Genomic DNA, 72,089 nt, shown 5'->3' with positions numbered 1-72,089 from the left:
ATAACTTTTTATCCACATAAGCTACCCACGCAAATTTGCATCCTAGGGATTCTAGAGATATCTCTGGAGGAGACTAAGAAATTAACAAAATACAGCTCGAATTTGTTTAAAAATAAAAAAATGGGAAAAAAGGGCTGGAGAAGAAAGCTTGCGTTTTTTTCCCCTGAAAATGGCACCAGCAAAGGGTTTGCAGTGCTAAAATCACCATCTTCCCAGCTTTTAGGAACAGGCAGACTTAAATCAGAAAATTAAATTTTCAACACGATTTAGGCATTTTACTGGGACATACCCCATTTTTACTATGTTTTTTGCTTTCAGCCTCGTTACAGTTAGTAACAGAAATGGGTGTGAAACTAATGCTGGATCAGGGACAGCTAAACATTTCTGAAAAGTAGTAAAAATTCTGAATTTAGCAAGGGATCTTTGTGTAGATCCTTCAAGGTTTTCCTACAGAAAATATGTAACAGCTAAAATAAAAAAAATATAGAAAATGAGGTGAAAAAAGAGCCATTTCTGTCCACGTTTTCTTCTAGAACTTTTTCCAGCTTTGGCAGATTTTTTAAAGCAACATACCATTACATCTGCTGGGCTCTTCTGATTGCAGGGATCTATAGGGCTTGTAGGTTCATCAGGAACCCTAGGTACCCAGAGGCAATAAAGGAGTTGCACTTTGTAATGGGTTTTCATTGTATACCCGGTATAGAGCAATTCATTTGGTGAAATATAAAGAGCAAAAAATAGCTATCAAGGAAACCCTTGTATTTCCAAAATGGGCACAAAATAAGGTGTTGAGAAGCAGTGGTTATTTGCACATCTCTGAATTCCGGGATCCCGATACTAGCATGTGAATTACAGGGCATTTCTCAAATAATTGTCTTTTTTACTCACTGTCTTACGTTTGGAAGGAAAAAATGTGGAGAAAGACAAGGGGCAATAAAATTGTTTTTTTATTCTGTGTTCCCCCAAGTCTTCCGATAAAAATTGTATCTCACTTGCGTGGGTAGGCCTAATGCCCGTGACAGGAAACGCAACATGAACACATCACATTTTTACATTGAAATCTGATGTGTTTTTTGGGAAAGTGTCTAGCTGTAGATTTTTGGCCTCTAGCTCAGGTGGCACATAGGGAAACCTGTGCATTTTCCAAAACTAGACATGTAGGGAAATCCAGGAGAGGGTGACTTGTGGGGCTCTCATCAAGATCTGTTACCCAGAATGCCACAAAACACTACGTGGACACATCAAAATTATCAAATACAAAACTACCTGTTTTTGTTGGGAGGGACTTGCATTTTTGGTGCTGGGCTCAGCAGCCATCTAGGAAAACCTACCAAACCCAGACATTTCTGAAAACTAGACACCCGAGGGAGTCCAGGGAGGTGTGACTTGTGTGAATCCCCCAGTGCTTTCTTACCCAGAATCCTCAGCAAACCTCAAATTTAGCTAGAGAAGTCACATTTTCCCACTTTTCTGTGTGGGATCACTGCACCAGCACAAATGTCCTACCACTCAATGTTTTCCTCAGTCTCCCGATAAAAATGGTACCTCACTTGTGTTGGTAGGCCTTGTGCCCGCAACAGGAAATGCCCCACAATACGACATGGACACATCACATTTTCCCAAAGAAAAGTCACTTGTTTCTTGTAAAGTGTCTAGCTGTGGATTCTGGTCTCTAGTTCAGCCGGCATCTAGGGAAACCTACCAAACCTGTGCATTTCTGAAAACTAGACACCTAGGGGAATCCAGGATGTGGTAAATTGTGGGGCTCTCATGAGGTTCTGTTACACAGAATCCTTTGCAAACCTCAAAATTTGGCAAAACACACATTTTTGGTGATAGAAAGTTCTGGAATCTGAGAGCAGCCACATATTTCCTCCCACCCAGCATTCCCCCAAGTCTCCTGATAAAACTGGTGCCTCACTTGTGTTGGTAGACATAGTGCCCACAATAGAAATATCCCAAAATGCAACATGTTCACATCACATTTTTACATTGACAACTGACGTGTTTTTTGGAAAGTGCCTAGCTGTGGATTTTGTTCTCTAGCTCAGCCGGTACCTAGGAAAACCTAACAAACCTGAACATTTATGAGAACTAGACACCTAGGGGAAGCCAGGATGGGGTAACTTGTGGCACTGTCACCATGGTCTGTTACCCTGAATCCTTTGCAAACCTCACAATTTGGCAAAAAAAAAATTCCTCACATTTCGATGATAGAAAGTTCTGGAATCTGACAGGAGCCACAAATTTTCTTCCACCCAGCATTTCCCCAAGTCTCCCAATAAAATCAGTACCTCACTTGTGTGGGGAGGCCAAGTGCCCGCAACAGGAAATTCCTCAAAACACAACATGGACACATAACATTTTCCTAAAGAAAAGTGACCTGTTTTTTGCAAAGTGCCTAGCTGTGGATTTTGGCCTCTAGCACCTAGGAAAACCTAGAAAACCTGGACATTTCTGAAAACTAGACACCTAAGGGAACCCGGGATTCAGTAACTTGTGGCGCTCTCACCAGGTTCTGTTACCCAGAATTTGGCAAACAAAACACTTTTTCCTTACATTTCTGTGATGCAAAGTTTTGGAATCTCAGGGGAGCCACAAACTTCCTTCCACCCAGCATTTGCCCAGGTCTCCTGATAAAAATGGTACCACACTTGTGTGGATAGGCCTAGTGTCCGTGACAGGAAATGGCCCAAAACACTAAGTGGACACATCAAAATGATCAAATACAAAACTACCTGTTTTTGCTGGAAGGCACCTGCGTTTTTGGTCCTGAGCTCAGCAGCCATCTAGGAAAACCTACCAAACCCACACATTTCTGAAAACTAGACACCCAAAGGAGTCCAGGGAGGTGGTACTTGTGTGGATCCCCCAGTGTTTTCTTACCCAGAATCCTCAGCAAGCCTCAAATTTTGCTATAAAAGTCAAATTTTTCCCACATTTCTGTGTGGGATCACCACACCAGCACAAATTTCCTACCACCTAACGTTTTCCTCAGTCTCCCGATAAAAATTATACCTCACTTGTGTAGGTGGGCCAAGTGCCTGTGACAATGAAGAGCTAAAAAATTTCGAAATTGAGGGAGGACCAAAGTGGGTCCTAATGTTTTTAGGCTGATAAGTGGGGCAGAATTATTATCGGTATAGATGCAACAATGCTGGGTGGTAGGAATTTTGTGGATTCCTGCAGATTCCGAAAGGTTCCATCACAAAAATGTGGGGAAAATGTGTGATTTCAAGCAAAGTTGGAGGTTTGCAGGGTATTGTGGGTAGTAAATGATGTGGGATGTTTATGATGCACACCACACTGGACTCCACCCAGATGTTTAGTTTTCAGATGTGTCCAGGACCCTCAATACAACCCTGGCGGTCGGTGTTAAAGCGGCGGTAAAACCGCCAACAGGACGGCGGTAAAAAAAATGGAATTTTGACCGTGGCGGAAACCGCCAACATAGACAGCCACTTTAACACTTCCGCCACAGCGGTACAAACAAACAGCATGGCGTCACCGCCAACAGACAGGCGGAAGACAATGTACCGCCCACACTATTATGAGAGGCCAATCCGCCACCTTTTCCGGGGCGGATTCAACGCAAATAAAAACACGGCGGAAACAGGATTTGGAAGGGAAAACGCTCACCTCTACACACCCCACGAGGAACCAGGACGCCATGGAGCCGGAACTCCAAATTCTACCTGCCATTCTCTTCCTGCTCCTCTACCAGGAGCACGACCGACGGCGGCGACCACCACGGTGAGTACTGCACCTGCGACACAGGGGAGGGGGGAGGGAAAAGAGAGTGACACACACCCAACACGCAACACCCCCACCCTCACCCACAACAACATACACACAAATACATGTTGAAACATTACATTTACACCCCCTAGCCCCCCCTTGAAGAACACAAGGACAAAAGGAAATGAGTTAAACGATTGTAATGAGTAAAAATCCACTAGTCCAAAATATATATATACAATATTAACAAATATGTACACCAATATTTCAAGTCAATGTACTGCACCTACATAGTCCGTGGACCAATGGGCTCAAAATGCATGGGCGAGGCCCGCACAAGAAACCCGATCCAAATGGAGAGAACACTGCTGGGGCATCAGATCGAAATAAAACAGGCACCTCAGGGGGAAGGGGAGGGGGCACCTCAGTCGGATGAGTGCACGACGCCAGCTCCACGAGGGGGCTCCATGCCCATTGAGGTATCCTGGGGAGTGCAAAGCCATAGTTTCTCAAGTCTCTCCAGTGGGTGGTTTGCCCACTGCTTTATCCTGGGGAGTGCAAAGCCACAGTCGCTCAAGTCTCTCCAGTGGGTGGGTTGCCCACTGCTTTATCCTGGGGAGTGCAAAGCCACAGTCTCTCAAGTCTCTCCAGTGGGTGGTTTGCCCACTGCTTTATCCTGGGGAGTGCAAGGCCACAGTTTCTCAAGTCTCTCCAGTGGGTGGGTTGCCCACTGCTGTATCCTGGGGAGTGCAAAGCCACAGTCTCTCAAGTCTGTCCAGTGGGTGGGTTGCCCACTGCTGCATCCTTGGGAGTGCAAAGCCACAGTCTCTCAAGTGGATAACAGTCTCCACTGGTTCTGGAGGGGGCTTTGTGCCCAGAGTGCTTCATTGTGCCAAGGACAGAGGTAGTGGATGCCTTTCTCCACTGGTTCTGAATGGGGCTTTGTGGCCAGAGTTCTTCATACTGCCAAGGACTAAGGTAGTGGATGTGACACTCCACTGGTTCTGGAGGGGGATTTGTGCCCAGAGTGCTTCATCCTGCCAAGGACAGAGGTAGTGGATGCCATTCTCCACTGGTTCTGGAGGGGGCTTTGTGCCCAGAGTGCTTCATCTTGCCAAGGACAGAGGTAGTGGATGTCATTCTCCACTGACGGTGGGCCATCATGGAAGCTGTCCAGGCCCTGGAACTGACCACCAACAACGTACGACTGACCACTGGGGATGGCAGCCATGTCTGCGGTGGTGCCACTGGCACAGGATGTGGCGTGGCCGCTGGTGGTGCTGGCGGTGGTGCTTGCGGCGCTCATTGGGCAGCAGTGCAGGTGGTGGCTCAGTGAGCGTGCTGCTGGCGGCGGTGTACTTGGCTGCGGTGCCCGTGGCGGCGGTGCATGTGGCGGTGCTGGTGGCGGTCTTGTCCGCTGTGCAGGTTGGCGGCGACTTCCCTTTCTTCCTCTGGCCCTTCCCCACCTTGGATGGTGGCGCAGCTGTCTTGCCACTCACAACTGTAGTCCTGGGAGAGCCCTTGGTGGCAGGCGTTTTGGCCTTCTCCCTCTGGGTTGTGGCCAACTTCTTTAGTTTTTGAGGTGGGGGAATGTCCTTGTGCTGGTTCCTTGGCACACTGGCTGCCCTGCTACTTGGCGCACTCCAGAAGCAGGTTACTGCTGGCACCACTGTTCCCGGTGATGAGGTGGCTGACGTGCTAGCTTGGGACCTGGACAGGTGGGCCCTAGGGGACGGAAGGGGTGGGGGAGGTGTAGGGAAGAGGTCACGGTTTGACAGGAAAAGTTTTTTAGACGCACTGGGACGGGTAGATGGAGGGGGTTTGTGAGTGGATGGAGAGGTATTGGTTGTAGGATGCGTACGTTTGCTGACTTTGGGTGAATGTGCATGGGCTGCAGGCTGTCATGAGGTGGACGGCTGTTGGGTGGGTGTGTGACTGCGTTTGTGTACTTTGAGAGGAGGGCTCACAGACACACTGGGAGAGGACACAGGGGATGTGTGAATGGTAGTGGGGGTGGTGAGTGGACGTGAGCAGTGTGTGGTGATGGGCGTGCTGGTGATGGAGGTAGTGGCTGAAGATGTAGTGCATGCAGGTGTGATTGGAGACGTGAAAGGGAGGGAGAAGGGAGACGTGGAGGAGGGGGACACAGTGGAGGCAGTGGATGTTGACATGTGTGCATGGGTATGATGCTTGTGTGAGTGCCTGTGGGATGTGTGGTGCTTATGTTTGCCAGAGCTACCCTTGTGTGTGGAGGTGTGTGCATGCTGGTCTGATGGTGTGCTTGGGATATGCTGAGGTACTGGGAATTGGGTCTGGGTGGAGGAAGTTGGAAGGGGTAGGCTGGACACAGGGACAATGGCTGCCATCAGTGCTGAGGCCAGAGTCTGAAAAACTTGCTGTTGAGCTGCCTGACCAGAATGAATGCCCTCCAGGTAAGGATTTGTCTGTTGCAACTGCCTCTCTACACCCTGGATGGCATTCAGAATGGTAGACTGCCCAACAGTGAGGGATCTGAGGTCAATGGCCTCCTCACTGAGGGCAGCAGGGCTGACAGGGGCAGGGGCTGAGGTGCCTGGGGCAAAGGAGATGCCCATCCTCCTGGGTGAGCGGCCATGGGACACACGCTGAGGGGCTGCTGGGAGGGCGGTGCTGGTAGGGGGAGGTGGCAGCTGTACCTGTAGATGCGGTGGGCACAGAGGGGCCCGCCACCACAAGGGAGCTCCCATCAGAGGTGGAGTCGGTGTCGCTGGTCTCAGCTCCTGTCACCGCCGTGGAGCTCCCCTTGCCCTCCGTCCCACTGGTGAATTCGGAGTCTGTAGTCTCGCCCTCCAGGGCCATGTGGGATGCAGCTCCCTCCTGCTCCGGTGGCACAGCTCCTTCGCCTGATGATGCTAATGCACACAAGAACAGGGAGACCACAAAATGGGGGGGGAGACATGTTCAGTGCATGCAATACCGCTACTGTTGGTGGACACTACAGACACGGCAGCCCTCTGCACTACGCCATGCACTTAGAGTTCCCTAATTAATCACAGGGTCATGGGGTACAAGGCGTATGCCCGACTGCTGCACACATGGAAGTCACAGGAGCCTGACTAGGGGTAGGTGGCTCTTACCACTGGTGGGGATGGTGTGCCACTGAGCCTGCCTCACAAAGGGTCCTTGCCTGCAAAACTCGCCCTGGCCTAGGGTAACCCACTGCCCACCCAGACACCTCCCATACGCGCTGAATCAGCTGAATGAGAGTGTACTCACCCCCTTGTGGCTGCTGTGATGCCCTCAAGCACCCATCCAACTCGGATACGCCACCGCCAGGATACGGAACATCAGGGGGGTCATGGTGCGATGGGCACCCCTCCCAGGTTGGGAGGCCATCCACAGCTGGGCCTCCGCTGTCTTCTTGCTCCTGCGGCGAATGTCCTCTCATCTTTTACGGCAGTGGGTGCTCTGTCTGTGGTGGTCCCCCACGGTCCAGACTTCTTTGGCGATGGCACGCCAAATATCCTTCTTCTGGTGGGCGCTGGCCTTAAGGAATAGTACAGGGGAAAAGGAGAAAATATAACCGTCCAGACCCTCACTGTCATTGGCCCACGTTCCCACCCTTGCCCTGACGCACATACAGTCACCTTCGTTTCATGAACACCTCATTCCCCCCCATCTCCCATCCACACCACTGCAAATAGGCATTGCCCATAGAGCATGCTCACAGTGGACTCACCTGTTTGTCTGGAGGACCATAGAGTAGCGTGTACTGGGGATGGACCCCATCCACTAGTTTGTCCAACTCCTCCGAAGTGAAGGTAGGGGCCCTTTCCCCAGACACTGTAGCCATTGTCGCTTCCAGACTGAGGTCACAGCAGCACTTGCAGTGTAGGTCCTCTCCTGTCGAAGATCAGGTATCAAGTGAGTGAACAGAGAGAAAATAGCTGTCACGTCCGCGGGGGTGCGTACCATCACTGCCGGCATACATCGTCATTGGCTCCTGGGACTCATAGGGTCCAATGTCAACCAATGTAGGATTGCGCTGTGGTCTTCGACCGCCTACCGCGACGGTGTACAACGCCACATATCCCTTTGCCCACCTTACAAGTCAGGCAGCCGCCATTTCAGGGGGCCACATGGTATCTAGGCCTTGCATACACACTAAGACAGGCACATAGTGAATTTACTAATGTGTGCAACAAAGTTGTGTTTTTGTACCTCAGTGTTGGCTGACCCTCTGCCCGCTGTTCTCATCCATAGAGCACGTCCGCTGGGGCAGGTGAGGAGATGGCGGCATCCTCCGGTGTACAGACCGCTGGTGGACCTGTCGACAATGGAAGAGCGACATGTAATTGTTACCTACAGACTTGACCATGCCACAATCCATGAACTGTGCGCCCAATTGGAGCCAGACCTGATGTCAGCTATCCGCCATCCCACAGGTATCCCCCCTCTAGTGCAGGTCCTGTCAGTACTCGATTTCCTGGCAAGTGGGTCTTTTCAAATGACAGTGGCCATGCATCAGGGATGTCCCAGCCAGTGTTCTCCAACGTGTTGTCCAGAGTGTTGTCTGCCCTGCTGAAACACATGCGCAGCTACATAGTTTTCCCTCAGGTGGAGGATTTCCCTACAGTGAAAGGTGACTTCTATGCTTTGGGACATATCCCCAACATCATAGGTGCCATTGATGGGACACATGTGGCCTTGGTCCCCCCGCAGGAGAGAACAGGTGTACAGAAACGAGAAGAGTTACCATTCTATGAATGTGAAGATGGTGTGTTTGGCCGACCAGCACATCTCCCATGTGAATGCCAAGTTTTCTGGCTCAGTGCATGACGCTTACATTCTGAGGAATAGCAGCATCCCTTATGTGATGGGGCAACTCCAGAGTCACTGTGTGTGGCTATTAGGTGAGGACATGGACCCTATACAGTGTGAATATTTGTCTGGGTCTGGGGTTGTCCCTAAGGGTTATTGTGTGTCTAACAGTTGTCCCTTGACATTTGCAGGTGACTCTGGCTAACCCAACCTGTCATGGCTACTGACCCAAGTGAGGAATCCCAGCACAAGGGCAGAGGAACGCTACAATGATGCACATGGGCAAACTAGGAGGGTTATAGAGAGGACCTTCTGCCTCCTGAAAGCCAGGTTCACATGCCTCCATATGACAGGTGGTTCCCTATTCTACTCACCAAAGAAGGTGTGCCAGATCATCGTGGCCTGCTGTGTGCTGCACAACTTGGCTTTGCAACGACAGGTGCCTTTTCTGCAGGAGGATGGTCCTGAAGGAGGTGTTGTGGCAGCTGTGGAGCCTGTGGACAGTGAAGAAGAGGAGGCAGAAGAAGAGGACATAGACAATAGAAACACCGTGATTCATCAATACTTCCAGTGAGACACAGGTAAGAAGACATCACTGCCTCCTACATCTGACACACTTGTTCTACCTCTCATCTGTCTGTCACTTTCAACCAGTGTATGGACCCTGATTTGTCACTTTCCCTTTCCATTTCACAGATGTGGGTCCGACTGTGTGACCTCTGCTATGTTTCTTCATGGACTAGAGTTGTGTGACATAGGTATGTTGACAATACAGTGGGCATTGCTATTTCCCTCAGTTATTGAAAATACACATTTGTGAAAGCACAGACTGACTCTAGATAGTTTTGTGATTTAAGGATGTTTATTTAAGTGCTAAATAGTAAGGGGGTTTTAAAATGGTCAGGGGTGATGGTGGAGGAATGTCCATGGCAGAGTCCAGTCTATTAGTCTAACAGATGCATTGTCCAAAGGGGCATAGGAAGTGGAGCGGGGGCAGTTTAAGGATGGACAGGGTGACAAAGTGGGACAGAAGGATGACAATCAGGGTGGTCTCATTTCTTGGCGTGGGTCTTGGCATTGTTCTCTGTCTTTGTCCTGGATCTCAGGGACCGCTTGTGGGGTGGTTCTCCATCTGCAGGGGGTAGGGTGCTGGTGTGGTGGTCCTGTGGTGGTGCCTCCTGTCCACTAGTGCCGGCGGAGGTGGTGAGCAGTTCATCATCCAGACTAGTGTCAGGGGGCCCTTGTTGTGCCACAGTGTCCCTCCTGGTGTTCACGAGTTCCTTCAGCACCCCTACAATGGTGCCCAGGGTGGGATTGATGGATTTGAGTTCCTCCCTGAACCCCAAATACAGTTCCTCCTGCAGCCGCTGGGTCTCCTGAAACTTGGCCAGTATCGTTGCCATCGTCTTCTGGGAATGATGGTAGGCTCCCATTATGCTTGAGAGGGCCTCGTGGAGAGTGGGTTCCCTGGGCCTGTCCTCCCCTTGTCGCACAGCAGACCTCCCAGTTCCCCTGTATTCCTGGGCCTCTGTCCACTGAACCGTGTGCTCACTACCACTGCCCCCAGTTCCCTGCTGTTCTTGGGGTGGTGGGTTAACCTGGGTTCCCTGCAGTGGTGGACACACTGCTGCTTGACGTGTCCTGGGGACAGAGGTATGGGCCCGCTGGGTGGGTGCTGTGCTGGTGTTTCCTGAGGGGGGAGGCTCTGTGGTGGCTTGTGCCAGTGTGAGGGGAACCGACTGTCCCGAGGTCCCAGATGGGCCGGGCTGGTCATCTAGATCCAGTTGGACAGAGCTGCTGTCATCACTGTGGGCCTCCTCTGTGGGTGGAGTGGACATTTCTGGAACCTCCTGTCTGGTGATGTTGGGTAGGGGACCTGCAGGGGTGTAAAGGCATGATTCTTGCATCTGTGTGTGCCATGGTGTGCAATGGGTGGGTGACCCTGTACCCCAGTGCTTGCATTCCTGTGTAGGACATTTTGTGCTTATTGTTTAGGGGTCTGTTTTGGTAAGTGTAGTGGCCACGCATTGGTGATGGGTGTCCATGCTTTGTTGTTGCATGCAGGGCTTGGTGTTGGGATGTGTGGTTTGTGATAGTGGGACATATGTGAGGAGCTGGAGTGACAGGCGTGAGGGTGAGGGTGTGGGTATGTGATAGCATGCAGGTAGGGTGGGGGATGTAATAGTTAAGATTTGACTTACCAGATTCCATTCCTCCAGCTACTCCTGCGAGGCCCTCAGGATGCAGTATAGCCAAGACCTGCTCCTCCCACGTTGTTAGTTGTGGGGGAAGAGGTGGGGGTCCGCCGCCAGTCCTCTGAACCGCAATGTAGTGTCTTGAGACCACGGAACGCACCTCCCCCTTTAGGTCATTCCACCTCTTCCTGATGTCATCCCATGTTCTTGGGTGCTGTCCCACTGCATTGGCCCTGTCCATGATTCTGCGCCATAGCTCCATCTTCCTAGCTATGGTGGTGTGCTGCACCTGTGATCCGAATAGCTGTGGCTCTACCCGGATGATTTCCTCCACCATGACCCTGAGCTCCTCCTCAGAAAATCTGGGGTGTCTTTGCAGTGCTATGGGGTGGTGTGGGTGATGTGTGAGGTGGTGTGTGTTGTGATGTGTGGGGTGATGTGTAGGGGTGTGTGGTGTTTTGTGCGTGGATGTGTATGTGTGATGGTGTTGTGTGCCTCTGCATGCTGGTAATCTCTTTGCTGTGCTGTCTCTCTGGCATTCATCAAAGTTTTTGGTAGTAGGGGTAGTAGGGGTTTGTGGGTGATGTGGGTGGGTGTTTTATATTGTATTGGGTGTGTGGGAATGGTGTGTGTATGTGTATCAGGTGTGTGTATTTTGGATTGTCCAATGTGGTTATGTTTTGTAAATGTGTGTGTATTTTGAGCGCGGCGGTGTGTACTGCCAATGGTTTACCTCGGTTGAAAGACCGACGCGTGGATTCGTGGGTCGTGATAGTGTGGGCGTATTCCAGTTGGCGTGACGATGGAGGTTTTTTTATCGCCAGTTTATCACTGACCTTTGGTGTGGTGGACTTGTGTGGGTGTATAGATTTTGGCAGATTCCGAGCTGTGGGTCGTAATAGCTGTGGCGGAATTCCACAGACCCGGCGGTGTGTTGGCGGTCTTCTGCATGGCGGTAAGCAGGATTTACTGCTGATGTTGTAATGAGGGCCTAGGTCTCCTAGATATTTCTACATGGCAGCGTCCCAAAGTCCAAAAAGTGCAGCCCTCACCATTCCAAGTGGGACGATTTTGAGAGTTAGACAAGCTCTCATGGCCGAAATGTAAAACCAAAACCCCAAATAATCAAATGTCCGATTGCTTGCCGTTGGGATAAGATCTTTTAGTGCGCAGGGGAGAGCTGAAAGGATGTTACCCCATTTCGTTGGGGTGAAGGCCTATCCATGACCATACTGGTTGATAGCCACCAACCCACTATTTTTATTTTATTTTATTCTTTATCATCTAGTAGGCTTTCTGCCCCCCAGGGGAGTGGATCTGGGGAAATTACTCCATCTGCCCACCGGTGGGTAGAACAACTTTGTCCCCATCTATTTGTTGTGGGGGTATGGCCATACCCCCAAACTCTTTAAAAAAAAAAAAATCTTCCCTGGTCTCAGAGAGGCTCTTTGTCCCCCTTGGGGGCAGATGTGCCATACAAGAACAGGGCGATCTTCCCCCACGGGGGCATAAATGGTTAACAGCAATGTGCTCCCGTGGGGGCAGATCGTCCTAATAGAAATAGGCCGATCTGTCCCCAAGGGGGGCAGAAATGGCCTAAAATAAATTTTCACCCCAGGGAAACAACCCTTGCCACGGGGTAACTCCCCTCGCATGAAATTGTGGCAAAAAAAATCCCTGGTTTCTAAGTGGTTTCTGCCCCCATTGGGAGCAGATTGGCCTGAGAAAAATAAGCTGATCTGCCCCCAAGGTGGGCAGAAATGGCCTGAAATATGATTGCTCCCCGGGTAGCGACCCTTGCCTAAGGGGTCGCTCCCCATTAGTAAAAAAAAAAAAAAAAATCCCTGGTGCCTAGTCATTTCTGCCTAATTAAACTAGGCTGATCTGCCCCCAAGGGGGCAGAAATTAACTAAAATAAATTTGCCCCCCAGGGGAGTGACCCTTGCCTAAGGGGTCACTCTCCTTTAGTGAAATTGTCATAAAAAAGAATCCCTGGTGTCTAGTAGTTTCTGCCTCCCTTGGGGGCAGATTGGCCTAATAAAAATAGGCCAATCTACCCCCAAGGGGGGCAGAAATGACCTAAATACAATTTGCCCCACCAGGGGAGGGACCCTTGCCTAAGGGGTCACTCCCCTCCTGTAATAAAAATGAAAAATAATTATCCCTGGTGCCTATTGACTTCTGCCCCCGGGGTCTGATCGGCCTAATTAACATAGGTTGATCTTCCCCCGGCGGGGCAGAAATGGCCTAATTAAAAATTGCCCCTCAGGGGAGTGACCCTTGCCAAAGGGGTCACTCCTCTTCATTTTTTACACACATCAAAACAAAATCCCTGGTGTCTAGTGGGTATTTCTGCAGCCCGATGGCTTCACGATCAGGCTGCAGAAATGCTCAGACAGACATGAAAGAAATGGAAAGACCTTTCCTTTCCTTTCCTTTCATGTCCTCTGCCTACCCCCACCCCTCAATTGGAAGAGAAATGCTTTGCTCACCTTCCAGCTCGATGGGGCGGCCTCTGATGAGGTCAGCACACGATGATGCGCTGATGTCTGCAGACGTCACTGGGGGGTCACGGATGGAAGGGGAAGTGATTTCCCTTACATCCCTGCCCTGTGGGGGGGGTGGGTGTTAGGCACATGGGGGGAGCGCTAGCGCTTCACCCGTGAGCTGGTCCCAGGATGTAACGGTTAGTTCCTTGGCGCTTGAGCACTGCAGCCAAGGATGTAACCAATATGTCCATGGCAGGAAAGGGGTTAAAAAAAGCCTGTTGCATCATTTTGCAGACACTTGCCCCATGAATGTGCTGCCTACAAAATGAAGTAGATGTTTTTTTTCTTTTTAATTGTTGTTCCAACTCAGATTGGCAGATAAAGAGAAAAAAACAAGAGAAAGTATTTTTGGGGAAAGCGTATGAATGGAGCAACAGGGACAAGGGGAGAAAGCAACACAAGGAGTAAAGCGAGTGGGAGGAACAAACACAGGCCAGGGTAGGGTGGGTTTTGATGCAACACAGAAGGGCCAGTGGGGGCCTAAGGAATAGAGGTGTCTGGAAGCTACCCAAATGGTGTGGGTAGGTTTGAAGCAATACAGATACCTCAGGGAAAGCAAACAGGTAAGAGCAATATGGAGTGTGGACAGCTGGGGAAAAAAGCGAATGGGCAAGAAAGTACATTTAGAGAAGAGGGTGCATGGAAGCACACAAATGAGAAAGCAACATAGGTGAGAAACCAACAGGATGGGGAGCAGACAAGGACAAGCACATCACAGAGTGGAGCAGGGGAGAAGCACTCAGGCCAGAGAATAAAGCGGAGAAAGGAACGATGCTGTAAGGCATCCATGCCCTAAAGGAGAGACAAACACAAGAAGACATAGGAAAGATCACGCATGCTAACAAATACAAAGTAGCCAAATAAGAGCACCAATGAAGCCAACCAATGATAAACAATATATGGGCTCTAAACCCACTGTAAGCTAACAATAAGTCTCTCAAACGGAAAGTACATGAATTATGTAGAAGGTGAGATGTAAAAATTATGTAAAGCTGAAGGTTCATTAGATTGAAGTATTATTCCAAAGAGGAAGGAACAAACTCTGACCTGATTACCTTTAGCAGTGGCCTGTGAACCCCTACCACAAACTTTGTCAAAATGCCAAACAATTTCTGTTTAACGTAAGTAAAACTTTCTCTGATGTTTCCCAGATAAATTCAGTATCCAAAGGATGTTTTAGACTTTTAGCAGTTCTAAAGAGGGTAATGCATATGGGCACATTTGAATACAATCACAGTGGCCACATGAGGGTTTTACATATTAGACCATTACACAAGTGTTATTTTATATGAATTTTATAATGGGCTGCTTGTAACCTTTCTGTTACTTTAGAGTGCATAATGGGATAGAAACACTGTCCAGTATCATAGACGAATGGGGTAGGGAGAAAGTGTCCAATCAGGTTGATGTTCTACAACTGCAGGTCCTGGGAGTCTGGAAGTTCCATGCACAAAGTGAGCTTGATATGTTCAGGTTTCAGGAGTCTCCAGAAGTGAATGCTGAGTTCTGGTCAAAGGAATGAGCCTTCATGCTTTATTCACTTGAATGGCTTTTTCTGGATGATGTTTGCAACTGATCAGCTCAGGTTTCTGGTGCGGACTATTGCATGGCAAGGTTTTGCCAGTAATTTTACCCTTTAGAGCTGACAGGTTTTTTGGCCAGTGCCGACAACTTTGAATTTGACTCTTTGTTTGGGAGTGAGTAGAGCACTTTCAGAATGTGCTTGAAGTGCTCCTGATTTTGTAGTTCAAGGCACATCTAGCTTTCTTTTATCTCAAATAGCATTTCAAGTAGGGTATCTCTTGGGTTTTACAGATTTCTTCCTGATGGGCAGTTGTAAATTGTGGGCATATTTTGCAGAGTAGTGAGAGTTGAACATTGACTCCTTGAAACACAGCTTTGAATTGTGAAATGCATGGCAGCTCAGATTAGTAGCCTATGTCCAGGGGTAGGAAATGACCATGTTTTGTTTAGTATACCCCCATCTGTTTGCCTTATCTGTGTTTGCTGGCTGTAGAGCTCTGTGTACGTTACCCCACTACCAGTAATACACTTTCTGTGCTGTTCCTTTTAACTTGGTTGAATTTGCATGCTCCTAATTGGCATTTTTATGTCTCTTGTATGTGGTAAAAAGTGTACCCAGGGCCCGGAAGTTAAAGGCACTGGCGGACTGCAGTATTTATTGTGCCATCCAATATAGAGACTGTACAAACATGGGTTCAGGCCTACAATAGTAGTCTGACAGGAGCAGTGTAAAATCTGCAATTCTACTGCACAGAATAAACCATTTTGACAGGTCAAAATCTTTGTTTTAATTATTAATGTCACCTCTAAGTAGGTCTTGTTGCCCACCTGGGATAGTACAATGTAAAATAGGACATGTATAAATGTAATGTAAATGTGTCCTTATAGAGACTAGCATCCGAAGGCTGACTGGCAACATAGAGAAACACTGAGAAGCAATATTATACATTGGTTTTGCTATCTGCTATATAGCTAGAAATGTGATTTACCATCTCTTTTTAATATTTATTAAGAACCCAACTGAATGGTTTGTCCAATTGGTATTAAATATCAAGGAAATATAACTTTTAGAAAGTTATCTTTTCCTTGCCTGAATCCTTCAAACAGGCACTCAGCTGGTGAATTGGCCCTGGTGCAGGCCAGGGGTCCAGCAGGGCAGTCCTTCTTCTTCTGTAGTTCATCCTGGTAGGGATGTGGTAGGGAACTGAGGTGTGGGTGCAGGTCTGCCAGTTTTATCCTTGCTCGTGGGAGAAAAAGCAAGGAGGTTCTGGATCTCCAATCGGGAGCAGGGTCCTTCCCCCTGCGATGACTACTTATTGGGAAGTGTGGCACAACTCAATCCCAGGGAGCAACATTCCTCAAAAATCCATCATGGCTAAAAGTGATTTTTGGAGGTTACATCTGGCAGAGTCCACCCACTGGTGTGGCTAAAAATCATGAACACACCCCTCTCCTGCCCTCTCCTAATCTAATCAAGGGGACAACTAGTTGTCTGGGGTTGCAGGATGTGGGGGTGTTGCTGGGTTGCTCCAAATGTCCTTCTCTGCCTTTGAAGACCAGTTTGGCAGCCCTCCCCCTTCCTGCCTCACCATCTGCTGAAGGGAGATCCCCTCCCACAGGCACATCTTTGTGTGTGAAGCCAGGCCACTTCACACCTCATCAAGCAGCCTGGCCAGGCTGCCAGAGACTGGCTAATCAGAGCACAGCAGCAAAAACAATGCAGGGCTGAAGTTGGCAACTTTTCAGGTAAAGTTTAAAACTCTTTACCTGAACAAGTTATATTAAATCCAACAACTGAAATTTGTGGGATTTATAATAACAATTAATTTGATACCAAACTCTTGGTATCTGTCACTTAAGGGGACTTTTAAAATTAAAATAAAGTCTCCCCATTCTAGCCTATGAAGGCCATTCACTACAATGAGGGAAAAACGAATTTGGTTGTTTTTACCCTACCGGGGCTTATAAAACTATTTGTATAAGGTCCCTACTTATAGTTATATGGCATCCAGCCCTAGGGGCACATGGGGCACACCTTAGGGGTGGCTAATATGTAAACATAAGGTAGTTTAAGACTTTGAGACTTTGGAACTACTTTTAATTCCAAAGTCGAATTTGCACATACCTTTAACTTAAAAGCAGCCAGCAAGGCAGGCCTGCCTTTAAAATTGTATTGTATTGTATTGTATTGTAATCGTATTTATATAGCGCTTACTACCCCTGACGAGGCGTCGAAACGCTTTTCGATGAGTAGCACGCTACTCCGGAACCCAACAAGAATTAGTGATGGATTAGTATCGTTAAATAATGAGTACAGTTTTAGTATTATTATGAGTTAATTTGAGCCGCGTATATGAGAGTTTGTTAGTTAGATTGACTGGAGTAATGGAGGGTTGGAGGAGGAAAGAAATCCAGAAGTGTTAATTGGGAGTATATCCTTCATTTACTCAACCCAAAGGCTTGGGATGAGTAAAGGGGGGTGGAGGGGAAAGAGTATGTGGAAGGGTTAGGGAGAGCATAGTAGCAGGGTGAGATGAATGCAGGAGAATTTAGTAGGGTTGTGTGGGAGGTCACAGAGGTAGAGTGAGGTTTGGTGAGTTAGATGTGGAGGGAAGAGCTTAGGCAGAGATATTTAGGAGATGAAAGTGGTAGTAGGGATTTGGGATGAGTCAGAGTGAGAATGGAGGAGAGTTTGATAGAGACATGACATAAGAGTGATGAGTAGATAAGTGTGATAAGATGAGAGCAGGAATTCATAGATATCCAGTATAACAACCCAAAAACCAGGAGCCATGCAATAATCTACGAACATGCCAAGCACAGAAACAACATATACACATACATACATATATATGGAAAATGTCACTTACCCAGTGTACATCTGTTCGTGGCATGAGACGCTGCAGACCCACATGCCCCACACATCCCGCCATCCAGTGACACTGGGCACCTGGACACTGGGCACCTCAGCAGTGCACCTATGGATGCAGTACCTATGCTGGGGTCCCTAAACCTACATGCCCTACCATATACTAGGGACTTATAGGTAGGTTGACTTAGCCAATTATAATTAGCCTAATTTGCATACTGATTTTACACAGAGCACAGGCCCTGGGACTGGTCAGCAGTACCCAGGGCACCATCAGAGTCAGGAAAACAACAGCCAAAATGGGGGCAAAAAGTTAGGGGGCCCCTGCAATCAGCACTGTTTTCTCACACAGGTGCATTGTCCAAGGAGACATAGGAAGTGGAGCAATGTCAGTTCAAGGTGGACAGGGTGACAGAGTGCGACACTAGGGTGACAATCAGGGGAGTCCTATTTCCTGGCGGGGTCTTGGCAATGTTTGCTAGCTTCTGCCTGGATCGCAGAGACCTTTTGCGTGGTGGTTCTCCTTCTGCAGGGGCTGGGGTGCTGGTGGCCTGTTGTTCCAGAGGCGGGGCCTCCTGTCCATTAGCATCGACAGAGATGGAGGGCTGATCTTCGGTGAGGCTAGTGTCAGGGGCCCGTTGGTGAGCCACTGCCTCCCTCATCGTGTTGGCCATGTCTGTCAGCACCCCTGCAATGGTGACCAGGGTGGTGTGGATGTCCCTCTGGTCCTCCCTGATCCCCAGGTACTGTCCCTCCTGCAGCCGCTGGGTCTCCTGCAGCTTGGTCAGTATCTGGCCCATGGTCTCCTGGGAATGGTGGTATGCTCCCAGGATGTTGGTGAGTGCCTCCTTAAGTATCAGTTCCCTGGGCCTATCATCCCCCTGTCGCACAGCAGTCCTCCCAGCTTCCCTGTTGTCCTGTGTCTCTGTCCCATGAACTGTGTGCCCAAGGCCACTGACCCTCGGTCTCTGATCGTCCTATGTTTGTGGGGTTGCATGGGGTCCCTGTAGTGGTGGACACACTGCTGATTGACATGTCTTGGGGACAGAGGGATGGACCCGCTGGATGGGTGCTGTCCTGGTGTTTTCTGAGGGGGGAAAGCTCTGTGGTGGTTTGGGAATGTGGCTGGGTCACCGACTGTCCAGAGGTCCCTGATGGGCCAGGTTGGTCATCCTGATCCAGGCGTGCAGAGCTGCTGTCATCACTGTAGGCCTCTTTCGGGGGGGCTGGGTGTTGCTAGCACCTCCTCTCCGGTGACGTTGTGTGGGGTTCCTTTGGGGATGTAAATACAGTGTTATTGTTTCTGCGTTTGACATCTTGTGCATGGGTATGTTTCCCTCTATGGTTGTTATTACCAAGGCAGCTTTGGCTTGTGTGAGTTGTGATTTGGTTGGCTAAGTGATTGTCACTAGTGTGCATGCTGTGGTGATGGGTGTCCATGCAGGTCTGTGATGGGGGTCCATGCAGTGGTGTTGCATGCATGGCTTGGTATTGGGATGGGTGGGTTGTGATGGTGGGGTATATGTGAGGTGGTGGAGTTATGGGGTTGAGGGTAGGGGTAGGAGTTTGTGATGGCATGCAAGTAGGTGGGGATTAAGTTGTAAAAATTTGACTTACCAGAGTCCAGTCCTCCTGCTACTCCTGCCAGCCTCTTAGGATGCATGATCGCCAAGACTTACTCATCCCATGTTGTAAGTAGTGGCGAAGGAGATGGGGGTCCACCGCCAATTCTCTGTACAGCTATCTGGTGTCTTGCAACCTCAGAATGCATCTTCCCCCGTAAGTCGTTCCACCTCTTCCTGATGTCATCCCTTGTTCTTGGGTGCTGTCCCACGGCGTTCACCCTGTCCACGACTCTCCGCCATAGCTCCATCTTCCTAGCAATGGACGCCTGCTGCACCTGTGATCCGAATAGCTGTGGCTCTACCCGGATGATTTCCTCCTCCTCAGAGAATCTGGGGTGTCGTTGTGGTGCCATGGTGTGTGTGTGTGTGAGGGTGTGTGGGATGATGTGTTGGGGTGTGTGCTGTGAGGTGCGTGGATGGTGTACGGGTGATGGTGTTTTGTGGCTCAGATTCAGTGGGTGCTCCTGGCTTGTCTCTCTCTCACTTGTCAAATTCTTTGGGTCGTAAAGGGTTGTGGGTGGTGTGTGTGTGTATTTTATATTGGTGTGGGTGCATGGGTGTTGTGTGTGTATGGGTGTCAGGTGTGTATAGTTTGAATTGTCCAACGTGGTGTAGTTTTGCATGTGTGTGTGTATTTTGAGCACAGTGGTGTGTACTGCCAATGGTTTACCGTGGTTGAATGACCTCCATGGTGATTCGTGGGTCATGATGCTGTGGGCATATTTCTGTTGGCGTAACGGTGTGGGTTTTGGTACCACCAGTTTATCACTGACCTTTGGGCTGGCTGACTTATGTGTGTGTCTGTGTAGTGGCAGATTTCTATGTGTGGGTCACAATACCCGTGGCAGTCAGCATGGCTGTATGCGGCACTTACCGCCAATGTCATAATGAGGGCCTAAGTCCCAAGGTTAAACCTCAGACTGGGTCGAACCCGTTATCTGTATATGAAAAGTGCACCATTGTGGTCGGTCTTCAAATTTAATCTATGCCTACAGTGACCAGTTGACTGTGTTTGGCACTTACATTTTTTTTATGATACTTTTATTTAAAACTTTAAAAATTCATATCTCTTGTTCCCTTTAAGGGATTTTTCATATCATTTTGTTGTCATATATATATATTTTTTAAATGCACTCTATTTTTCTTATTTGGTTTGGGATTTGCATTGTGTTGTGTTTTTACTTTGTTAAGCTTTTGGGACGGCATAAAACTTTACACATTGACCTGAGTTAAGCCTGTCTGCTCTGGGCCACACCTACCAGGTAGCGAGCTCAGGTTAATTTTGTAACTTAAAGGGTTAGCTCTGACAAGAATTGTGATTATTACTCAAGCTGGGTAGTCACCCTCCTTGACCAATAATCCAAGTTCTTATGCATGGTTTATAGCTTGAGAGGTTGAGGAAAGAGTGTGTCCAAAAAGGGGAGGCGTGTTGAATGAAACTGAGACTGGTTTACATTCTCTTACCATGAGGATCTTAGTTCTGCAAAGATATCCGTCTTTAATCCAATGGATGACCTGCTTAAAAGATGAGATTGAATACGTGTTTTTACGTGCGTTTTTGTCTAGGTGGAAATTTATTTTTTAATTGTCTGAGTATATATTCAAATTTACATGATGGTACTTGAGATGTTGTCTGTTGGACTTGGCCCTGTCTGCAAGCCACCCCCAAACCTTTCACCTTCATCCTTCATGCTTTCTGAAACCTTTTATGTTGGCTTTTAGGACTCTGTGCAATTTACCACTGCTTACCAGTCCAAAAGTGATTGTGCTGTCTCCTATAAACATCGAAAAATTGACACATTTAATGTGCTTATAATTCGATAATAAAGTGGTCCCTCAGGTCCCCAGGGTCTGAAATTTAAATGCTACTAGTGGGCCTGCAGCTTTCATTGTGCCATCCACTTAATCAGCTCTGTAAAATTTGACTCAGGCCTGCCATTCTGCCCTGTGTGCAGCTGTAAACTACAATTTCAAAGTGGAAAAATAACCCCTTTGCCAGGTCTAAACCATCCTGTTCAACATATATGTCACCACTAGGGTAGGCACTAAATAGCCCATAGGGTAGGATTCATTGTATTTATAAAGTTGGAAATGCACTTTTATTTTTTACATGTCCTGTAACAAAAAGCTCTTAAATTTGATTTTCAACACTGTAAGGCAGACCTCTCCCACAGGATAACATTGAGTTACTTTATTTTATTTAATAAGCAATAACTTTGGTTTGGGGCCAGAAAAATGTCACATTTGGTGGCTAAGGTATTGTAATTTAAAATGTTCATTATTGGTAAAATTTGATTTTAAGCCAAAGCTCTGAAAATGCCACATTTTAGAAAGTTCACATTTCCTTTTACTAACCATTTGGTGCCTGCAGCCCGACTCCAGATATTATTGAACCAGGGCTGAGCTACAGGACATTTTGAACACCTCTGTGGGAGGATGCCTCAAGACAATTTTCTCACTTCAAAGCTGGCACAAAGTATAAATACTGGACCATCAGACTCACTCTTCCGATCACTTCTGGTCCTGAAAAAGGACTGCTCTGCTGCCCTACTGCTGGACCGACTGCCCTACTGCAAGAAGGACCACCCTGCTGCTCTGTTGCCAGAAGAAGGAAGACTAGACCTGCTCCTTGAAACCAGAACCACTAGAATGACCCAAGGCTAGCTGACTGACCTCCTGTTCTGAACTATAGGAACATAACAAGTTCCAGAGACATGCCCTTCCTTTTCCCAGTTGCCCAGACTCAACTGGCTGTGCCTTCTCCCTGCTGCGCAGTGGCTCCTGATTCCAAGGAGGGGTTCCCCAGGTCCTAGACCTTTGGCTGAAAACAAAGTGTACTCCTCCTGGCCCGGTGCTGGGTTTCCCCAGAACAGACACAGTGCAACGTAACTCAACAAAACACATTGTAGGACTCTGCATTGCTTTACCTCACAGCTATTGATCCGCGGTCTCATCAGAATAGATGCAGTGCGATACATCCTGATGCAAGACCTAACATTGAAGCACTTTGCAGCTCCTGATTGATGGCCTCATCGGAATGAATGCAGTATGTCTCACCTCGATGCAGCACCAAACAGGTCCTCATTAGCTTCCCCATCAAAACCAACATGACCAAGCACAGCTCAATGCAGGACCTCACATCTCAGTCCAAGTACAACAAGTTACATTGCCCATTGGGCCTAACATATTCCTGTACCTGACCAACACTCCACAAGAGTCGGCTTGAACTTGTGACTTTTTCCTGGTCTGGAGTGAACCCCAGTTGGCGCTTCGCACTTCTTGGTGCTATTTTTACTTAGACCTATAAAAATGCATAACTCCAGTTCTACTGATTGGATTTTTGTTGTTTTGGTCTAAAATTGTTTATTAAATTGTTCTCCATTTTTTTATATATTTTTTCTAAATTGGTGTGAAATGGTTCTTGTGCTGTGTTTTCACTTTTTTACTATCATAAATACTTAACACAGTGGTTCTAAGTTAAGCCTGTTTTTGTGCCAAGCTACCAGAATGTTTATCGCAGATTAATTTAGTGTTTTTTTTTGTATTTACCCTGACAAGGATTGTGGTTGTTGCTTCAGGAAACCTCCCTCCAATCATACAACCAGGCTCTCGCATTTTGCTAATGGGTGTGCCTAGATATTGACCATAATTCAAGACAGGAAGGTGCTTTTAGGAATGCTGCATGTTACCAGAAGGGTGGAAAAGTCAGCTATTCTGATCCTGAAATCTTAAATGATGTCAGGCAGATAACATTAAGATAGGTAGGTATTCACTGTTATAGCGCCAGACCATTTTTCAAGGCTCAAAAATTTGTATGAATGACAGGGTTGTATGAAGCAGACAGGTAAAACAGAAGGATGGGTGTTTTGTTATCTTCATCCATTAAAACTATGTGAACTATGTTAGTTTTGTTTAGTTTTGTTGCCCCCTTTCTGATTTTTCTGATATTAATTCTGCCTTGCACTTCATTTTACACTGCCTTGCTGAGTACGGAAGATTAGATATGTGCAAAATCGATTTTGGGTTGATTGTGTTCCGATTCAGGAAGGACCTAACATGGCAGTTCTGGTTGAACTGTTCTTTTTAGAGCATGGTCTAGACTGATTTGAATATGGCTGAATCGGAACAGAGGAGGTGTGGTGGGCAAAAGAACAATGGGTTGGAAAGCTTCCCGAGTGATTGCCTGTGGTTAGACTTATAGCATGCATTCCTCCCATCACGTTTAGGCCCGTATTTATACTTTTTTTGCGCCGCATTTGCGTCGTTTTTTGACGCAAAAACGGCGCAAACTTGCAAAATACCATTGTATTTTGTAGGTTTGCGCCGTTTTGCGTCAAAAAGCGGCGCAAATGCGGCGCTAAAAAAAGTATAAATACGGGCATTAGTGTTTTTGATGGATCTCCTAAGTCTCAAAGGCATGCCCAGATGTGTGTCCTATGCTTGCTGTGACTTGAATCAAGCTACACCCAACTGATAAACTCCAATCAGGGTGAAACTGGTTTTGGGTTTCTAGTGTTCTGCTTCAAGGAGGACGTGGCCTCGCAGCTCAGATTGGGCTGTTCGTATTGGAGCACGGCCAAGACTGATTTGCATATGCCTGGGTCCAAACTGAGATGGCATGGTGGTCAAAAGAAAAATGATTTAGAACCCTACTCTGAGCGATTGCCACTGGTTAGATTTAGTGCAATCATTCCTCCCATCACAGCTTGTGTTTTTGGAGATTAGATATGGTTGGGTGCTTAGCCAGGATCTAGGAATCTGTTTTTTCAGATTCATGGTGATTCACGGTGATAATATCATGCTTTAGTGGCCTAGATATTATCCCTATTTGGACTATACACTTATCAAATATGTGATTTCAAGGTCAAGAGCAGTAAGGAGTTGTTAAAATTAAGAATCTCATCAGAGTTTACCGGTTTGAAGATTGTGACTGTGGGTAATAATAAAGGCAGTTAGTCAAACAAATATGGAAATGGCTATGTTGCATTGGAGATTGATTCAGGAAATTGAAGATTTTAGGATCGAAGAACTCTAGTAGGACTATGCAGAGTTATTAAACTACACATGGATTGTGCTTCCGAAAATTGGGGTTTTACTGCTCATTGCAGATGTTAAAGTTATTTTTTAATGTGCTAGCAACCTCAGTACTGCATTTTGCGGTATATGCCTTCATATTGCCTGTATCATGCAGAAGGTTCTGTTCACAGGTTCTGTCCACAATGGACTGAGAAAAGCAAAATTAACATTCTATGTAAAGGGCCACATGCTACAGTTTAGGAAATTCTACACGGATCAAATTATTACGTTCTTTAATACCTTATTGGGGTTTGTTTAATTTAACAGGAACAAGAAGGTTTAGGGTAGCAAGGGAGCTGAGGTACATATCGTTCAATGGGGAACAAAGGTCGGTTGTGTTAGATTAGAGGCTTCTGCGCATGTAGCTTCTTTAGGGATATTTCTCAAAATCTGTGATGGCATAGGGAAGCATAATTCAGATGGTGGATGTGTAAGTAAGGGTGGTCATATTTTAAGTAATACACAATTGATATAAAAAACAGCCACTTGACTGGTGACAGCTACAAAGAGTATTCCTAAGTTTGTCAGACAGTGACATGGTTTCAGATTGTTCCCCAGGTATGGACATTGGAAGGGGCCATGATATACACAGTAGATTCCCAGATGTTGCTACTACCAGCCATTTCATTCCTCATTAAGTGGAGACTGTCATCTACTTGCAGTAATTGAGGATATTGGTAGCAGTCTGGTACAGTGTTGTTTTCTAGAACGGAGGAATATGAGGTAAGGATCAGACCAAAGAATAAGTATGTCTGTGAGGTAGAAGGAGGAGTGGTATGTGGGATTGTCAGCACCTCTAAAACCTCTTATTAACCAATAAGCCTGTACCGGACGAATAGTTTTGAGGCAGATGAGGACAGCAAAAGGAGAAACTAGATAGGCAAAGTGAAAGAAGACTAGGGATTCTTTGGAACACTGAGACTTCTCACAATGGACAATTCTTTGCTCAATGGTGATCGTGGATGTGCAAGATACTGGTTCCAATTGGGTTGTACAGGGTTTAACCCAAATTATTCTTCCATTCTGCCACCTCTCTGAGCTTCTGTTGTGCTCTTCTGTGTCATCCACAAATAACCTGTGACTTCGAATTCTAACATCTTAAGAAACTGTAACAGCAGTGTCTAACACCCTAAGCACCTTTGTCTCACAAATGAGACCTTTGATACCTTTGATGGTAACTAACTGTTTAAAGTATCAATTTATGTCCAGCCTCTAGAGTTTACAAGTCATATTGCACTGCTACAACACCAGAGAATTGTGCCCCGAGGGAAAACCACATGAGAACTGAAAGAGAGCTGCAAGCAAATTTCAATAGCTCAACTCCAAAATAAGGTAAAGATATTTAAAATGCTTGGGGCAGATTTATCAAAAAGTCATGCAATTCAACCCAGCAAGACAACTTGCTGTGCTGTGTTGCGTGACAGGGTAAGAGCAGAATTGTACCATATAAGATATGATGCAGACCTGCTCTCTCCCTGCGCTGGCACACCAGCTGCTTACAATTACCAATGCAGGCACCCTTGTGCCCTGGTGCAAGGGTCCCTACATTACAGGCATCATTATTTTTATGTGGGAATGGACAGCTTCCTGCACAAAAACAATCCTTTGAGGCATTTTCCTCTTTCTTTGGGTGCTGAAAATGTAGAAAGAAGAAATACAGTGGAGAAAAAAATTATGTTTCTCTTTGTTACAGCTCTTTTCAGAAGGCATATCGTTTTGATGCAATCTATGTTTAGTAATGCTAGTAAGTCTGGATTTGCATCAACATCCATAGATGGATGCTTGGGAATGCTCATTTCCACCCATGGAACACCTTTCCAATGTAGAGTAAAACAGGGCAGTGATTTACACTACCTTGCGCTACTCTGGATTTACTAAGGCACGCAGAGCCACAGAAGGTAGCTGTGTGCAGCTTAGTAAATCCCACTAGAAGACTTGCGTTGCTTTGCGTCACCTTGCTTGACAGAAGGGCAATGCAAACACTTTGTAAAATATGGGCTAAAGTGGGCAATGAAAGCAGCAACTCATATTAGGAGCCCATAAGGCAGTAATAGTCTTCAACTATGCATCAGTCATGCTTTAGGAAGAGAACGAGATAACAACTACCTGATGTTCCAAAGGTAAAGATGTCCCTAATACACAGTTAGGAAGGTTTAAGGCCTATGTAGTTATGGTAACATGCATGACTGTGTGTATAGTTCGGATAGCAGGGCTTTGAATGCCCTGTCATGCCAACTCTCTAAAATCTTGGGAACTAAGGGGGAATAGGATAATATTTCCAACTAGCTATTTCAGTGAACTCACTGATTTGGCACACATATCTCTTTTACACTTAGACTTTCAGGAAGCCACAAGGTTGAATAGTTAAGGTTTACTCTTGAATGGGTGATGTAGCATAGGCACTTGAACACCTAGCCTGCCATGTGTCTGTGGCTTCCAGTTCCTGCTTGTTCCAGACTGATCCATTCACACCACAGCTGCCAGGGGTTTCCTACAGATATAAAATCACTCACCAGGATGGCACCAACTAGCCAGGAGGAGGAACAGCCATCATCCACAAAGAGACCATACAGTGCACAACCACCACCGACCACATCACCACCACAATGGAACATCTCAACTTCAAGCTCCACAAGGACGGTAAAACAACCATCAGAGGCACCCTCACATACCGATTCCCAGGCCTGTGCTCCAGCATCTGTGACACCATCACAGACCTCATTGCACCCCTAGCCTTAGACTCCAAAGACTACATTTTCCTCAATGACCTACATTTCCACAACAATGACCTCAACAACAACAAAACTGCACACCTTCTGACTGACTGACATCATCCACAGCCCTACACACATAGCAGGACACACACTGGACCCCATTGTCAACTCCAGCAACCGAGTCGAAAAAAGCTGTGTCACCGAACTCACATGGACCAATCACTCCATCTTCCACTTAAGCATATCCCGCTCCTGCACCTCCACCCCCAAGGTGACCAGTGCCCTCCCCCCACTAGAGGTGGAACAAAATCTCAGAGACCAGCTAGGTAGAGGCTCTCAGCACCTCCAACCCTGCTACCACCATCAATGTCAAACAGGGACTGAAAAACCTCAATGCCTGCATCACCAATTGCGCCAACAGCATTATCCCCATCACGAGCAACAATCAGAGAAAATCCTCCAAAAAGGCCAGCTGGAACACTCAAAAATTCAGAATAGCAAACAGCTGGTGAGGAGATGTTGCACCAGCAAGGATGCCTCCGACAGATCAGCCTTCAAGACATCCCTCAACCTCTACCACCGCCTGCTGAGCGCAACAAAGAAGACAGCCTTTTCTGCACACATCAAAACTAGCACCAACAACACCAAGGAACCTTTCAACATTGTTCAGGATTTCTCCAACCTGGCTGCCAGTGAAAACAACATCACACCCTCACAGGAGCTGTGCGACAAACTCACCCACTTCTTCCATGACAAGATTTCAACCACGTACAGAAACTTTGAATCCCAACCCACACCTACCGACTTCCTCAACAGATACGCCACCACCGTAATCGACACAAACCACACACTGACCACCTGGAACATCATCTCCACCAAGGACATCACCACCACCATGAAGTCCATCCACTTGGGAGTTCCCACAGACCCATGCCCACACCACATCTTGAACCTTGGAAAACAAAGGATCGGTCAAGAATTTATCACCATTTCCTGACATATGTAAACACGCTGAAGTCAGAGCACTACTCAAAAAACCTTCAGCTGACCTCAACGAACCCAAAAACAACCGCCCAATCTCCCTGCTCCCATTCTCAGTGAAGGTACTGGAAAAGATCATCAACAACCAACTCATAACAAACCTGGAGAAGACCTAGCCACTCAAAGCCTCCCAATTAGGCTTCCATAGCAATCACACCACCGAAACTGCCTAGATTCTCAAATGCATGACAAACGTCGCTGAATGGATGAAGAATAACTACCTGAAGCTGAACACAGACAAGACAGAAGTACTGATCTGTGGCAATAGCAACAATACATGGAATGACTCCAGGTAGCCATCAAACCTAGTACCCGCAGCTACTCCCTCTGATCATGTCAGAAACCTCAGAATCAACATTGACAACAAGCTCACCATGAAATCACAGATCAACACCATTTCTCCCACCTGCTTCCTCACTTTGTGCATGCACGTAAGATCTTCAAGTGGCTACCCCTACACATCAGACGCATTGTGACACAGGACTTCATGACCATCCAACTGGACTACGGCAACGCACTCTACGTAGGAGTTGCAGCACACCTCCTATAGAGACTTCGTACCATACCAAACACTGCAGCCAGACTCATCCTCGGCCTTCCCAGATGAACCCACATCACACCCTTACCTCATGCAACTCCACTGGCTTCCCGTTCAGAAGAGATGCCAATTCTCAAACACAAGGCTGTCACAAACACAAGGCTCTACACAACCAACAACCCACGTACATTAACCACCCACTGAACTTCCACCAACCCTGGCGAAGAGTACCTCTGCCTCCCTTTCACTTGCCCTTACTTCCCCCACTGTCTAGCGAAGAAGTGGAGGACACTTCTTCTCTCATAACGAGCAGAAACCTGGAACAGCCTCCCCACACACCTCCAGAATATCACCTCACTTCTGGAAATCAGAATGGCCCTCAAGACCCAGCTGTTCAAATTAGCCTCTGTACTTTCAATTGCCTGGATACCTGAACGGGTGATTAGCCGGGCTTTATAAATCTTAATTGATAGATTTTAAAAAACAGATACAAGTGACGCTCAAATATCGCTCAATATTTGTTTTATATCTCGATAAAAGACTTCCAGTTAAATAAATTCTATCCAATTGGGGATCTCTCTGGCTTTTCATACTCAGTTGCAGCTTGCATTCAGCGCTCATGCACTTAAGGACGGCACACCTTTGTGCTTGAAATCATAAATATTGCATAAGTGGTGTCTGACCAGAACAATTTCCGCAAAACGTTCTGCAGGTGCATTTATTAGTCTTATATGTTCTTGGTGTGCAGTAGAACCAGTGACTCTGGTGCAGCTTTACAGTCTAGAAGAAGTATGTTGGGTGCTTCTGGTTGAAATAGCAGACATGGGGGAAGCGTTAGAACTGCTTCAGTGTGTTAACATTGTTGCAACTAATGTTGAAGTTACGCTGCAGCCTCATGGATTATTAAAACAAGATTCCGACTTCATGACACATCAGTTTGGGCCACATAAAGGGGTGCTGATGCACACTCACTGGCAGGACTGTGGGAAAGATGACCTTTGAGATGTGGGGGTTGGCAGCAGATAGTTGCTATAAGTGTGTTACCCATTGAGCTCTGAGTGTATGTATTTAATATGTGGATCAATGTCTTTTCCATTAGCTTATGGATTTCATAGATTAATTGGCCGTACATTGCTATATGGCTGGAGTTAGTCTGTGGATAGTGTTAGTTGTTGTATTTAACTTCATAGTGGCAACCATGTGCTGGACATGTCTGTCGTTTCTAACTAATGTGTTCTGCTGATTTTGAGATATGGCTATATCGTTAACGGTTAGTGCTTTTGGGAGCAAATTTATAGAAGACTGTCTAGTAAACCTGTGATTTGATGCATGTGTGTGAGAAGTTCTCTCTAAAATGATCTGTTATGCTCAGTGAGAACTGTAATATTTGTATGTTGTGTTGCTGTGTAGTTTAGCGCAGCATCACATTCAGAAACTGACACAGAAGTAAATCCACAAAGAACATGAGAGTTTAAATTCCTGATCCTCGTTGGGTCCACATTTGTTGCATAAAATGCATTCCTAGAATTATTTCTACTTTAAGAAGAGCAGGAATCTCCAGGACAGCATCATAATCAACTGTGTGCTAAGCTTTTCCTATTTTGACTGATGCCTTCCAGAAGGTTAAAAGAACTCGTTCTGCAAAGTCCAGTCGTTGCTGATTTACTTTTCGCAATTCCAACCACAGCAACTGTTCGAAAAGCGGATACACAGTTCTGACTTATAATGAGGCACACGTGGAAGAGATAAACGACATGCTACTCTAAATCTTTGGACGCGCGTCTGTGAGTGTATTTGATAAAATAAGTAATGACAGTAGGAGAAATTGTGTTTTTTCTAAAAGAATGGCAGATGTTTTCTGTTAATGAAATACCGGATCACAAATGTGGTTCAGGCCCAATGCGCACAGCAGGAGAGAAAAAATGCTCAATGTCAATAACATTTCTAAACAAATTAACAGTGTAGTAATCTAACACTTTAATGACAGAGCAGTTTCTGCAAAATCTTCGCAATACAATTGAATCTATGCTGATTTTATTTCATCAACCCAACTACAGCACACTTTTTAATTAATTGTCGAAAATTAAAACTTCCGTCACAAAACTGCATTTCAGATGTCCAATGGTACCTGATGCATTTCAGGACTGAATGTCCCTTCTTCCGGGGAAATGCTGTGAAACTGAAAAAAATCAAACAAAAAAAAGAAAAGAAATAAAAAAGAAACAAGGGACCAGTTCTCATTGACGTACATACCAAGACAACAACATTACCCGCCTCTAGGAGGCTGGCCTGGTTTGTGGTGGGTACCTTGGGTGCTTACACCCTACACCAGGTCCAGTTATCTCTTAGTAGTGAAATGTAATAGTGTTCTAACAGCTTAGGCTGATAGAGGTAGCTATAGCAGAGCAGCTTAGGCTGAACTAGGAGACATGCAAAGCTCCTGCAATACCACTTATAGTTAAACAGTACTTATACACAAGTAAAGACAATACTCAGTACTTACCAAAAATAAAGGTAGTTTATTTGGGTGACACAAGGCCAAAAATATCTTAGAGGCAATACTCCTTCTGGAGGTAAGCATTATACACAATATATACACTAGACACAAAAATAAGGTAAGTAATTAGACATAGGATAGTGCGAAATGCTATAGAATGCAATGGCAGAAAATAGGCCAAGGGGCAACACAAACCATATACTAAGAAAGTGGAATGCGAATCACGAATTCCCCCCTAGACAAGTGTAGCATGTAGAGAATCGCTGGGAGAGTAAGAATACAGCAAAGGTAAGTAAAATACCCCAGCCCAGAGCCCAGGAAAGTAGGAGTAAAGTACTGCAAGTTTCCTTAGGACACACTACAGGTCGTGATTAGAGTTATTGCAAGAACCAAGCAAGACTGCAAACAACAAATGGTGGATTCCTGGACCTGAAGACCTACAAAAGAAGGAGACCAAGTCCCGAAGTCGAAAGAAGTTCCAGGAAGGACAGGAGACCCTGCCAACCCAGAAGAGGGTGCAAAAGAAGAGTCCCTGGTTGGACGAAGACGGCAGAAATGCACCCAAAGAAGATGTCAGTGGGTTCCTACATGATGCAATGGATGTCCCACGAAGAGATATTGGATGCAGGTGAGTTTTGGCACTGGTTTCGTCCAACAAGCCTTGGTTCCGGCAAAGGTGCATTTCGCCTCAAATTCGTGCTGTCTGGACCCAGGAGGGACCTGTGGGCCTCAACCCTGCGTGAGGAGGAAGAGGGGGCTCTCAGAACTTCAGAGAGCCCTCAGTCAACCAGACAGCACCCACGGGAGTCCCATGACATGGGGACAAAGGAGGTGCAAAATGCAGTTGGTGCAGTACTGCAAGGGAAGGTCCCACGCTGCTGGAGGTCAACTCAGCAAGTTGAGCGTCACAGGATAGAGTGCGGGGGACCTGGGCCAGGCTGTGCATGAAGGAAGTTTGCAAATAATGCACAGAGGCCTCAGGAGAAGACACAGTGCACAGGGGGACTGTCGTACTCAGGGAAGGCAGGCTCCTACCGCCTCCGAATTGGGACAGCAGGACCTCAGGACAGTCTGTGTGGAAGGGGTCCACCACCTGTGTTCCAAGGAGACCGCTTGTCACCAGGAGAAGAGTTCAAGAGAACCAGTCGTCAACTTAGAAGATGCCTGCAAGAGCAGGAAAGTGACTCCGTCACTCCACAGGAGATTTCTATGGTCCTTCTATTGCAGGGTGAAGACAGGGAGTCCCCAGAGCATGCACACCATGGAAACTATTGCAGTTGCTGGAGGAAAAGTAGCCCTTCTGTGTACTTTGTGGCTGTAACAGCTGGAGCAGTCTGCGGTCGATTCGAGGTCAGAGGATGAAGTAGTAGTTGCAAAGGATTCCTGCTGGAAAACTTGCAAGTAGAATCTAAAGAAAAACCCAAAGGAGAGACCCTAAATAGCCCTGAGAGGGGGATTGGCTACCTTATCAGGTATGGACCTATCAGGAGGGGTCTCTGACGTCACCTGCTGGCACTGGCCACTGAGAGGCCCCACACCTTGGAAAACAAGATGGCTGAGGTCAGGGACACACTGGAGGAGCTCTGGGCACCAACACTTGGGTGGTGATGGACAGTGGAGTGGCCACTCCCCTTTCTTTTGTCCAGTTTCACACAAGAGCAGGGACTGGGGGTCCCGAAACTGGTGTAGACTGGCTTATGCAAGGAGGGCACCATCTGTACCCTTCAAAACATTTCCAGAGGCTGGGGGAGGCTACCCCTCCCCAGCCTGTAACAGCTATTTCCAAAGGGGAAGGGTGTAACACCCTGCTCCCAAATGAAATGCTTTGTTTTGTCTTTCTGGGACTGAGCTGCTCAGACCTCAGGAGGGCATAACTCTGTCTGTGGGGTGGCAGCAGCTGTAGCTGCAGTGCAAGCCTCAGAGAGCTGGTTTGGAAGTATTGTGGGTCCATGGTGGACACCCCAGGATGCATGGAATTGGCTCGCCAATACCAGATTTGGAATGGGGGCACAATTCCATAATCTTAGACACCTTACATGGCCATATTCGGGGTTACCATTGTGAAGCTAAATATAAGTATTGACCTATATGTAGTGCATGAGTGTAATGGCGTCCCTGCACTCACAAAGTCCAGGGAATTGGCCCTGGACTGTGTGGGGGCACCTTTGCTAGTGCAAGGGTGCCCTCACACTTAGTAAATTTGCTCCTAGTCTTCAGTAAATGAAGGTTAGACAGGGTGGCTTATAAGTTACTTAAGTGCAGTGAAAATAGCTGTGAAATAATGTGTGTACTATTTCACGCAGGCTGCAGTGGCAGTCCTGTGAAAGGGGTTGTCTGAGCTCCTTATGGGTAGCAAAGAAATGCTGTAGCCCTTAAGGATCTCCTGGAACCCCAATGTCCTGGGTACCTCGGTACAATATACGAGGGACTTATAAGGGGAGGTCCAGTTTGCCACTTGAAATTGATAAATGAAGTCATTAGCCTAGAGTGACAAATTAAAAAGCAGAGAGTATAAGCACTGAGGTTTGATTAGCAGAGCCTCAGTGACACAATTAAGCACTACTGACAACACACACATTGGGCCACAAACTATGAGCACTGGGGTCCTGGCTAGCAGGATCCCATTGAGACAAGCAAAACACACTGACATATAGGGTTTTCACTATGAGCACTGGGGTCCTGGCTAGCAGGATCCCAGTGACACAGTAAAAACAGACTGACACACACTCACAAACAGGCCAAAAGTGAGGGTAACTATGCTAGAAAGAGGCTACTTTCTCACACCACCCTCAAGCCTAACCTCATCCATACATTCTCATGATCATAACAAACCCCCTACCTACACCCAATTCATACCAAAAAAACAGCGGTACCATCTCAAATGTAAATACACACCATGTGACACCCCGTGTGCAGAAAAGTGATCCACTGGAGAAAATGCCCCTGCATCAGACACCATGCTCACTGAGTGGCCCCCACGTACAACAAAATGTTCAACTGAAACAATTATGCCTGTGCCATGAATCATGCCCAATGTGAAAGACACCAAACATAAGTGCAAAACATTTTGCATGAGCTAAGTTACATCCTTGCTGATCAACAGCCTCACTTATCTGTGAACTGTATTGCTGGGCATCCTTACAATGTGATAAGGCTTAAGCTGATGAAGCATTGAACCAATCTGTTTGTCTATTTGGATAGCCAAACACTGACATGTCCCTAACTTCAGTAGTCCTTGGGATTCTTGTTACTCACACCCATGCATTGTGTAGCTATACTGCCCAGTGTGATATTTGGCATGTTGTCAATCTATGTGCTGGAAAGTGCACTAAATGGGAAAGGGAATCTGCCAATTTATACAATTTTACAAGTATCAGACCCAGATTTAACAGCACATGTGTGAGATGGGACTTTAGAGAATGGGAACATATGTGAATATCGTGTGCATGGAACATTTTTCACTGTTTAGTATTTACTATATCAAAGAAATGACTCTCAACCAAGATATGCGGTTTAGTTGTGTTTATTTACCAGTGCACAGGTAGGTGAAAGGAATGGGATAAGATCAGATAGTGCAAACAGTGAAGGGTTGAGTCATGGTGGATGTAATCATCTGGGTTTCCTTTTGCTTTTGGGAAATGGAGTGTCGGGGTAAAACAGTCAAAAGGGTGTATTTGCCACACACAAGGGGACCCAATGTGTAGAGGTTCACTTCCTGGCAGTGGTTGAGGTCTTGACATCTGCTCCTCCTGGATGTTTAGGTGGACGTGGACATTTGTGGAGGGGTTCTTCATCTACAGAGGCAGGGATGTCTGAGGCATGTCCTTCCCCTTGCAGAGCCTCCATTCAACTGGCTGCCACAGATATAGAGGAGCCTGATGTAACATGGCCAATGGATCGGGTCTGCTGTGGTGAACATAACTTACTCAGGTTGCTATAAAGGTCTCTCATCACCCCTGTTAGGGAGGCCATGTTGGCATTGTGGGCCTCCCACTTTTGCATGACTTCCCAGTGGTTGTCCCTCTGCAGCTGCTTGATCTCCACTATCACAGTAAGTACCTGGCCCATCACACCCTGGGTCTGATGGTAGGCTCCCAAGACTTGGGTGATGGTGTCCTGGCCAGTTGTATCCCTAGGAGCCTCAATCCATTGGCCCACACCATTCCTCTTACACACCCTACACCCACATTCCTGTGCCCTTGGCACAGTTTGCCCACTCCCACTGGTGCCAGGTTCTTCATTGTCTGGTTTCTCTAGTGGTGCACATGACCATATTAACTGTTCTTGTGACACAGGGTTGGGGTAAATGGTTGCCTGGGATGCTGAAGCAACAGGGATGGGACGATTAGTTGTGGGCAGGGTGAGGCTGACAGGTGTAGACTGACCAGGTACCCAGATGGGCCAGAGTCGTCCTCATTGTCCTCACATTCAGGTGTGTTATCCTCACTGAGGGCTTCATCCAGGAGGGAAGTGGCTGTCTCAGGTGCCCTCTCCATGCTCACAATGAGTAGATGACCTGTTGAAGAAGTGGAACAGACAGTTACAGATTGTCATGCAACATTATCAAACTTTGACAGGTGGATGTGCTTTGAGCCATGTACAGGAAGGCTTTACCAGATCCCCTAATAGGACAGTGACACCTGCTTTCAAATCTGGTGTCCAGTTACATGGGATACAGAGACTTCCTATGTCATACACTTTGCTACACGATATCAGATTACCTTGACAGTTGGAGGTCTGTTGATAGACATGTCTTGGCAGCTATTTAACTTGATATTTGTCATGGTACCTCCCAGTAGCAATAGTTCAGTACTGAGTAACCAGACAGCTGCAGAATGTAAAGTGGACACTGACCTGTCCATCAGCTTAAGAGTGACCATTCTACCTGGCCATTTATACCAGGTTACACCTGGTGCAGCACACTGCAGGTATGTGTCCCCCCCCCATATGAGTATCTATCAATGGGTGATGGGAGGTAAAAGGGCCATTTTATAAGAAGACACAGCAGTAGCTGTGTGTTAGTGGTATTGTACTGGTAGGTGCCCATAGCATTGCTGTCATTGCCCTAGACTGTATAATTGTGGGTCATTCAGGTGGGTAGAGTCGATTGTGTAGTTGACATGCAGGCCTATTTTCATTACAGTACACTGTTCTGGTTTTCTTAATGGTTGAGCAGTGCCTGCTAGGAGGTGTAGTGCTGTCAGTTCCTGTACTATCCACATCGTGCCCCAGGTGAGTTTAGTTGACATGTGGAATGGCAGAGAGGGGTATTTGGACAGTTGGACAAAGGGGTGGTGAGTGTGTTTGCTGTTAAGATGGCAAAAGGTAATCAATGAGCATGCAAGACAGAACTTTATGGTGACATTTCCAGTGTTGTGACTTACCTGACTCCACTCCCCCAGGTATTCCCAGGTCAAGCACTCAGGATGCAGGATGTCCAAGACCTTCTCCTCCCATGATGTGAATGTTGGGGAGGAGGTGGGGGCTCACTGTCAGTCTTGCAGACCGCCAGACGGTTCATGGCAGCCATGGAACGTACCTTCCCCGATGAAGGTCATTCCACCTTTTTCTTGTTATCCTCCTTTGTGCGTGGACAGCTGCCTAAAGCATTCACCCTGTCAACTATGTTTTGCCACATCTCTATTTTCTTGGCAATAGAGGTTTGTTGGACTTGGGCTCCAAAAAGGTGCGGCTGATTTCATCCACCATGACCCTCAACTCGCCATCTGTGAAGCAGGGATGTTTTTGTGGGGACATGGTAATGGTGGATGACTTGAAAAGGTAAAAAAAAGGCTGATGAGGTGTAATTGATGTGTTGTGAGTGGGTGACCGTTGATGTGTGATGTGTGGAGTAATTATTGTGTGATATGTATGAGGTGTGGGATGAGTGGTTTTTCAAGTGGTGAGGGATGTCTATTCTATGGATCCTAACTTCGGTGTGTGGCCTCTGTCTAGCTGTGTATGGCATTTTTGATGCAAAGAATTGTGGGATATAAAGGGATAAGATTTATAGTGCAGTTTGTAGGTATGTTGGGTGTGTGAATGTTTGTCAAGTGTGTGGAATTGAAACTATCCAATGTGGTGTAGTGTATACTGTGTATGCACCAACATTGGTTTTCCGCCATGGGAGAACCACAATCGTCATTTGTGGGCCAGAATTAGTTTGGAGGATTTCTGATGGGCTGGCGGTGCTGGTGGTGGAACCACCTCTTTCCCACCCTCCAGAGTCCTGGCGGTGTCAGCATTTTGACTGGTTTTCAGTGGCCCTGCCTGTGCTACTCATTATACGTTGCTCTGTATGACTGACAACATGCTCCTAATGAGCCCCTTAGTCATTACAGATTGTAACCCAACAGGTCTTCAAATTAGGGAAAAAGACAGATGTCCTGAGATTTTGGAAGAGCAGAAATTAAAGTATATGTGTATAAATATTTGGGAAAGCAAGGTCCAAGTAATTTAAAATGGAATGATCACTTTGACTCATTAAAATCAACTCTAACATAGGAAAAGAACCTTAATTGCATTTAGTAATAGATATGATTACTATTTTTAGGCCTTTTTAATTAATGCCTGAAAAGACACGATTCTGCTAATGACATTATCTGCCTCAAATTTTTGGTATGTTGACTGAAGTGTCTCCTGGTTATCTTGAGAAAATTACTGCTTAAAAAAAGTGCTTAATCTTTCTTTGGGAGGTATTATACAGTGAATATGCTTTGAATTACCAATGATCTCTTGGGAGAAATGGCAGCAGTTCATGCACTAAGTTTCTTTAACAGTGAATGTGGAAATATATAACATCTCATACTATTGCTAAAAGGAGGTCACATCAAGCGAATGATTTGGGCCATAGAAACATGACCAGTATTTTTTATTAATTAAAAAGCGGTGTATGGACACCTATCCTTGTACAAATCCATTGAAACGAATTTCATCACATGGAAATTATGTACATCATTTTAACCAACTAATCGAACGAACATTATTCAAGTGACAAAATACATATAAAAGTGCATAAAAACAATTAAAAGGCAGACATGTAAGTTACAAGTAAATTACTCTTCAGAAAAATCAGTGTTCCTAGAAAATATCGCAGATTTAAGAAAATGTCCCTCACAAAACCAAATGTCCTTATCCCCTAGAAATTGTAAAAATTGTAATGCTATTCTGTATTGTATAAATCTGTGCTTCTTTAAAACTGAAATCAAAAGCGTTTGCTATAAATAACATAAAACTTGCAAAAATAGGTGAAATGCAATAGGGACTGTGCAGAATAGACATCACACAGGCAATTACTAGCAGATAAATCTTGATGGTGCCTGAAAAAAAAACTGCATACCTAAACAAAAATAGTAGAGACCTCTCTCAGTGACCTGGCAGCAGGAATAAATAATATTCAAGACCGAAACAAGATTTTAATTGAGTATAGTTCTTCAGAGACTGTTTTCTACGATCTTCTGCCACCTGGTTATGGGGCAAAGCCTCCAGAGAGTAAACCTTTACCTGGTTTTTATCTTCTGTGTGGAAAGAGGATGGGTAGTTGGTCAACAAGGACCAGAACAATTTACCTACCCCTGTTAGAAATATGTTTTTTGGTTGGCAGGGGTATGCACCCTGACCAAGCATGAACCTCAGTCCTAGTGAAGGTAACTCACAAACACCCTCAAGGTTAACCTGTGCTCAGCCTCTGTTAGCTTCACACAGAGCATGCAGAGTTAACTGAAGAGGCAATGTGTTAAGTATTTGTGCAACACCTCAAACAATAAAACAGTTAAAACACCACACAACAGGATACCACACTTAGTTAGGGAAATGGAGCTTAATTTAATACATGAAACAAGACCAAAAGAACAAAAATCCAATGAGTAGAACTTAAGATATGAATTTTAAAGAATAAAGGTAAAATAGTGCTTTGAAGCAATAAATGCTTACTTGGGAATCTGGTCGTGCTGGATTGGGACAAAGTCAAGAGTTCAGGCCAACTATGAAGGAGTGTGGGCGGGCTACAGGGACCCAGTGAGGCTTGCTGAACAAAATTACCTTAATTCTGGTTGCCTCAACCAAGATGCGGGAAGCAGAGGAGACAATGCACCAGAGTCTATTCCTGCAGCAGAGGAGGAGTGTCAATTTTGCCCACACAGTAGAGGAAATGCATTGAGTTTCTCCATTCAGCAGCAGCAATGCAGTGGCTCAGCCTTACAGTGGTTCTGAAGGTGATGTGCCCGTTCTTGCCTTGCAGCAGTGGTAATGCATTGGAGTTGATCCCAGCAGTAGAGGTAATGAGCTGGTTCTGATCCATACAATGGGGTCGATGCACCAGTTCTGTCTCTCTCAACAGCGGTGATGCATCGATTCTTGCTGGAGCACTCCTTTCTACACTCTTTCAAAGGCCCAGGACTAGATTGGCACCACTTGGCAGGGCAAGACTCCCAGTTGTCAGAGTCCAGGTGCTGTAGCAGGTGAGTTGGAAGTATTTTTGTCCTTGAAAACAGGAGGCAAGCTAACAGGCCCTCGAAATCACTTTGGTGTTGGGTTGAAGAGATGCAGGTCCAGTCATTATCACTACCAGGCAAGGACGGCACCAGGCAGCATCTCAGCACAGGAGTTCCAGCAAAGTAGCAGTCCATCAGAGGGGCAGTCTTTGAGCAGCTCAGCAGTCCTTCTTGCTGGCAGAGTACCCACATGTCCAAAAGTGTACTGAGTTGGTAGTGTCTGTGGTACAGTACTTATACCTAGTTGTTCCTTTCATGTGCACAGAATCCCTGCCCCTCCTGCCCTGGCTCCAGACTCACTACAGGGGAGTATGCAGCTCTTTGTGTGGGGACAGGACACAGCCTATTCAAGTAAATGTTTCAGCTCCTCCCTCCCATTCTGCCCAGGGTGGTCCATTAGGCTTTCGGATGGCCCATCAGTCGCACCTAAGCTGCCTTTGTGTGTGGCTGTTTAGAGAGAATGTATAAAGCCCAACTGTCACCCACAAGAGTTGTGTTTTCAGAGAGAGGCAGAAGGCACCAAATGATCAAAATAAGAGAATGCCAACTTTCTGAAAGTGGCATTATCAGAATTACAATTTAAAAGCTGACTTCACCATAAGTTCTAATTTTAAATTGTGTTTCCAGAGACACCAAACATGAGGGGCCGATCTCTTCCGAATTGGAAATTAAATGTATAAAATATAATAAGGTAATCCCAATGTTTTCTTATGAGAGAGATAGGTCTTGCAGTAGAGGAAAATGAATTTAAGAGTTTTTGACTGCTAGGACATGTAATGGTTAAAAGTACATGTATACTTTTCAAATACACTGCACCCTGCCCTTGGGTTGCCAGGGCCTTTCTTATAGGTGACTTATATGTATTAAAAAGGAAGGTTTGGGCCTGGCAAGGGGGTTAACTTGTCAGGTCAACATGGCAGTTTAAAACTGCATACTCAGGCTCTGCAATGGCAGGCCTGTTGCATGTTTGAAGTGCTTCTGAAGCCGGTGGCACAATCAGTGCTGCTGGCCAACTAGTAGCATTTAATTTATAGACCCTGTGCACAGGTCAGCACTCTACTGGGGATGTATAACACTCCAAGAACCAGAGGAGTTGAATATTACTCCAAAATAGTGAAAACTGCTGACTCATTCTAAGTGTTTACTACCAAATGTGAGTGTTGGGACACTAAGCTATTTGGGGGCCACATGATTTTGAGTGGTTGGCAACTAACTCACAATCTGCCATAAACTCAACAAAGAAGATAACTAAGAGGCATACAATCTTGGGCGTGAGGGCCATCAAAACTGCAGTATCCACAGATAACAATACCAGAAATGGCATGTTACCTATCTTTGGGAACTATAATCCTCTGGTTACTAAAAAGAGAATCAATTTAGTTATTTATAAAATTAAAGAAGGGGGGCAGGCCTGTAAAAGAGCAGAGGATCTTATTGCATTGCATTAAATTTCACTCTAGCAGTCAAAATGCACAAATGCCTTTACAGCCCCAAATGAAGAAGTAACAGCCATAGCTTTCTGTGATTTACGTAATCAAAGACTGTTCACAGGTGCATGAACGCTAGGTACAGTGGGCAGTGCTTAGTGATGGTATATTTACCTATAATAAGTTTAAGACCTAAGCACCATGCCTAGCCGCTCCCTGAACATGTATTGCTAGTAGTTAAGAATATTATTAACAGTCAAGTCCTTCATTTTGTTACAGTTCTGCCAATAATTTTGATGGAGGAATCAATAACCGAGATAGGGCAGTAACACCTCAATTCTAAGTGATTTCATTTTTTAAATAATGGGACTATCAATGCTGTAGACCATGAACCTGGCAGTTGCTTCCTATCCACATTATAAAAAACATAGGTTAAGAGTGGTGCCCACAAATCCAGATAATCTTTTACAGATCAATTGGAAGTCCTTCTGGTCCAGGAGCATTGCCTGCCATATTGCAGTGGTTACTTTCTCTAATGAAAATGCAACCTTTGTTCCCACCTTATAGTAAGACTCTAATTCCACTGATGAAAAGTCACAATGGAAGGGTCTAGAATAAGCATCTCATTGGTTACCAGTGATGTTACTACTCATTACCTGAAGTGTAATTAACACATGCATTGATAGAAATTACAATAGTCCACAAAACATTAACGATTTTATGACTAACACCTAAGACTAGCCTGTCTCAGTTGTCACTTTTCACTTCTCTCTTCCTTTTCTTAGTGTTCCTTCATAAATGCGTTGGGACAAGGCCACTTCATTGAGATCTGTGGTGGTAGCTGTTAATGCTCCACATAGCTGTCTGTTTGTTAAGGAGCATGCTGAGTCAAACCAACGAGTAGTATGTGGGAGTTTCTTCACAGGTTTTAGTAACATGGTTCAACAAAAATTAGATAAGTCCACAAATGATTGTATTATTAGCTCTCCCCTCACTCCTTCAGAAAGGCAATCATTAAAAAAATCAATGTTTTCATAAGCAAAAATGCCAAAAACTGTTTGGGATTCAAAACATTACAGTATAACCTGAGACCATGTTTCGATTGGGGGTTTGTTACAAGTCAGGTGGGACAGTTAACTCTAGACAAAGAGAGGGCCAAACAGACTCCAACAGACACCCAACCTGTCTCCTTCAAGCCTTAATGGATAAACGGCAGAGATAGTCTTACCCTAACGGAACCAGCACAAGCGACAACAACAACACCTAGACCTTCCTTCAACAATAAATATTAATAGAGTTGGGTTAGGGGTTGGAGGACCTCACACACTTTTAGGGACTCTATTGCCCTATGTTGTCCTATACCTTGTTGTTGCTCGGAGTGTGCATTGTAGCCAAACAGATTGGATGGACCAGGCTTATTACAGTCAGTTGTTATCAGTCTAAATGAAGTACCAAAACACAGGGACTCAGGAAGACATCCAAGCCAGGCTTACCTCCTCCCTCATAAGCTGCTGCCACCTCCCACAACACTCAGACCATTCAAAAATTCTTCCTTTCCTTTCTTGTGATAGGGGTTTGATGGGGTCCACACAGCATCATGTGGTAACCTGCAGAGAATGAAATAAAATGTGTACTCCATCGGACCATGGGAAAGTTTCCTTTGGAACCAAGAAGCTAATGCTCTCTGACAGATACTTCCTCTGCCCTTAACTCTGCTTCATCCCTAGCCTTGGCGCAAAGCCTTTTGCAGCCTCTTGCAGTAGGGGCCAGTAGGGGGCAGTCAATCATCTCGCCTTCTGCCAGTTTACACCTGGCTCCCTAGAGAAGAAGGCACAATGACACAACCTAACCCCATGCACTGTTATAACCATGGGTGAAAGACAAGAATCTAGACCCATGAGTCTGGGGCACGGTTGGTACCAGGGCCAGGACAAGTAACCCAAAAATGTCCAACAACACCAGGCAGCACTAGTTTCAGGCTTCTTTTTTTTGCACTTTTGACTTTCCAGTACAAAAATCCGTTAGCATAGAGATGCTCGAAAGCACGAGCAAAGGAGAAACGAGGAAGAGCAACAGGGCTGGGTGTGAGTGTGGTGAGCATTGGAGAGAGCGTTTTGAAAGTGTCGTCGATCCGGCTGGACGTGGGCCAGGTAGAAGACAAGGCCAAACAAAAGTACCAATGTTACAATTTTTTGATCACGAAAAATCATTCCAATATTTTGAAAAAGAGTGTGATAGATCCGTGGGGTATGAAGTGCTAAAAGTCTGATTGAGTTTTAATTTATTATTCATGAAAGCAGATTTTAGTAAAAGTGTTAGAATAAAGAGGTGAATCTGCGTATTGATTAATTTAAAAAAATACAACTAGTCATCTGGTAATGGATTGTTGGCTATTATTAGCAATGCGCTAGAAATGTTAAAGACCTTTGTTTTTAAAATATAAGACAAGAACGTGAGTCAGCATTGAATATTTTAATCAAGACAGAGCATATTGATGTAAATGGTTCCGGACGTTTTCATCTGTTTCGAAACATTTTTGTACAGTTGCTTTAACGTACACTACTTTAATTGATTTAAGGACAAACATGTTCCAATAAACTTATCTATTGTCTGACATGTTGGCCAAAAAGATACAAATTTGTGACTATTCACCACATTTGAACTGCTATCCCACGTCACTTGCACAAGAAAATGCATTTCCCAACCCCTTGTTCAAAGTTACTTCTAGGGTTATATAGAGGTCTGCAAAGGTTTTATTATGGAAACACAGATTATAATAAGTTCTGATTATTGGGCTTTTGGTAGTTTGTGGAGTGTGTGCTTTCCATTTTCTTGACTACAAACAAAGTTTTACTCCACACTTTAACTCTCAGATAGAATAATAAAGTAGCAAGTATCAAAATAGCGTCATGTTCATTGTTTCTCCAATATATTGTGAAAATACGTCGATGAGAACATGAAGTTGTGAATTTTGTACTAAGGGCCAGATTAACAAGCCCCCTAGAGCCACCGGAGAGTCACTTTCAGTGACACTGCGATGGTGCTTTTCACTTCACCATATTTACAAGGAGGCATTAAGCCACTTCTACCGCAACACCCATTGCTTTTGACACTGTCCCAGATTTACTAGAAGGCGCCAATCTGAAGCAACGCCAAAAACTAACCCCACCACAGCGGTGGCGTTTGAATAGCACAACGAGGAGTAATACTTTTATTCCTCCTCGTTTTTTGCAAATTTCTATGTGTGCTGCATTATGCAGCACACATAGAAGGAGCAAAAGGCCATGAATGATTGTTGATGTGCAGGAAGGTGTCCCTTCCGGCACACAATCATTCCAAAATGACGCTTTGGTACTTCTATGTGTGTTGCATTTTGCAGCACACATAGAAGTGCCAAATCACCATTGTAGATTGTTTATGTGCAGGAAGGGACACCTTCCGTCACATAAATGATCTATTCCCTCAACGCAGACACCCTTGCACTACAGGGAGTGCAGAATTATTAGGCAAATGAGTATTTTGACCACATCATCCTCTTTATGCATGTTGTCTTACTCCAAGCTGTATAGGCTCGAAAGCCTACTACCAATTAAGCATATTAGGTGATGTGCATCTCTGTAATGAGAAGGGGTGTGGTCTAATGACATCAACACCCTATATCAGGTGTGCATAATTATTAGGCAACTTCCTTTCCTTTGGCAAAATGGGTCAAAAGAAGGACTTGACAGGCTCAGAAAAGTCAAAAATAGTGAGATATCATGCAGAGGGATGCAGCACTCTTAAAATTGCAAAGCTTCTGAAGCGTGATCATCGAACAATCAAGCGTTTCATTCAAAATAGTCAACAGGGTCGCAAGAAGCGTGTGGAAAAACCAAGGTGCAAAATAACTACCCATGAACTGAGAAAAGTCAAGCATGCAGCTGCCACGATGCCACTTGCCACCAGTTTGGCCATATTTCAGAGCTGCAACATCACTGGAGTGCCCAAAAGCACAAGGTGTGCAATACTCAGAGACATGGCCAAGGTAAGAAAGGCTGAAAGACGACCACCACTGAACAAGACACACAAGTTGAAACGTCAAGACTGGGCCAAGAAATATCTCAAGACTGATTTTTCTAAGGTTTTATGGACTGATGAAATGAGAGTGAGTCTTGATGGGCCAGATGGATGGGCCCGTGGCTGGATTGGTAAAGGGCAGAGAGCTCCAGTCCGACTCAGACGCCAGCAAGGTGGAGGTGGAGTACTGGTTTGGGCTGGTATTATCAAAGATGAGCTTGTGGGGCCTTTTCGGGTTGAGGATGGAGTCAAGCTCAACTCCCAGTCCTACTGCCAGTTCCTGGAAGACACCTTCTTCAAGCAGTGGTACAGGAAGAAGTCTGCATCCTTCAAGAAAAACATGATTTTCATGCAGGACAATGCTCCATCACACGCGTCCAAGTACTCCACAGCGTGGCTGGCAAGAAAGGGTATAAAAGAAGGAAATCTAATGACATGGCCTCCTTGTTCACCTGATCTGAACCCCATTGAGAACCTGTGGTCCATCATCAAATGTGAGATTTACAAGGAGGGAAAACAGTACACCTCTCGGAACAGTGTCTGGGAGGCTGTGGTTGCTGCTGCACGCAATGTTGATGGTGAACAGATCAAAACACTGACAGAATCCATGGATGGCAGGCTTTTGAGTGTCCTTGCAAAGAAAGGTGGCTATATTGGTCACTGATTTGTTTTTGTTTTGTTTTTGAATGTCAGAAATGTATATTTGTGAATGTTGAGATGTTATATTGGTTTCACTGGTAATAATAAATAATTGAAATGGGTATATATTTGTTTTTTGTTAAGTTGCCTAATAATTATGCACAGTAATAGTCACCTGCACACACAGATATCCCCCTAACATAGCTAAAACTAAAAACAAACTAAAAACTACTTCCAAAAATATTCAGCTTTGATATTAATGAGTTTTTTGGGTTCATTGAGAACATGGTTGTTGTTCAATAATAAAATTAATCCTCAAAAATACAACTTGCCTAATAATTCTGCACTCCCTGTATAGTGCAAGGATTCCTGCGTTGGCTCAGGCAGCTTAATTCAGCGCCAGCATAGGGGGAAACACAAGGGTGCACCGTATTCCTGTAAATATGGTGCATCTCTGCATTTCAAAAGTGCCACATAACTGCACTGCTATTTTAGGCTCAGCACCACACTGCAGCACTTTGTCATAAATCTGTGCCTAAGTGCATTACTTGTGTGACCTTTCCACAAAGCTGGTGTCATCCAAAAAATACACAGAGAGTCAGATATGGGTCAGCAACATTCAGTCTTTGCCTTGGCTGGGTTAGCCTCCTTATGTGATTTTTTTTTAACATTTTGGGCTTGATTTAATAAGGAGGCTGCTTGAAGAACACATTTTGTATTGTGCCGTAGCTAGCTTATCCAGAAAAAAAATCCACACACCTCCCCTCTCATCAATATAAGCGGGGCAGGAGATATCCTATCACTTCATGAGAACTGCTGCAAATGCAAAGATGAAAAATTGCACCGTACCTCGGAGCTATAGCCCTGCATTTGCATAATTGTCATTTTTAATTACTTCCCCCAAGCTTTTCTAAGAAAAAATACTGTTTGAGTAGTGTTAGCCGCACAAGATGTTTTGCGGATTTTGGTCCATATCTTATTCCATAAAGGAATAGGAAATGAGGTTCGTAAGTCATCTTACCATTGTAATTCCACTAATGTTTTCTGCCTCAGTTGAGCTACATAGTTGAGAAGAGAGTAAGGGGGTGATTCCAACTTTGGCGGGCGGCGGAGACCGCCCGCCAAAGTTCCGCCGGCAGAATACCGCTACGCGGTCAGAAGACCGCCGCAGTAATTCTGAGTTTCCCGCTGGGCTGGCGGGCGACCGCCAGAAGGCCGCCCGCCAGCCCAGCGGGAAACCCCTTCCCACGAGGATGCCGGCTCCGAATGGAGCCGGCGGAGTGGGAAGGGTGCGACGGGTGCAGTTGCACCCGTTGCGATTTTCAGTGTCTGCTATGCAGACACTGAAAATCTTGGTGGGGCCCTGTTAGGGGGCCCCTGCAGTGCCCATGCCATTGGCATGGGCACTGCAGGGGCCCCCAGGGGCCCCACGACACCCATTACCGCCAGCCAGGTTCTGGCGGTCAAAACCGCCAGAACCAGGCTGGCGGTAAGGGGGTTGGAATCCCCATGGCGGCGCTGCCTGCAGCGCCGCCATGGAGGATTCCTCAGGGCAGCGGAAAACCGGCGGGACACCGCAGGTTTTCCGTTTCTGACCGCGGCTGTACCGCCGCGGTCAGAATGCCCTGGGATGCACCGCCAGCCTGTTGGCGGTGCATCCGCGGTCGTTGGCCCTGGCGGTAGTCTACTGCCAGGGTCAGAATGACCCCCTAAATTCTTGAGGCTGAGGGAAACATTGGTAAAATTTGTAATGTGGGAGAAGGTGTAGGAGTTTGGGAGGTTACGGACAATAGAGAGTTATATGATTGTAAAATAGCTGTGTTAAGAGACACCTATACTAAGTGCTTTTTATGCCATGACTTCCTAAAAAAACATTTATTATTAAACTTAAAAAGATTATTGTACCAAATTGAAGAACTAAGAAATGTATCTAACCTGGAAAAATTAGAAGTAAACATGGGATGCAATATTTTACAAGAAGTTTTAAGAACCATTAATGACATATTGGCAGGATGCTGGTGAGAGAAATAAATTCCGTAAACGAAAATGGATGAATAAAGGATATTTCTAACTCAACCCATAAAGGTTTTTGGTGTAAAGCATCTTCACGATGCAAATTGATTGAATGTTTTAGAAAAAAAGCAGTATGATAAAGTTGAAAATTTGGAAAATTAACTCCCTCACCATGTTTAGATTGTTGCAGCTTTTTAAGAGACATTTGAGGTTTCCTATTATCCCATAGAAAGGAGATTAGAATAAAATTGATTTTGTTAAAGATGGAAATGGAAATATTAATGGAAATATTAGAGAGATGGAAAATTATTGCAAGAACAAACATCATTTTATTAGAATCTAGTCTACCCCACCATGATAGAAACAAATGATTCCATTTTGTTGTTAGATTTTTAAGGATAGACAACAGAGCATGAAAATTAATAAAAACAGTATCTTTCAAAGAATTTGTTATCCAGATGCCTAGATATTTTATTTTTACAGAGTTCCAAAGAAAATTCTAAAATGCAAATTCAAGTTTAAAGCACCATTTGTTAAGTAGAAGAATCTCACATTTATCAGTGTTAAGCTTATAACCTGATCACACTAGCACCTCCTCTCTGTTCCCTGTCAGGGTTCTCTTCATTGTATTTCTAGTGAGCACTCAATCTTCCAGAAGTATAATTGTTTATTTAGGTTTTCCCTTAGATGTGGAACCAGTTTTCTTGTGTACAAACGCCCTTGTAGGGAATCTGTGGACATACTCACATTCTTTCATGTGCAAATGAATATGGTAAAGCATAGAAGAGTGCATGCTTATGCAAATGACATGAAGCGGAATGTGAAGTCCTCAACATAAAAATTATAGGACTATTGTGTCACATATCTTCAGTTTACCTTCTTCAGGAGCTCTTTGATTTTCCCTCTACCAGTCAATTGGGCTACATTGTCACAGCAGTCTTTTCCTTACGGCATGATAATGCTTGCTATTTTACTCAAGGTTTTTCTAATGCTACTAAGCATATGGAAGACATAGCATCTTTTCACAAAAATAAGCTAAAAGAAATCATGTTGCAGTTTTTGTTGATGTGGTTTGGACATAGGTTTCTGAGTGTGCTGTTTATCTGATAAATTATTATGGCACAATGCACTTCTGCTAACTTCATGAAATACTGTTCCCTTTCTGCTGATTTCAGAGGGGCTTCTAGTGACTTTCTGAGGTAATGCAGGCTTTCTGCTGCCTTAAAATGGCCTAATAATAATGGTCTGCAATATTGCACCTTTCTGCTGACTTCAAAGGAATCTCCACTAATAACCAGTGGAAATATACTCTTTTGTCTGTCTTCAGAAGGATGTTTAGTAATGCTCTAAGCTATATACACCTTTTCCGGTGACTTTAGATAAACCTCTGCTAACAACACAGGATACTGAATCGTTTATCCTCACTTCAGAGGTACATCACAGCCTGTGGTATTTCATCTATGTGCTGTTGCAGCAAAAGAGGAAGGGCATACAAAGAGCCTGTTCTAAAGTTTAGAGGAAGAGAATGTCTGTTGAGGTGACTGAGTAAATCACTCTATCACACTGATGTACAACATGTGCCCCAAATCATTAGATGTCCACTGGTCCGCAGATGTCACATAACATGGGCAGTCAATGTTGTTAATCTTTCACAAATGACTCTGTGAGACAGTAAGGCCACCTGTCAATTTTTTACACAGTTTCTCATTTTAAAAAACAAACTCTCAAAACAGGAGTTTGTTTTTGAAAAAACTAATGACGGTTTTTTTACTGTTCCTCATCACCAGAATTTACCTGGCAGTGAAGGAGAGCAAAAAGAAGATATCTGATCACCCACTCTAAATTGGGTGGGTAGACAGATGGCTAACCCCCAATGGCATCTACACTGTAAGGCCACCAGAGGAGTGTGTCATCAACAGAGCCGGAGTAGGTTTCATTGTCAACATACTTGCAGCCTTCCCTCCTCTAAATCAGTTGAGAAGACCATCAGTTTGGGGGGGAGGGTACTACATTGGTATTGTGATGGAGTACCTTCAACCTCAAACTGTAAATCAGCTTAAAAGTGGTTACTGTTGAGGTAAGAATGGGAGGGGTGTAGTGCCATCAGCATAAACACCATGGGCCTTATGTAGGGTTTGGTGGAAGGAACAAAGGCAGAGTGGCAGTGGGCTTTATGTCCTCCACCCTGCTTTTACACGACTCTCTGAATTTAAAGATGACTGCCAGCCCGTGAACATCACTATGCATTGGCTGGAACTGTTGTCATGGTGGTTCCTGTCATTGTATCACAAAAGTGACAGGTGGCTCAATCAAACATGACAGCCCACTGTCATTCTTTTCAAATGTTTTTTTTATTTTTCAAAACAAACTTCCACAGCAGGAGTTTGTTTTCGAAAAATAAAAAATAAATGACCCCACACCATGGAAGCTTTCTGTCCTTTGCAGTCAGGAAATTCTTGGTGGTGATGGACAGTGAAAGAAAGGCAATCTGAAAGCACAGTCAAAATAGGGGACATGGTCAGATGGCTGACCTCCTACAGCCTGTACGCCCTCGGACCATTGAAGGAAGGTTTATGCAGAGTACATTTTACTCCATCATTGCAAACTTGGTGGTCCACTCTTCTCTAAACTGGACTTGCAAACCAAAAGTATGGCGGAGAGGGTACTTTGTCGCCTTTACGATTATGCCTGTGCTTCCTTACTCCTGAGTCAGCAAGGTTGATGTAATCTGTCTGCATCCATCCATACAGTCACTCATTAATCTATTTGTAAATTCACCAATTTATACCATCACCGTTTAATAAACTCACATTCAGTTATCTGTAAACTTCCTCAACCAACACTTACACATGCATTTACTCATTTATTCATTATACTCTCATCACTTCAACCAGTGATTTCAAGCACTTAAACATCAAACTATTAGCTCTAACTTATATCCACCCACTCATCCCTTCACTCAATCACACATCCCAACTTGTAAATCAATGGCCACTCATATAAACTTATAAAACAGCTAGACCAGGCTGCTTTGTTAAAGCCTGTTTTAATTAGCTTCTGCCTGTTCCTACTAAAGAGAGCAACATAAAGTTCACAGGTTTATACAATGTCATGTACATAATTGATAAAGAGAAAATGGGCTGTTTGCAAATAATTCATATGACATTAGTACTCACGATCCCCACATAACATGTGTTAGAAATGGGGTCTCTAGTTGACAGTGGTTTGCATCCTGTCCAAGTAGGGACCATCGCTCTGGTTAGGGTAAGGGAGTCAGCCCTGTTCATCTCCTTGGTAGATTGGCTCAAGCAGTCAGGTTAAATCTTAATATAGCAATTAGAAACACAATACCTCCAACTGGTGCTATCATGGCTTCTTGATGGAGTTGCTCCAATCCAATCCAACTCACAACAGAGTGGGGGCGAGTCACACGGACCCCAGGTACATTGCTTTGAATAATGGTGAGGAAACAACGGTTTTGCATGGAGCCGGTGAGGTGAGGCATCTCTGGAGCAGCGTCAGTTTTACTGCTACCATGGAGGTGAGGCATTGGTTCCTTACTACTAGGCAGAGGAGGTGAGGCATTGGTTCCTTACCGTTGCAGTGGAAGTGATGCGGCATCGTAGCGAGGTGTCAGTTTCTTATGATAAGGCGGGTTCGATTAATCCAGCAGGTCAATGTGAGAGGCATCGACTTTGTGATGGTACCATCACACCACAGAGCCACAGGTGCTGTGCGGAGTCAGAATCAGGTGTCACAGATATCATTGAGACAACACTCAGGCAGGAATTTGGAGGCACTGCAGCAGCATCAGGCCTGTGTTGCAAGTCGCAGTCATCGCACTCAGCGGGGACTATGGCTTTGATGCAGGCAGCAGTGCAGAGTCAGAGAGCAGCGCCAGTTCCAAAGTCGCTCTAAAGGGAAAATTTGCTTAGTTTCTTGGTTGCACCAGAGCTCACTTCTAAGGGCCCAGGTACTGGATTTGGCATCATTTGGCAAGTCATGACTCTGAGTAAGTGACCCCAGGCACTGCCAGGTGAAGACTTTGGTCTCCTTGAGACTTCTTAACAAGAGGCAAGCTCAGTCCAACATTTGGAGAACGTTTGGAAGCAGGATATAGAAAGCCAAGTTCAGTCCTTTCACTACCAGGACAGATGCAGCAAGCAGCAGGCCATCACAACAAAGCAACAGGCAAAGTGGTTGTCCGTCCCACAGCATCCAGCTCTTCTTCCTGGAAGAATTTTCTCAGTCCAGAAGGATTCTAACTCTGGGTGTAGGAGATCCAGTATTTATACCCATTTCTGTCTTTGTAGTGCACAAGTCCCTGCCTTTCCCTGCCCTGGCCACAGAAACACTCCAGGCGGTTGGAGACTGCTTTGTGTAAGGAAAGGCACAGCCCCGTTCAGGTGCACATGTCAGCTCCTCCCGCCATAATAGCTCGGGAAGACCAATCAGCCTGGTAATAGGCCATCAGGATATGTTAGGCACACCTCAGCTCCCTTTATGTGACTGTTTAGAGTGAATGCATAAAGAGCCCAACTGTCATCCTGACCCAGACCTGTATTCCACAGACAGGAAGAGGCACAGAATGGTCAAGCAAGAAAATGACCACTTTCTAAAAGTGGCATTTTCAAACCTACAAAAGTTGTATTTTTAAATTGTAAGTCAGAGACCCCAATCTCAAAATCTCCATCTGCTCCCAACGGGAAATTACACATAAAAGATATTTCAATGGTCCTTGTAATAGTGAAAAATGAATTTAGCAGTATTTCACTGTCAGGACATGTGAAACACACTAGTACTTGTCCTACACTTTAGAAACACTGCATCCTGCCCAGGGGGCTGCATTGGGGCTTCTTTAAGGGTGACTTACCGGTGGTAAAAGGGATGTTTGGGCCTTGCAAGTGGGTGCACTTGCCGGGTTGAAATGGCAGTTTAAACCTACACACACAGACACTGTAATGGCATGTCTGAGACATATTTGCAAGGCTACTCATGTGGGTGACATAGTCTGTGCTGCAGGCCCATTAGTAGCATTTGATTTACAGGCCTTGAGCACGCATAGTACATTTTACTAGGGACACACTAGTACTTCAGATATGCCAATCATGGATAAACCAATTGCTAATTCATTTAAGACAAAGAACATGTGCACATCAGCACTGCTTTGTGGTGGTAAAGTGCATGGAGTCCTAAAGTCAACAAAAACAGGTAAGACAAAATATGAGGAAGAAGGCTTGGGGATAACCCTTCAAAAAATAGCCAAGTCCAACAACATGCCTACTTGAAAAGCCAAGAAAGAAATGTTATATCCTTCCATAGCTCACGTATTCCCCTAGAAAAGGGATACCAATCATTTTGCTGTCTAAATTATATGGAAGACAATGAGAAATAAATGTGTTCTTTTCTGGAAATGAAAAACAGTCCCTCTTTCCTACTGTCTTCTTGGTTCCAACGGTATCTATGGGCATACTGCATATTTATTTTCACTCAGAGATATTGAATGTTGAAAACAATAAAAAGTTAATTGCGAACTCTGTGGAGAAATGAGTGCTTACGTGGGCAATTAGACCTCATGGCCAACTTGCAATCCCCTAGTATCTGTAGTTTTACAGAGTTACATCTGCTCATAGTATCAGTAACACTAGTGGGCAAAAATACCAAGAGAAATACTGGGTAAGTTCTGATGGGGGACCTAACGGGGGACTCTTAGTAGGCTTTGTCAAGTAAACATTAGTTTTGGAAACTTGCTTCACCAGTCTGTATATTTATAACTACAAAATCTTTTTTTAAATTTTAGGTGGTGAAGTCAGGGGCGTGGCTAGCTAAGCAAAGCAGTGAGAAGTGGCGGAGTCCTGCTCCTGCCTGACACCACCTTAAATTCAACCCTGAGCTTTTTCCTGTTGTTCTGGGACTCCCCGGTGCCAGGTCTCATAGCCCTGGAGGTCTAAGCAACTTTTAGTGGGGCTGTGGGGCTGCAACACTGCTATTGGTGGCATTTTCTCCAGTCCAACCATAGCTCTGATAGGCTATAAGATGGCAGTCGAAAGGAACCCTATAGCCAGAAAGTTGACTACATGTTTGTGAGCCTGAAGCTTATTGGAACTGGTTGCCACCCATTGGGAATAGAACAGCAGACCAGAGGCGAGACTGGAGCACAAAGATACATTGGGTGCTTCAGATACATGACCAAAAGATTTCCTGATGCGTAGCCAGGGTACGAGGAAACATCGATCTGGGAAATTGGGTTGTTGGTTGACTAGGGTGTGAGCCATGGTCAAGAAGCAACCACAAATCTTGCCAGGGTTTGGCGCAAGCACACCCCAAATTGGCCTGTGCTCCCCCTCTGGAAGCTTGTCAGAGAGTAGTCAGGCTTGACTTGAAGGAAATGTGTAAAATATTTCTGCAGCACTTTAAACAGTAAAACAGTGAAACACCACATAAAAATGACCCCACACCAAGTTAGAAAAATAGAACTTAGTTAAAAAAAAGAAGACCAAAATGACAAAAATCCAATAAGTTGAACTTGAGTTAGGAATTTTTAAAGGATAAACTATAAAATAGCACACAAAAGTGCCAACTGGGGAGATCTGGTCGCACCAAACCCAAACAAAGCCAAATGTTCTAGCTGACTGCGATGGAGCATGGGCCGGCTACAGAGGCCCAGTCAGTTTGGCTGAACCAAAATACCTTAAATCCTTGTTGCAGGGCATTGTGGTGGTTCTGAACCATGTAGTAGAGGTGATGCATCAGTTTTGCTCCAACACAGCAGTGACAATTTAATTTACAGGCCCAGGGCGCATGTGGTGCATTCTTCTAGAGAAATATATGTAAATTAAATATGCCAGTTGGGGACAAGCCAGTGTTACCACATTTTAGGAAAACGAGCACAAGTACTTTAGCACTGGTAAGCAGTGGTAAAGTGTGCAGAATCCTAAAGCCAGTAAAAACAAAGTGACCAGAAGTAGGAGGTCTGAAGGCAAAACGTTAGGAGAACCTATGCTAAGGATGCAGGTCTAACAACCAGGGGTTCTGTGATGATCCTAACAGTGCTAACACAAGAGATGGCTATTGGAGACTCTTATACCAAAAAGACCATATGCTGCTGAGTGCCCAGAATGTCAAGAGATAGGTCCCAGAGAAGGGATTACTACTGGGGCAAAGCGGACTCCCTGGGATATTTGTCAAAGATGAGGTGGGGGAAGAGGTAGCCTTCTGGAGGCTTGAGGAGGGGTACAGGACCTGACCACCACGAGGGATGTGCAGGGAGGGAGCCTGATTCTTACCTTTGTTTTGTTTTCTGAGTTGGCCAGGACAAGAGGGCTGATGTGAACTGTGGAGGAGGGACCGAAAAACTGATCATCACTTTGCTTAGACACACAAACCCTAGGCCATCTGGCTAACCCTGCTGAAGGCCTCCAAGATGAGGTATAGTACCCCTTTAGAGACACTCAGATGACGAGAACAGACAAGCAGGAAGGCTAGGGCTGAAAAAAAGCCTACATTCTCCTTTGCTCATGGCGTTAGTGCCAGCAGAGCACGCAGATACAGTCTGAGCACACTTGCCGGTTGATACAGTGACTCAACAACTGAAGCCAGTAAACCTACACTAGACGGGGACATGCACACATTGGTTAAACCCAAAGTGCCCAGACCCCCATGTATAATTCTATGGACATGAAAACACAGGGCAGCCCTTCCTGATCCCAACACTCAGAGCAGTGGAAGGTTATAAAGGTAGATTAGATTCCATGCTACATGCAATCAACGGATAAGTTAACTGTACTTTAAAGTTATTATTTGGGGTTTTAGGGTTGAGGAGATATGGGTATGGCTAGCTGGTGTAGAATGGATTGTTGAAGTACTGTAGTATTGTAGTAGTGTAGCCTTGTATTTGTTTGTGCTTTCCTAGTTACAAAGTGAAGTGAAGTAGGCCTTCTAGTATGTTGAGTGTGCTTAGTTTAAATAATAAGGTTTATGATGTCAGTGTAGTTTTTAAATATGTTTTGTATTTTTGTTATGTTTTTGGGGTGGTTATTGTGTGAGGTGGCTATATATTTTTGCAGGTTTTTTGTTTGGAGTGGAATCCCTTTCCTGATTTTTAGATGCATTTTGAAAGGAAATTATTCTCATTATATGTTCTCCAATATTGCCTTTCATTTTTCAGTTTCCTTGGGCTGTTACTAATTTTATTTTTTAGACTTTCTTTTGATTTTCTACAACTGTTCAATAACTTATTTTTTATTTCTCAGTATTTGTGGATAGTGGTTAGCTACCAGACTGATATTAAAATGTTTTAAATGATATTATTAAATATATAAATTGTATTGGTTTTGTAGGTTTAAGTTGGATGTGATTTCAATTTGGTTAAGTGCACTAGGGAATTAGTTTTCACTCATGGGTTGATATTCGAGGGATTCTATAAGGAGGTTGTAGTGGTTAACTACTTCTGTGCCTGGTACATATGCTAGGGCTATTAATTGTATTTAATTTCATAAGCAAACAGGTGATTTGTTGAATATCTTACATTTAGAGTTTTGGAGGTGTCTCCAAGTGCTTTGTTTGAAGTGGTAATAGCAGTGTTACATGGCTACGTGGGCATGGATTTTTAGAAGCATCTGTATAATTGGTTGCTTAAAGTCTAGTATAATCATCTTAAGGGGAGTAATTGTTAGTCCTTATTTTAATTTGGCTTTTTAGATCACAATAGGTAGCTGTTTATTGTTAGGAAGCAGACCTTAAATTATGGTATGTTGTTGTTATGATATTCACTGTGATCATCAACATCTTTATGAATGGTAGAGGGCATGATTTAAAAGTGCAGTCCATCATCCATGTTTACATTTGGCTTTGTCTGAGGAGGTTAATTTCAGTTGCATATACTAATAAGCTCCTGGTATTATGCTTATTGTTGTACAGAAGGAAGGGTTCTTCACAATATGAAATGGTTAGATTTTCATGAATGTCTATGTCTACATCTTGGTATCTTCTAGGGCATTAGGGGTTTCTCTTGTGGATTTTTTGGTTTGCGTAAGTAACCTTTTTGCACTTGGATTCATGGTATTTACCCTGTAGTGTGCACAGGAATCTTGGGCAATATATTTTTTAAGATTCTTGCTGTGGGTTTCTAGGAGCCAGTGCTTGCCTCTACATTCCTATCTGCTACATTTCTTCTATCTCTGTTATATTTAGGGGGTGGTTAATTACAAAATCATTTTTCATTGTATCCCTCCCATAAAAAGCATTAACATAGTATTTTGGACAGTTCCATTGCCTATTCTCTGTGCTTGTGCTCTCATGGCTGTATGTATATCCTGTGTGTGATAATAATGTCTTGTATTTCTGATGTGAGTAATTCTGACAATATATCTGGAAATTGTACAGGTATGTATTTCTAACTTTAAGATTAAAATGTTTGTAATTGGCATTCATCATTTTTAAATGTATGTTTACTATTGAGGAAGTTGATGTGTTTAGTCAGTAGGACCATATTCTTGTATGAAAACTTATTAGGGAAGCAAAAGTTTGGAGATATAAAGAGAAGAATATATTTCAGTATTTTATATTAGATTAACTGCTAGGAAATAGGTTAGTTAAATGTTCATTACTTACTTTCCAATGTAGATGGTCAGTTTTGTGCAGTGTTGTCACGAACTGCACTTGACTTCTCACCTCTGGATGCAGGATTGGAGAACACACCCGGTGTTCTACTGGTTCTGGAGAATCCCAGATAGGGGTGACCCTTTCTAGTAGCCACGGTGCTGCTTGACAGGGAACGCCAAAGCAGACCGTACCGTCCAGAAGGAGTCCCAAAGGAAAAAAAACCAAGAACTGGGGAAAAACCTCAAACAGGAACTCCTATAAAAAGAAGAAGAAAAATAGGACTTGATAACAGGAACAAAAAAAGGCAAAAATACTCCAAGGCAAAAAGCACAAACGTAGACCAGGAGCGAAGAGCACAACCAAAGTGAAGTGTTTGCAATGCAAGATAGAGCAAGACTGAATGGCTTATATAGTGAAAAAGGGGAAGTGACATCACAGGAAATGAAAAGAACACCATCTTAAATTGGGAAAAAGCCCATAGACAAGAATAGGAAAAAGAAAGCAGCATATAAGAAAAGAGACCATGCTGGGAAATACAAACAGGAAGAAGACAAGATGGATACAACATGAACATGAAAAAGGCAGAAGACTAAGGCAAGGAACAAGAAAGAAAAAAGACCAAAAGAAGGCCACCACCGACAGGAGAGAAGAAAAATGCTTTACATGTAAGGGCAACGCGACCAGGAGCACAATACACGCTTCCAAGGAGACCAAAAAACGCGGGGAACGGCGCTCCGAATATCGGCAGCGCGTTCCTACCACGGAGGCAGAAAGAGACGTTGCGTCAAGGTGCGACGTTACAAGTGTAGTTACTGGAATTTCAATGTAGATTTCAGCAGAGGGTTGTCTTCAGTAAGTATACAGTTTTTATTGTAAGGTTTAGATGATTTATCTACTCATTTCCAGACCATAGTGCGTGCTGTGATTAACTAGACGTGGGAACAAATCTAAACCTACGTCCTGAGAGGAGCTAGAGAGAAAAAGAGGATAAAATTGGCTCGGGACCCTCAAGAAACTTAAACTTTATTGGGTAGACAGGGTCTCAGTCAAGGTTAAAAAAAACAATCAGGAGTGGAATGGAAATGATGTTCCAGCACTCAACCAGGAAAAAAAGGAGGGTGACAAAGGGAATTCCCCTCAATCACTACTCTGGGTAAACATGTTTCATGGCCAACCAGTCCCTACGGATCCAATGGCGTTTCGTTAGGACCCAAAAAAATAAAAACTCCTACTCTATGTTACATGTCAAAAATGTAATGTCGATATGTAAGAAGTAGTATCAACTTACCAAGGAGCTAATCACCTAGCAAACTAGATAGATGGGTGCCATCCTACACTGAGGATGATGCTCCATGGGACAGTGCATACCACGGATTGTCGTTGTCTAGTTGACAAAACGAGGTCCTAGGTGGTGAACCTACCCTGCAGCCGCACTTACCCAACAGGTTGGGACGAGGGCATTCTGATCACAGAGTCAAAACCCTTTTTGGGTCCTTCTTGCACGTAGTGTGCCACCTCTGCACATGGGATCCACTCTGTGGAGAGAGGGTGAATAATGTTTTTGGGGTAAAAAAATAGGGTATGTGGTATGTGGTCACTTTCTTGAAGGTTGTGAGACTTACACTTAAGTTTGCCTGATGGCTTAGGGTAGTCATGACCTTGATCAGACTCTGATGAATGAGAGGCCGAGGAAGGAGCCACTTATGCTTGAGTAGAAGACTTCTTAAAGGCCTCCAGGACCTCTAATGAGGTAAAGAAACCATATTCATGATCTTTAATAACAGACACAGCCATTTGCCCTAGGATTTATGCTGATGAGGCTGGTTCTCTAGAGGCTCTGTTGACAAATCCCACATCGGAAGTCTATTCAGTTTTGGGGCCAGATTCAGGGAGGGCGCACCCTATCAATTCTTGTTGGCCAAATCTCACAAATGTCTGAGTAAAGGGCCTCAATGCATTGATAAGAGCCTGATTTACCGAGTCCTGTATGTGATATCCCAGGGCTTCTACCAGTCTCTCCTCCACATGATGCTCATCAACTGATTCAGGAAGTTCCTGAAGATATTAATCCTCCTTGGAGTAGTATGCCATGTTTCTGAGTGAGAGGAATGAAGGAGTTCACAAGTGGGGGCCCAGTGGGATAATGCTCACAAAGTGATTTGAATTAAATAATGAAATATGAAGGCAGCAGGATAAGATGTGGAGGGAGCTCCTGCCAACAACCGTTAAGGCAGAGCCTTAAAATGCTTATTCGCCCGCTGGGCATTGAGGAGGTCAAATTATGCCGACTACACAAGTGCACAGCTCCCTCTCTGATCACCCAGGCATAAACGGAGATTGGATGGAGTGCATGCGCATCATTGAAGAAGAAAGAGGACTAGTCCTCTTTAGAACGCTTGCAGTCTAGGCGTTCCTTGGACCCCTAAGCTCCTAAATAAATGGACAATGCCCATAATTCAAGAAATGCACACTCAGCGTTTTCAATGCCCAAGATCTGGGTGGGAAAAAATTGAGTCAAGGTCCCAGGGGCAAATGCACAAACCGATGCAGAAAGGAGCACCACAACGTGCTTCAATACCTCACTCCTGCTCCAAGCTTCAATAGAATATTGTAAAACAAGCTGTATACATTTTTAATGAAAAGTTTTGAAAGGTCACTTATCGGTTGGCTGCAAGCAGCAAAGAAAGAGCATGTGTCTCTGCCTGTGTTGGTAGAGACAGATATACAGGAGGAAGACATATGATTGGTAGACAATGGACTACTGGGGTTCATAGGAAAAATAGTTTTTTGTTGTAAAGTGTTTTAATTGGCTGCTATTAATTTTGCAGTAAAGAGACAGAAGCATAATCCGAAGCAACCGGTCCTGACATAGAATTTCTGCCTCTAAGCTCTTTGAGTGCTCCTTCAGAGAGTCCCTTGCCTTGTAGCTCAGTGTGCATCCTCCCTTGTTGAAGGGACTTACCTATATATGGTTATCATTTTCTATAATGGCAGAGATTAGTTAAAATGATGGAGTGCAACGCAGACTAGTAAAATCGCTAGTGTCTAAGTGAGTCTCTGTCAGTATTATAATGCCTAGATGTGCATATTGGTGAGACGGGCCACTCACCTGAAAAGCAGGATGTCTGCAGGGGCGATGGTATGCCCCCCGACCTCCTGGAACACCTCTCGGCACTTCCTGGTGGACACAGAAACCCCGGCAGGTGTACCAAAAGGAAAGGGGGAGTGGAAGAGAAAGACAAAAAACACTGCCACTTCTTTCCGGTCCAGCGAGGCACCCTGTATCTTCGGGGGGGGCAGGTCGTTGTTGACTGAGTGATAGTAGAGTTGGTGCACTCATCTTCCTTGAAACTGAATCTCTCTTTCTGATAAGGGCACAGGAGCGGTAGAAGAACAACGGGATGCTCCAGCACTTTTCTTGGATGATAAAAACTGTTGGCACAATTACTAACACTGCAATACCAAAAACCCAAACTGAGTACCATAACAATAAGTACTGCCACACTAGGGTTGGCTTCACAGAGATTTACTGTTGCACACTACAGTTAGAACTGTGGTTGCACTTATCATGCACAAGAAAGACAAACAAGGGCATTAATTATGTCACATATAAATTTCCTGCATGCATAGGGTTAAACTAAAAGGAACAAAAACAATCTAAGAAATACAAATGTCCACTCTGGGTTCCAACAGTTAGGGTAGCACAGTTTGGTTTAGTTTCACTCTCTGTGTGAAAACCCCTTCAAAAAGCAAATTCCTCAAACCTGAAACACAGGCATGAATGACACAATTTAAATCCAAGAGTTATGCTATTAGAGAAAGAAAAGTCACATAAATGCCCTTTTAAAATTGCACTGTCACTTTTTGTAGTACTTGAGCTCAAGCAGATTTCCTGAAGCACATTTAGGCAAGTAACTACGATAATAATGTAGAATGTTTGGAAATGCATTTGTCTCTTCAAGATAAGCACTAGTCGCTTAGCTGCAGTCTTTTCCGGTGTGCTGGAGGAATGCCTGGTGACAGCTGGTACAGGAACGAAGAAAAGAATTGCCTAAAAAGGCCTGAATACGAGGTTGACAGCAGGGGCTGGACTGCCAAGTCAGATGCTGAGATCAGGAAGCAAAACAAAGCCAAGCAGGGAGGGATGCTTCACTCTGCTATTTATAGCCAATCAGGAAAGCAGTTGAGATGGGTCACCACGCCCAATTAGAAGCACATGTCTACACCTGCTCACATTAGCAATAAGCATTGGCAAAACAAGCACTGATAAAACCAATTGTGTAACACAGCACATTATGTTTAATTAGAAACAGGAAGGTTTAGCCAAGAACAGATATATGATTTAACCCTAATCCCTGGGGATGCTGACAGATAATGCAGGAGGCACCTTGGGGATTCCTGACACTTATCAATGACGTTCCACCACAGGAGTCAGGTTGCACCTCAATGATGAGGCCTAACAAAGTTGAAATTATTCTCAGGGTGCTCATGCTCTCAATCAGAGGGCAGGTGGTCTGGCTGATTGGTCTTGAATATGTCTTGTGGGGGTGGCCAAGAATCATTCACATATGTATAGTACCAGTCTATAAAAGGACAGATGAGCTAGTTTGAAATGCAGTCCACAATAACTACCAATGACTGAAACAATTCTCTCATTACTCTAAGTGACTCATCTTAAGAAGAGAGGGATTCTCTGAAGTCAGCCCATCGCTTTGTGTTCCTGTACCTTTGATTGAAACAGAAAACATTGGTTCACTTCCTACCTTAAACATATGAGTGTGGTTTAAAGAGTCCCATCATTATTTAAAAGTTAGGCAATTCATTGACTGATTTCACTTATTCAAAACAACAGTATTTGAACAATTTCCTATGGATTTGCTTTAGCACAGGCAACCCGAATAACTGTAACAGTTCTATAACTGCAAACATTGCAGACATTTATAACAAGCATTTGCAAAGTAAATAGTTCTCACCTACACAAGAGCTCTTGGCCTTTACAATGTGTTTTGCCATGTTGTACAAAAGTGTTGTAGAGTGGAGTAGGTGGAGTAGTGTGTTGTACAGCTGAGTAGAAGGAAGTAGAGTTCAGAGGTTCAGTGGCAGAGAGTGTTGTAGAGTGGAGTAGGGTAGACTAGGGTGGAGTGACTTAGAGTGGATTGAGGTAGTGGGGTGGATTGGATTAGAGTGGGAAGGATTGGTTTCTTTAAATTGGAGTGGGGTGGACTGGACTGGAGTAAGCTGGATTGACTTGGATTGGGATGGATTGAATTGAAGTTCAGTGGATTGGATTGGGGTGGGGTGGATTGTAGTGGAGTAGGGTGGGCTGGATGGATTGAAGTGGGTGGACTGAACTGGAATGAGTGAGGTGGATTGGATTGGGATAGAGTGGGGTGGATTGGAGTGAGGGGGGTGGATTGGATTGAAGTGGATTGGATTGAAATGGAGTTGGGTGGATTGGATTGGGGTGTGGTGGGCTGCAGTGGGAAGGATTGGCGTGGGGTGTGCTCGATTGGATTGAGGTGGATAGGAGTGGGGTAGATTGGCGTGGAGTGAGGTGGATTGCATTGGGGTAGATTGGGGTAGATGGAATGGAGTTGGGGTGGACTGAACTGGGAGGGTGGAATGGATTGGGTGGGGTGGATTGTAGTGGGGCTGATTGGAGAGCAATGGATTGGATTGATGTAAAAGTGGATGGGATGGGAGTGGGGTGGATTGGAGTGGAGTGGGGTAGGCTGTAAGGACTGGAGTGGGGTGGACTGAACTGTGATAGGATGGGGTGTATTGGATTTAGGTAAACTGGAGTGGATTGGAGTAGAGTGGGGTGGATTTGAGTGAGGTGGAGTGGATTGAAATGGGATGGGTGGGAAGGCCTGGAGGGGTGGTTTGGAGTGGGTGGGTTGGATTGAGGTGGGATGGGGTGGATTGGGGTAGTGTAAACTGGATGGGGTTGGGCTGGGGCACATTGGAGTGGGGTGGATTGCAATGAGGTGAGGTGGATTGGTATGGGGTGTATTGAGCTGGTATGGGGGTGAATTTGATTGGTGTAGGGTGAATTGGATTGGAGTGGGTTGGACCGGATTGAGGTGGACTGGAGTGGGGTAGACCAGACTGCAGTGGATCGGATTGGTGTTGATCAGATTGAGTGGGTGGATTGGATTGGGTGGGGTGGATTGGAGTGCGATGGACTTGGGTGTGGTGAGGTGGATTTGGGTGGATTGGGATGGATTGAACTGGAGTGGGTGGATTGGACTGGAGTGGGATGGACTGAATTTGAGATGGATGGATTGGTTGTTGTGGGGTAGATTAAGGTGGTTTGGAGTGGAATAGATTGGACTGGTGTAGGGTGGAATTATGTGGACTGGATTCGACTGGAGTGGGGTGAATTAAAGTGAATTGTAGTGGGGTGGATTGGGGTGGTGTGGGTGGATTAGATTGGAGTGAAGTGGATTGGGTAGCAGTGGACATGATTGGACTGGGTGGAGTGGAGTGGATGGATCTGGTTGGATTGGATTAGAGTGGGGTGTGTTGGGCTTGAGTAGGGTGGGTTGGATTGAAGTGGGGTGGGATGGAGTGGAGTGGTGTGGGGTGGGGTGGAATTGATTGGAGTGGGGAGTGATGGATGGATTGGAGTTGGGTGGATTGGACTGGGCTGGGGTGGATTGGACTGGACTAGATTTGGAGAGGTGTATTGGATTAGAGTGTGGTAGATTGGCTGGGCTGGATTGGAGTGGATTGGTTTGATGTTGGGTGGATTGGATTCGATTGGTGTGCGGTGGACTGCATTAGAGGCATGTTGGAGTGGGGCAGATTGGAGAGGGGCAAATTGCATTGAATTGGAGTGAGGGAGATTGGAGTGTGGCCGAATGTTTTGGATTAAAGCGGGGCAGATTGGAGTAAGTGGATTGAAGTGGGGCAGATTGTTTTGGATTGGAGTGGGGAAGATTGTTCTGGATTGCATGAGGCAGATTTGAGTGGGGCAGACTGTTTTGGGTTGGAGTGCAGCAGGTTGAAGTGGGGCAGATTGTTTTTGATTGGGGCAGATTGGAGTAGTGTTGATAGGAGTGGGGCATTTTGTTTTGGATTAGAGCGGGGCATATTGTTTTGGACTCAAGTGAGGCAGATTGTTTTGGATTGGAGGGTGAAGATTGTTTTGGAGTGTTGCAGACTGTTTTGGATTGGAGTGGGTTGGAAGGATTGGAGTGGGTGAGTGGTTTGGATTAGAGTAGGGTGGATGTAGTGGGATGAGTTGGGACCGACTGGTATGAGGTGAGGTGGGGTGGGGTGGGGTGGATTGGAGTGGGGTGGATTGGAGTGGGGTGGATTAGGGTGTACTGCACGATTATGTGTTAAAGCATAATTTCAGAAATTACAAATAATAAAGATACAATGTCACTTTGCAATATTTAGAACAAGATAATCATCATCGTTTGAGAACAGTACCAATGACAAAAACAAAAGAAAAAACATGAGTGCAAAATGAGAAAAATATGACTTGGCAAATTAAAAGAAAGTTAGATATAAAAAATAAAACTTTGCAGTTGTCTTTGTCCTGCTGGGCACATGTTTCCACTCACAAGCCTTCTGTTTGCAGGGCACTAGAAGTTAAAAAGAACAAAATAGTACCTCAATCGCATCAGATGCAGCGGACGGGCACTGATTAAGTTGAATTAATCAGTGCTTGGTCCCTGCTCCACACAGAGGAATGGAAATTATGTGTGGCCTGAAGTTATGAAGTACGAGGCTGTAAAGAAGAGTGTTATGCAAGCTAACAAAGAGTAAGTAACAGGTAAGCTTCAAGCCCTTTACTGCATACAACAGAGTCTCAAAAGCGAGATGTGTGTGCTAGCACATGCACTTGCACGATCAACACTGAGGCCCTCATTACGACCCTTGCGGGCTGCGGTAAGCTGGCAGTAACACCGCCAGCAGGCTGGAAGTGTTCCGCCAGCTATTATGACTGTGGCGCAATAGCCACACCCATACGGCCGGCCCCTCCACTATACCTCCAGGCGAAAGCCTGGCGGTCATAATCCCCAGGGCGGTAAGCACCACCATGGAAAGGCTGGAGGTAAGGGGGACTTGGGGTGCCCCTGGGGGCCCCTGCACTGCCCATGCACTTGGCATGGGCAGTGCAGGGCCCCCGAGGCATAGCCCCATCGCGCACTTCACTGCCCGAATTTCAGGCAGTCAAATGTGTGACAAGTGCTACGGCACCTGCTGCACATCAGCATTGCCGTCGGCTGTATTACGAGCTGGCAGCAATGTTGATGTGACTTTTCCGCTGGCCCAGCGGAAAAGTCAAAATAGGGAGCCAGAAATTCCACCAGCACTGGAGGTATTCTGGCGCACGCTGCCTCGGCGGTTTTCTGAGAAGACCGCCGAGGTTGTAATGAGGGCCTAAATATGTGAACATAACTGATACATATTGATTGAAAATTGTAAATCTGCAATGTTTTAATGAATTTAAAAAATACCGTTTCGGAAGTATAACACTGCTCTGTACAGTCTCAAAAACACATCGTAACACAATGCATGCGCCGAACTCACAGACAATGACACACAATGACACACAACACAAATGTAGGTGAAAGTTGGCTCTGCAATGTCTTGAAGCACAAGGGGAAAAGGTTAAAGACCTCGGTGTCTTTATTTTGTTCTTCAACTAGTAATGTTTGACAGATTTGTTTTATTACTTCAGGTGATGCCAAGTACCCTATGCTTTTCAATTTATAATTCAGCATTGCATATATAGAAATCTCCGCCTACATTATATAGCAGTTTTTGGGTGATATACATGACTGCCATAAAACAGCTAAAAATCCGACACTGCCAGGACACAAGGGAGTGGGAAAGAGGAGGTTCCACCAACAGCACTGCCAGGCCTACACAAAACCACCTAGTAGATCACAAGCCACAAATCAGCACAGAGGTTCTACAATGGCGGTAAACCATTGGCGGTGCTAACCGCCGCAGTCAAAACTCACTATTGGCCGAACACAACACCACATTGGACAGTTTGAATACCCTACATCTGACACACATCCACACACCAGACACACCTACTCACAGCACTATATAACACACCCCAAACAACCCACAGTCCTTCGCAACTAAAACGACATACACATACACAGAGAGTAGTCAATCACAGAGAGAGAGAGAGCACCCCAATAACTTAGACACACATACCACACGCATCAGACACCACACACCAGCACAACTAACACACAACACACATTACAAGTACACCCAAATCACCACAAGCAATCATCACCCATAACGCATCACCCACACCCCACCAATCATCCAACACACACAACACCCCCACACCTCCAACACAACCACAATCATGTCTCCACAAAATCACCTATGGTTCAGAGATGAGGAGTTGAGGTTCAAGGTGGTAGAAATTGCCAGGGTAGAGCCACAACTGTTTGGAGCACAGATCCAGCAAACATTGATTGCCAAGGAAATGGAATTGTGCAAAGAATAGTCAACAGGGTCAATTCAGTAGGCAACCATCCATGCACAAGGGAGGACATCAGGAAGAGGTGGAATGACCTACGGGGAAAGGTGCATTCCATGGCATCATGACACCAGATCACAGTGCACAAGACTGGAGCTGAACCCCTTTTACTGTGCACCTTACATGCTATCAGCCAGCTTCCAAAACTCACACATAGGGATAGGACCACATTACACCTCCACTGAAGAATCACATCAGGAGGACTATTGTCACCAATGAATGTGGACATACAGGACTTGAAAAACCCCACTCAACATACCTGTATGTCACTGGAAGTACTGATTGATGAGCTCAACCCTAGAGTCAGCTGTACCTTCTTCCTCTGGCTCCTCATCACTTGCCATTTCAGCATATCCAGTCACTGGTCCAGCTGCCTCACCCTCATCAGCTAGCAATAGTATCTGACGTCTCAGGGCTAGATTGTGGAGCATGCAGCAAACAATGATGATTTGGTATACCTTTTGGGGTGAGTAGAAAAGGGCACCTCCAGATAGGTCCAGGCACCTGAATCTGACCTTCAGTAGGCCAAATGTTTGCTCAATTACATGCCTTGTCCTCCCATGTGCCTCTTTGAAACAGAGTTCCCCTTCCATGGCAGGGTACCTCACTGGTGTCAACAGCCTAGGAAGGTTTGGATAGCCAGAGTCACTGGTGTGCACAAATATAGGACCAGTGAAATAACAGGTACAGTGACTGTGCAGAAGGTGATGACAGGTGCCATACCAGTGAAACACCTTCATAAGCATACATACCAAGGAGCCAGGCCCTCTCTGTGTGTAGTCATGCCATCATGTGTGGGACATTGCTGTTCCTCAAAATGAAGGAATCATGCACAGATCCAGGAAACATGGCTGTGACCTGTGAGATGTACTGGTCTGGCAGGCACAACACCTGAACATTTATGGAGTAGTAGTTCTTCCTGTTCCTATACACCTGCTCATTGGCAGTGGGAGGGACTAGGGCTGCATGGGTGCCATTAATGGCACCTACCACATGGGGAATGTGTCCCATTTCATAAAAGTCTGCCTTCACATAGGCCAAGTCTGCACGTTGGGGGAACCTGATGTAGCTGTCCAGGTGCCTCAACAAAGCACACAGTACATCCTTCAATATCAGACATCAGACTGAACATGGGCTGAGTCATCCCTGCAACGTATTCTGAAAGGAGCCTGTGGCAAGAAAGGGTAGCACTGACAAGACTTGTACTATGGGAGGGTTGCAATAGGGATTGCATATGGCTGGCAACAGATCTGTCTCCAACTGTCTCCAACTGTGTACATAGGTCCATGATGGTCTGATGATTCAGATGATATGCTTGTCCTTCATGGTTGCAAGGTCAACTAGTGGACGGTACACTGGTGGTTGTCTCAATCTCCTCATGGCAGTAACTCTAGTTTGAGAGGAGATACTGTAAAATGAGTAAAGCAGTAGGCACATGTAAGGAGCGCATGTTACAGTAGCACACACCTAACACTGTAGGGGATGCCTTGCACAGATGACCTACACAGTGACGACCATGCTTATGCACAATGGACGTCCTCATTGCTGCACATTAGCTTACATGTAAGTCATATAGAGCAAGTGTCACTTGGGTCCTTGAACATGTGTGGCTGACTGAGCTGTCCTGCACTGATCATATAATATGTATTGGAATTTACCACTAAATAGCCGTCACCTATGTGCCTCTGCTTTACTCATTATCTAAACATGGCTATCAACTATTATACAGCCACATCACGTCATTGTGACAAGATTGTCACAAATTGAAGCACTACCATGATGGTACAGCATAGGGTAGCCCCACCACTTGTGTGAGCATATATATGGCACACTTATTTAGGCACATCCGTTGATTATATGTGCACAAAATAGCAGGCACCTGTCCTGATGTTATGGACAGGTGGATGTGACCTAAGTCTGCCGGTCAGATGTCCTCATGGCGGTAGGCAGTTGCAGCCGCAGTGCAACTTGTCATTGGTTAACATTGCTGCCTGTGGCTGACTGGGGCCTATGGCGAATACCGCCAGAGGTGACAGTCCTGTACTTGGCGGCTGTGACTGCTATTTTCTGCAGCATTGCCTGCTTGACTCCTGACACTGTTGCTAGGAAGACTTCCACGATGTGAGCTGCTGTGTACTGCGTCTGGGAGCCATCATGCTATATCCTGCAGTTCATAGGGCCCCTACCTTCAACCCAGAAAAACTGGAGAAGCTGGTGGAGGAGCTCCTACCCTTGTATAGACAGCAATATGGGGCATCAGAGGAGCAGGTGAGTCCTATGCCATAGTCATGTGTGATACGGGTTGCATGTGACATTGATTTGGGCAAGTGTACTGGTGAGGGAGTATATGCATGCAGGGGGCATAAAGTGAAGGCGTGTGAGCAAGGAGGATGGGTATGTGTGGGCACTTGCTATGACAGATTCTTAGTGTCATTTCTGTTGGTATGGTGCATGTGTACATGACTTTCTCCTCTTGTCTGTGCCATCCATGCAAGTGAACGCTCATCAGAATAAAGGGATCTGGTGTGCCATTGCCAAGCAAGTGTGGACCATGGGGGTCCACATCCAATGGAACACCCATTGTCGCCAGCGGTGGGAGGACCTGAGATTCTGGTCTAGGAAGACCATTGAGGCCCAGCTGGGGATGTCCTCCGAAGGAGGGAGGGGTGTCTATTGGACCCTGACCCCCCTAATGGCCTGCATTTTGGCAGTGGCCTACCCTGCGTTAGATGGGTGTTGGAGGGCAGCACAGCAGTCACAAGGGGGTGAATACTGACTGTATCCTGGTAATTGACTCTGGCTGTATGGTGTTTGCTGCCTCACTGTAGCTTGTGTGACGATGTAGTAAAGGCAATATATATAAAGACTAGTAGACATGTGTAGTTCTCACCTTGTCTTAGTATTACATGTAGATGTGGCTTCATGGGGTGCTACCAGTAGATTTACATCTCCTGTATCAATACATCTCCATGTCTGCATGTGGAGATGGCCAAACGACTGTGCCATATGTGTGATTTATCCTGCCTATTCTGTGGATGTGAGCTTGTGTATTAACCTACCCATTAAGTATAACCTGTTCAATTTATCTGCATATGAGCATTAGTGGCTCTAAGGTGTCTTTAATCCCAACTATATTGATCACCTGTATTTGCAACTGGCTGACTCTCATTTTTGACACAGGGGCTACAGACATCGAGTACTGGTACAGGTATAGACTCTATGCGAGGCAGCAATTTCATTGACACCACAGATATGGCCTGTGTAAGACTGTACTCATGGCTTGGTGGTTGTATCCCCATTCTCTATTCATCTTCAATGTATGGGATATGTGGAGGTAGCAACAGTAGGCTAATATGATTTGGGTGTTTGATTTGGTATAATTTGACTCATCATGCATTTCCATGTGCTTGACTTGTGGGGATATTACCTTCAACCCAATGGGAATGTTCTAGAGGTGGTAAGTGCCTAGGCAGATCTCACCTTTGACAATATGCAATGTAAATGTAATATGTGCCAATCCACTAGCAATTTCAGTGCAAGTTAGCTGAGTTGCTGCCCACATCATGGGCCTTATTATGACCACAGTCGTAGTCGGACCGCTTCTAAAGTGGCGGTCCGACCGCGACATTATGACCGTGGCAAAAGTACCACGGTCAGACCACTGGCACCGCCACGTTGCCACCAGTCAACAGCCTGGCGGTCTCTGAGGTTGTAATCTACAAGGGCAACGCTGCTTGCTGCGCTGCCCTGGGGATAACGAGCCCCCTTTCTGCCAGCCTTTGCATGGCAGTAGCACTGGCACTGGCAAAGGCTGGCAGAAAGGGGTCGCTCCCCCATGGACAACCCCATCTTGCTTTCCACTGGCCAAATTACGGGCAGTGGAAAGTGTGACGGGTGCTGCTGCGCCCGCCGCACCGCCATATTGGCGCTGGCTTGATTCCGAGTCATCGTCAATGTTAAGACCCTGTTCACCGCATGGCCAGGGAGCAGAAACGCTGTTTCCGCAAGCTGGCCCTGCGTTGAACTCCTCATTGGGCCGGCAGTGTTCTTGCCGCACAGGAGGCCTGGCGCCAGTACTGGTAATGGCGTCCATGTCTCAATGGTTACTTGGGGGCACATCTGATGAAGTGGGATAATGACTGGACTGCTACCCTTTCCTAGCTGATGTGTGTGATTTGTATAGGATAAGGTTTTACATGACCTATGAGATGGTGATTTAACCTTTTAGTTGTATCATCATTACTGAAGCAGAACTACAGTATGTAGTAGTGGGATATGTTGTCAGTGCAATGGCAGTTGTGTAGGTCCATGTGTAAAGTATGAGTACATGTCATTTCTGTCTTACATGTGTTTTGTCAGGACCTAGGTACAGGTAATCAAATGTCAGAAATTATGTGAGTGTTAGTGGTTTGATCATGGTGTGAAGTCGTACTACTGTAAATGCATGTCAGGTGGATTGGTATGTGGCCTATGATGTAATATGGGGCTCCCTGAAATTCATTAGTTGTGACACTGCACTCAGCGAATGACTATGGATGTGTCATGTGTGCTATATAGGCCATTGTAGATGCAATTAGATGTATGAATAGTTGTGGTATACATGTGTTTGGTGTCTGCAGATCTTCATCTTTGATGGGGTTAGACTAATAACATGCCGGTACCCCAGACAAGTATTCTACACATCAGATATCACCTGTATGTGAGTCGAACTTGTAGTGGATACATCAGTTATCTGGTCTATATTGTCATTTCTGTACAGAGTGTTAGGTCAGCTATGTTATGTGACAGGCAGGAGCTGTTTGGTCTGTAAGTGGAGTAGTCTTCACTATCATGGGACATTACAAATGAATATGGACTGATCATGTGTAATTACAGTACAGGCCTGAGGTGTTTTTTTCAGCCACCTGCTCTTCCAATAGGAGATAGGAGCATGGAGAGGTATGATCAGAAGTCTGGTAGTTATTTGTTTTTTAGCCAGGGCATGATGTGCATGCAGACATGGTTTTGCTGGTGATCATGTGGATTACTCCAGTCATGCTAGCTTACTTTGATTTTGATGTGGGTGTGTGGGTTGGCATACAGGGGTGGGTAGTTATGATATGTTGTGACATGATGTAGGATATGGGTATTGCTACCAGAGATAGCCTAGCATGGAGATGTTTACCTA

The sequence above is a fragment of the Pleurodeles waltl genome, chromosome 8 (genome assembly GCF_031143425.1).
Source record: "Pleurodeles waltl isolate 20211129_DDA chromosome 8, aPleWal1.hap1.20221129, whole genome shotgun sequence".
Classification (NCBI taxonomy): domain Eukaryota; kingdom Metazoa; phylum Chordata; class Amphibia; order Caudata; family Salamandridae; genus Pleurodeles; species Pleurodeles waltl.
Note: the sequence above shows the minus strand (reverse complement) of the source record.